Source organism: Protopterus annectens, chromosome 1.part2, assembly GCF_019279795.1.
Source record: "Protopterus annectens isolate FY-2018-M chromosome 1.part2, PAN1.0, whole genome shotgun sequence".
NCBI lineage: Eukaryota > Metazoa > Chordata > Ceratodontiformes > Protopteridae > Protopterus > Protopterus annectens.
Genome location: NC_056727.1, coordinates 332045558 through 332117646, shown reverse-complemented (window position 1 = coordinate 332117646; position 72089 = coordinate 332045558).

The following is a 72089-nucleotide window of genomic DNA, read 5'->3' as shown; positions in this document are numbered from 1 at the left end:
GTAGTTAGTGGGGTGGAAAGAAAGGTAGTGGTTGGATGGGGTGGGTGATATTAGAGTGTGAATTGCAAGGGCATAGCCAGCATGTTTTTAGGTGCGCTTTTAGTAAAGTTTTGAAGTGGGTGCATGATGGTACGGAGGTAATTGTGGGTTGGAGGGAGTTCCATAATTTGGCTATGGCGCAAGAGAATAGTGCTTCACCAGCAGAGTTATTGGCTTTAGTGATCTGCAAGTGATTTTTGTTGTTGGATCTTAGAGGTCTGGTGGTGCGATAGGGTAAGAGTAGATTCTGGAGGGATGGGGCATTTTTATTTTATTTTTTTATTTTAGATTTGTTGACCGGGCTAGTCTAACTAGATATATGTCCATTTTCAATAGAGGCCTGGGGAGAAAAGCTCCAAGCATGAACAGTGACAAAGTTTACAATATATAAAAAGACATGTAAAATCACAGTACAGAGGCAACATTGGTCAAAAGAAAAATTATACTAAACACAATAGTAAGTTTGAGCAAGACCAGTTAGGAGAGAAAACCCTTTTATTTTATCCTCGTACTATGAAGCAAAGTGTAGTGACTAGAATTAGAGGCGTAGGTTAGAGGAGTAGATAAAGGGATGAGATCAGGAAGGGGAAAGAGATATCAGTCTGGGTTCACACATGGACAAAGCCAGTGAGTTTTAAGATGTTCTTTAAAATGTTTTTTAAATAGAGAAGTAAAAGCAAGGGTTGATATTTCAGAAGGAAGCTGATTCCAGTTTTTACCTGCTGTGTTCAAGAAAAGTGAGTCACCAGCTTTGTTCTTAGATTTAATAGAGGAAACTAGGAGCTTATTAGCAGAGCGTAGTGTAGCCAGATATTTGTACGGTGTAATCATATTAGTGAGGATAGGGGTGTTTGTTGGGGTGGTATAGGATCTTTTGGGTGATATGTAATTGTTGACAAAGTATATGGTTCTGTAATTCTAGCCATCCCAGTTGTTTGAGGTTGAGGCAGTGGTGAGTTTTAAAGGGGGAGCAAGTGATGAATCTAGCTATGCTATTATAACAGGTGGAAAGCTTGGCGAGGCTGTTTTTAGATAGGTTAGTATATATAGCAGAGGCATAGAAAAGGGTAGAAATAAGGTGAGTCTGGGCAATATTTTTTCTGGCAGAAGGGGTAAGGAATGGTTTAATTCTACAGAGGGTACCAAGTTTTTTATTAACAGACTTTATAGTGGAGTTAATGTGGTCATAGTAGTTGAGGCGATTATCAATTGTTACACCTAGTAGGCGGGTTGTAGTATCTGGGGTTATGTTGGTAGCATTGTTAGAGGTTATTGAGAAGAATGGATGAGGTGATTTATGAGTTGGAGTAAAAAGCAGTAATTTTGTTTTTTGGGGATTTAGCAGGAGGCAGTGTTGCATAAACTCATTTTCAACATTATGGAAAACAGTTTGGGTGAGGGACTGGAGAGAGGCTATGTTCTTAGCTGTACAGATTAAAGTAGAGTCATCTGCATATTGAATGCAGGTGGCTTGTGGAATGTTTATGTGTAGATCATTAATAAATAAGGAAAAAAGGAGGGGACCTAAGATAGAGCCTTGGGGTACTCCAATATTTACTGGAAGTAATGTAGACAGAATGTTATCCCAAAGTACTGCTTGCTGTCTGTTTTCCAGATAAGGCCTAAACCATTGTAATGCTTGTGGATTGAGTGAATTGGCTTTTAGTTTGTCTAGAAGTAGGTTATGGTTAACCATATCAAAGGCTTTTGACAGGTCAATAAATAGCGCAGAGGAAAAAGAGTTATTGTTACAATTTTTGTTTATAGAGTCGGTGAAGGATAGCAGGGCAGTCATTGTGCTATGGAATGGCCTGAAGCCATGTTGACAGTTTGCCAGTAGATTATTTTGTAGAAGGTGGTTAAGTAGTTGTTTGTGAATACATTTTTCCATTATCTTAGCTATTGGGGAGAGTAAGGGAATAGGCCGAAAGTTAGAAAGCTCAATAGATGATCCACCTTTATGTAGAGGGATGATGTGGGATACTTTCCATATGGTAGAGATTTTGCCTACTGAGATAGTTCTAGTAATAGGGATCGAGATGGGATAGCTATGGCTTTTGGAGCAATTTGTAGGTATTCAGCTGGGAGATGGTCAGCAGAAGGGGTGCAAGGTTTCAATTTTTGAAGGAGCTTACAGATGAGAGATGTAGGTACAGGTTGTATTTGAAAGGTAGGAGATGAAGTCTTAGAGGTATTTAGTGAGGAAGCAGTAAAAGGAGGTAAAGAATTGGCTAGGGTTAGAATGGCTTCTATAAAATAGTTATTAAAGGCATCAGGAATCTGGTTGGAGTTATTTTGGTTGAATCCTCCAGGGGCAGGAGTAGTAGAGTGGCCTGGCTGAAGAAGTTTGTTTATCCCTGACCAGAATTTTTGTGGAGTTTGTTGACTGGCTTGTTGGCGGTGAAGGTAGAAGTCTTTTTTATCTCTAAGAATATCTTTCTTGGTGGCATTTCTTAACTGTTTAAAGTGGAGATGATCTGATGGACATTTGCTGGCTCTCCATTTAGCCCAGATTTTATTTCTGAGGAGCATCTTTTGCCTAGTTTGTTTTGTGAGCCATAGGGCAGATTTGGTTCTTATTCTAGAAGAGCGATAAGGTGCATGATAATCTAGGATTTGAAGAAATTTGGTGTTAAAGTAGGTCACTGCTTCATCAAGTTCAAGATGAGTCATTGGTGACCAGTCACATGCTTGTAGTTCATTTAGGAAGCTGTCTGGATTAAATAATTTTTTAGAGCGGGATGTTTTGAAATTATTAGTAGTTGGGATATGGACTTTTTGTCTAATAATGTAGGTAAGCATATGGTCGCTGATATTGTCAGGAAGGGTTCCTGGTGTATAAGTTTCAGGGTGGCTATTAATAAGGATCCAGTCAAGCGTGGTTTCCTTACTGCTAGGTTTGTGGATTCTAGTAGGAGTGGTTATTATTTGTGAGATTCCGAAGAGATTTATGTGATTACTAGGTTTAGGGGAACTGCAGGTGGTCCAGTCGATGTTAAAGTCACTCAGTACAATGGTCTCCTGGGGTAGTTGGGTAGAGAGGTAACTAAGTACATTTTCAAGAGTATTGGCATTGTTACCAGGGGGAGATACATGCAAATTAGATAGATAGATTTGGAGTTGTTGATTTGGAGTTTGGCAGTCAGGGTTTCAGACTTTGTATCTAATGATGGGAGCACATTAAAGGGGGGAATTTGGAGATTAGATTTATAGAGAATGGCTATACCTCCACCTTTTTTGGTTTTACGGTCACATCTAAGGATATTATAGCCAGGAGGGGTAATTTTCTGGTCCAGAGTAGATGGTTTTAGCCAAGTCTGTGTAAGGCAGATAATATCAAATGAGTGCACTTCAGGAGTGCATGCAGGTGGGAAATTTTATTGTTTATACTTCAAATGTTAAGGTGAGCTATCAGGAGGGAATTAGGTGGTTTAGTTAATGTAGAGATCACAGGCAATGTTAAACTGCCTAGGTAATTGGTATAGTCAGTATTGGGGCCAGGGTTTGGATGAATATCACCATCTAGGAGGGGGTGTTGCTTGGGGATATTGTAGAAATGTAAGGATCTTGTAGAAATTATTAAAATTCTTTTTGGTAGGGAAGTAAGTAACATGGGTTGCTCTGTGATATTTTGGTAGTATATAGTTAGAGGTACAGGTTATGTTACTGTGGCTAAGGGATTAGATGAAAGAAGATGGTAAAGTTTGCTGGAAGTGATGGTTTTGTTCAGGAAGAGAAAGATTTTCTAAGAAGCTTAGTGAGTAAGGTATTGTAAGAGAGGCTATTGTGGTAGTTAAGAGTAGTATGTTTGTGAAAATAGTTTTGTGTGTTGGGGCCATTGTAATAAGTAGAAATGAGGTAGGAGTAATTTGTGTGAGTAGGTGAAGCAGAAAAAAGGAGAAAGTGCTGAAAGAGATTGATCAGGGTTAAATTATGCAAATAGGAAATTAGTGAAGGTTGTATAGGAGTTGATTTGGGAAGTAGTCAGTGCAGTAAATGGTGAGGAAAGGTGAGTGAGTAGTCCAAAGAGAGTTAATTATTACTAATGAGGAATGATAGAGGTAGGGGAGTGGCTTAGTGATGAGGAGGATAGTGATAGGATGAGAAAAATGGGGGGAGTGGTTAGTGAAGTATAAGTTTAGGACCACTGGGGTGGGTGGGAATTGGGGGTAGGGTAGGGGAGCGGAGTGAGCCCGCAGGGCGAACGGAGCGGGAAGAGCCAAGAGAAGGAGGAGAACCTGTAAAAAACAATCAGTGGAATACTGACTATTAGAGGTAAGTTTAGGGGGAGGTAGATAAGGAGGTGATAGGTTAACTACTGGTCAGAGTAGGTAGGGTAGTTAAGTGGAGTGTAGTGAAAATGGAAGATTAAAGTGGGTCTACAATGAAATAAGTAGTGTATAATGAGATCCTAAGTATGCCTAGTGTGAGTCAGTAGGAAATATATAGAGGGGGAAAAGGGTGCCATCTAGTGGGCAAAAGCTATACAGCAGCAGTGGTACAAGGAAGGTAAGGAGTAGAACTGGTAGTAAAGGAGAGGAATAATGAAGCCAAGAAGGGGGAAGGGGAGGAGCTAAAGAGAAAAGGTGTAAGGCTGCTGGCTGTCCTGGCAGGGAAGGATAATAATTATATATACATTAGTTATTTAGACAAAGTAACATTAGTATCCAGCAGATAACATACTTTCTTGCTTTCTTGAGGGGGTAAGTTCAGGGAGAGGTAAGCCTCTACTCCTTGATAGGAAGAGACAGCAGGTGCAAGTTTTAAAATAGAGAGTCCAGGTCATCAGGTAGGGCAGGTTCTTAATTCTAATGCAGGACAAGCTGTTTGCAAGGCTGGGTAGACAAGGGAGAAAGAAGACAATGTAGAGAAGAAAAAATACTGTTAACAGTTGAGTCAGGTGATACAAGTCCTAGTCAGAAAAAACAGTAGAACATACATGGACTGACATGCTTAGAATGCAACCGTTCAAATCAAGTGATAGTAAGCAAATATATACTTTAGCCAGCTTTAATAAAATACTTAACAAAAGTACATAATAACTTTAACCAGCTCTATTAAATACTTAACAAAAGTACAAAATATCGATGACAGTTAGATGCCAGAGCAGTGCATTCTAACAGTTTCTTTTTTTTTTTAACAACCCAAGTGATGTATTAGACAAGTTTCTTAGGACCACTGCTAAGTTGTACTAACACCAGGAATACATAAGAAGAAGTGAGGCACCTCAGATAAATGTTATAAACATTCAGATAATTCTGAAACAGTGTCTTATACAAATGGGGATGAGGTTTAAATGTAGGGCTGGGAGATAGTGTAACGTTTATTGAACAGTAAGCGTTACACAGGACTAATTAGTGAAGCTTCAGCAAGCCCACTATGTATAGCACAATGTAAGAGGGTTCAATAAAAGTAAACATAGAGCATTGTTAACAGGCTGTTGTAATCGTTAGGTCTACTTGGAGTTTAAAGTGATAGTACACTTTGTAGGGCAGTGTGCGACAAATTCCATGTGCACCATGCTTGTCCAGGTGTTCGCTTGCTGGGATGAGCAAGATGATAGCGAAAAAGTGTAAAACCCAAAGAAAGAAGGTTTAATAACTGTAGAGTTAGCACGTAGTAATGTAGGATTAGGGTATGTTGCAACGCTTATTGAATGCTAAGCGTTAAATAAGACTAAGCATTCATTGTAAGGCAGCATGGAACAGGTCCATGTGGACCATGCTTACCAAGTGGTCGCTTGCTGTGAAGAGCAAGACCAGGACACTTAGGGTAGCAAAAAAAGTCAATATGGTTAAAAAAAATACCGTTGGATTGTTAACTAAGTCAATGATAAATGCAGACTAGCGTTGACAGCATAAGCTAACGTATTCACCCAGGAAATTAGAACTATGCTGCATTGGTTGAGACCACATACATTCTAGGTAGCAGTACGAGCAGATATAGGCAAGGTAAGTGTTCTATAGTTTACACGGGCGAAATGAAACAAGTAGCTGAATACGGCTATCAATAGAAAAACTGTTCTACACTTATTAAGGACAAAGTAAAACAAGTAGCAGAATACGGCTATAAGTAGACCAGCTTAATCATAGTAGCAATATCACAGAATAGAAGGATAATAATTTCCTATACTTTCCCAGGCAAGGAACAGCAACCAATATCACAGTAACACAACAGTTTTACCACATTAAATGCAAGGTACAGCTAAAAATTATACATATATAAAACATTGATACAGAGCATGCACTTACAGTGAGTACAGACAGTGGAACACCCAGAACACACAGCAGCCAAGAGCTAGCCTAGGAATCAAAGATGATGCCTCGTAGGAGAGGTTGTATTTGATAGGTTAGAAAGGATCTGAGGATGAGACATTTAGTGGATAGTTTACCAGTTTGTGGGCAAGTGAGAGTTGATACCATTGAAGGAGGTGAGGGAGTTCAAGCCAGCCCAGTTCAGCAAGTGAGAGACAGTGGTGACTACGGCAGGATGCCCCTGTGGCGAATTTGGCCATTTTATTGTACCAGGTCTCTAGCTTGTTTAGATCGCATTGCCTTAGGTTGGTATATATTGAAGAGGCATAGAGTAGGGTGGAGATAAGGTAGGAATTTGTTACTGAAATCTTTGCTGCTTTGGTGAGAAGTTGCTTATTTCTGTATAATGCTCCTAGTTTTTTGTGGACTTTTTTTATGGTCATGGATATGTGAATGTCAAATTTTAATTTATTGTCTATTTCCACTCCTAGCAATTTGGTGTGTTCTGTTGGGTGTATAGTGGTGTTGTCTTTTGCTGTGATGTTAAAGTGAGAGTTGTTTTGAATATGTTTGGTGGGTTGGAAGATGAGTAGTTTAGTTTTGTTTGGGTTGAGTATTAATTGGGCATCAGATAACCAAGTTTCAACAGAAGAAAAGGCTTTGTGTGTAACTTTTTGCAGTTTGGGTAAGGACTGGGCTGAGCAGATGATGGTTGAGTCATCTGTGTATTGTATGAGTGTGCCATGTTTGGTGGCAGAGGCTAGATTATTGGTGAAAATAGAGAAGAGTAGGGGTCCAAGGATGGATCCTTGGGGAACCCCTATAGAGACAGGTAGTTGGGGAGATATGTCATTCTGCCATACAATGGATTGTTGGCGGTCAGACAGGTAACTCTGAAACCAGTTGGTGACTGATTGAGAGAAGGATAGGTTATTGAGGACAGAGATGAGTTGTTTGTGTGGGACCATGTCAAATGCTTTAGATAGGTCTAGGAAAGTAGCAGAGGAGAGATAGCCATTGTGTTTATGCTGAAGGATAGTGTTAGTAAAGGAAAGTAAGGCAGTGGTGGTGCTATGGTTTGGTTGGAAACCATGCTGAGTACTGGAAAGGAAGTTGTTAGTAAGGAGGTAGTCTGAGACCTGAGAGTGAATGCATCGCTCTAGCATTTTGGAGAGTGGAGAGGGAATAGCTATGGGGCAGTAAATGGTTAGTTCTGTGGAGTGGCCACCTTTGTGGAGGGGAATTATATGTGATACTTTCCATAGTGTGGGAACATAACTTTCTGACAGAAATCGGTTAATCAAGATGGATACTGTGTAGGCCAGAGCATCAACTGTGATTTGTAGGTATTCACTCAGGAGGTTATCTGCTGCTAATTTGGTGGGCTTAATTTTAGTTAAGAGTTTTTTATGTTGGAGGTAGGTACAGGAGAAAAAGAGAAGGCAGTGGGGAGATTACTAGTTGAAGGTGTGGGTTGGAGGGGAGGGGAGGGGGGTTGTGTTGTTTAGCTAGTGATAGTATGGTTTGTGTGAAGTGTGTGTTGAATGAGGTAGCAATATTTTTGGAGGAGTGAGGGATGTTAGGAGGAGGGGTACTGACTTTACCTGGGTGGAGGATGGAGTTTATGGAGGACCAGAATTGTTTGGGGCAGTGTTGGGAGGAGTCTCGGGCAGACTGGTAGTATTGAAATGTGTCCTGTTTTATTAGCTTTTTGACTCTATTGCGTAGTTCTAGGAATTTCTGTCTAGTTGAGGGGATTTTGGTTTTGCACCAGTGCTCCCAGGCTTTATCCCTGTTTTTCATTTCTGACTTAGTGGTTTTCTGTAGCCATGGGGAGGGTTGTGCTTTGGTTCTGGAAGGTCTTATGGGGGCATGGTAATTAAGGATGCTCAGTAAGGTAGTATTAAAAAATGTAACTGCGTCATCAAAACTAAGGTACTTTAGAGGATGCCAGTTACATTCTTTGAAGGATGAGATGAATGAGAATGGGTTAAAGTTTAGTTTTTTACTTATTTGGCGGTAGATGACAGGTTTTGCTTGGTATAGGTATTTTTTGAGTAGGGATGTTGGAGAGTGATCACTGAGGCTATCTGATAAGCAGCCTGTTATATATGACTGGGGGCTCTTACTGACTAGTATCCAGTCCAGGGTAGTGTGATTGCTGGAGTTTTTATTTATCCTGGTTGTTGACTGGACTAGTTGGGTGAAGCCATGAAGATTTACATGATGGGTTGGATGGTTGCCAGAACAGGATCGCCAGTCAATATTGAAATCACCTAAAATTATAGTTTCTTGGGGGAGATGGTGGGTAGACCAGCTGAAGAGGTTTTCTAGTGGAAGGATGTTTTGGCCAGGTGGGACGTAGCATCCAATTATGTTGATGGTTTTGTTTTGGTTTATTTTGAGGTTGGTATATATTATTTCTTCACTGCCTATTTGTGGAGCTGATGATTTTAAGATCTGGATGTTTAGATGCTGCTTAAATATTATGGCTACACCACCTCCTTTCTTGTTTAGCCTGTCTACTCTTAGTATGCCATAACCGGTAAGGAGGATTTGCTCACTGGTAATGTGAGGTTTTAGCCAGGTTTCTGTCAGGATGACTATATCTGAGGAGTACAAGTCTATGGTGGCATGGAGTTCATGGACTTTGTTGGATATACTTCTAATATTTAGGCTTAGTAGAAAGAAGTCACTTGGCTTTCTATTGGCTATGATATGGGAGAAGTTGTGGTTTCTAGTCTGATTATGAGGATTGGGGTTGGAGATGGTAGCGCCAGGGTTGGGGTGGATGTCTCCACTTAGGGCTAGTTTTGATATGCATGAGGTTATTAGTTTTCTCAGTTTTTGAATGTGTTTGTTTAGTAGGGAAACTTTATGATTGCGCTATGTGGGTAATAGGTATGGTGGGATGGATACCATGTTAAGTTGTAGGGATGCTTTATGTTTGAGTAATATAGTTGGTATAATATGCGGGGAGTGCATGGGGATGATTCTTGAGTTGGTGGGAGGGGAGCTGAGTGAGGGTGAGACATGAGTGGTGGTGTGAGTAGTAGTACAGTGGTAGTGGTTGTGTGGGGGAATGATGGAGTTTCGGTAGGATGTAAGATATGCAAGGAGAGTACATGCAGTGAGCATAGGTAAGGTATGCTTGTACATGTTAGCTGAGGAGTGATAGTAGTGGGAAGATGGAGGAGGTAGTGTTGGGTTTAGTGCCATGGTTGGCTATTGGAAAGATGGGAGGGGTTTGTGAGTGTAATAAAGGTAGGACCACTGGGGGTGGGAGGTAATAGGGGGCAGGGTGGGGAGCAAAGCGGGTAGAGACCCTATTAGTTGCTCTTATGAGGGGGCTGGAAACAATCAGTTAACAGAGTAAACTGATAAATGAACATATGATAGTGAATGTGGAGACTCAGGTAGGTACCCTGTATTTCCACAAACTATCAGTTAGCTGTGCCCCAGTTCAGGCAGTTTTAATAAGTTCTATGGCAGAGCCGAGCATGAGGTGCTCAAAGGGTGGTTGTAGTTTTAAAAATGGTGCCTGCCACAGGCAATATTTATTAACTTTGGGATTGGCTTAAGGTAATAAACAGTGAAGGAGGAAGGGAAGAACAAGGGTGTGAGCAGGCAGGTCTTTTGTACTGCTGCTAATGAGCCAAAGCAAAGACAAGTTTGTGTTTAAGAAACAATCAGAATTGACCAAGGACTGCTCCGAAACTGTAAGTTGTTTCTGAACCATTTCTCAGGTGGAAAAACAGCATAACCTTGTATCAGTAGGCTACTGTGGTCTCAGTTTAAATTAACAAACACACAGTGTTTATTAGTTACGGATACTGTTTGCTAACAGAAGAGAATAAGAGAGAAAATGGAAGATGAGTGTGTGTGTGTGAGAGGCTGCTTACAAGTCAAGGCAGAGTGCTCTCCAGGGGAAAATGAATATTGGCTCAAACAGGTAGACACATACTCAAAGTTAACTTTAGCTGTTTGCAGACAGTTCAGACCCAGGCTGCGCTTTTCTTATAAGAATGATTAAGGTGGTACCGCAGTTTAATACTTAAGAGTGGTGTTAGGTTGGAGAGACACTGAGCTCCTCATGGGTCCTGTAGCAGAGTGGATTGTAGTTTTTCTGATTATCATAGGTTCATAGGTGTGTACTAGGCTAATGGCCCTGGGACCTTTACAAGCCTAGCCATAGGATTACCCTGGCATAGTGCCATCCAACCTTAGTTCCCAGTGCCTCGGTCAAGTAGAGCCACTGGAACGATCCCCATGGTGAATTTTCTATTCCCATACACTCATCAAGATTTCTTTTGAAGAGGGCCAGTGAGGTGCTCTGTTTGACATGTATAGGAGGTCTATTCCATAGCATGGGCAGTCTCTGGGTTACGAGTCTGTCCCTCCAGCATGTTCTGTTAATTGTGGTAATGAGGCTGAGGTCTCTGAAGCATGTGGTGTGGAGGGATTGGGATTTCTTTAGATGTAGCATTTCTAACAGAGCTTGGTCAGACATGGCTTTGTAAGTCAAGCAGAGATTGCCTCTAAGTAGGCGATGTGAGACAGAGAATATTTGGAGTTTTTTGAGTCTGTCCATATAGGACAAGTGTGCAAGGCCTAGGATCCTCTTTGTGAGGTACTTTTGCAGCCTCTCCAGTTGTTGCAGGTGTCTAGTGAGGTACATGCCAAATGGGGCATTGTACTTGACTGGCCTAATGAGGGAAGAGTAGATGGAGACAATTACCACTTTCTTCCTGGATGCAGAACCCTTAGTAATTTGAAGTGCTACATAGAAGGACTTTCTGACCACAGTGGAAATGTGGTGATCAAAAGAGAGGTTGCTGTCAACCTGTGTCCCCAGATTTCTTATAACGTCTTCTGTGTTCAGTGGACTACCATCAATGTGGTAATTTATGGGAACCAGGTTTTTCCCAAAGGGGATGACGACACATTCATTTTTTGGCATTGAGCTTAAGGCCATGGTACTGACACCAGTCATTGGTCACAGTGAGGCCATTCTGTAGGATGTCAACATCACTTGGGGAGTTAATAGCTCCCAACTTGCAATCATCTGAGAACTTTGTCAGCCAGATTCCCTTCGTGTTGGCCTGAACTTTAGAGAAGTAGATACTAAACAGGAGAGGACCCAGGACCGAACCCTGTAGGACTCCACTCATGACTAATCATCACTCTGACTTGGAGTCAGCTACTTTCACACTGTGTGTTCTATTTGTGTGCCAGTTTGCAACCCACCTAGTGATATAGGGGTTGATGACAAGCTTAGTGAGTTTTTCTATGATTCCAGAGTGGGGAATGGTATCAAAAGCCTTGGCCAGATCAAGGTAGGCTGTATGAACCACCTTGCCTTCATCCACAGCTCTGATGACTGACTCAGAGAAGTTGACCAAATTGAGCAGGCATGATCTACCCTTCACGAAACCAAATAGTGTGGGATCCAGAGTTTGGATATTCCCTCTATCTTTGTTTATTAGGTCCATGATGATGAGTTCCATAGCTTTGCATATCAGACTCGTCAGGCTAATGGGGCGATAGTTCCCAGGGTCTGTAGTTGCTCGTCCTTTGTGGAGAGGGATAACTGTAGCAGTGCACCATTTGGCAAGGACAAAGCCTGAGGTGAGGCTGTGACTGAACAGAGCACACAGGTGAGGTGCCAGTTCATGTAGAACACAACCAAGCATATTGTCAGGTCCCATAGAAGCTGTATTCTTGGCCTTGGACAGTGCTGTTTCAACCTGTGTAGCAGTAATACTGGGTGCCTGGCAATCTACTGGTATTCTTATTGGTCCTTGGGGGGGGAGAGGGGTTAAAGATGGCACTGAATCTGTCGGCCGTATACTAGCAATATCTGTTGGCTCGGTATAGGAGGTACCATTGTGGAGTAGCTCAGAGCAAATCTGGGTATTGCCTTGGAGATTCTTTACTTAACTATAGAAGGCCTTGGGGTTGTCTTTACTATCTGCTGCAATTCTCTTTTCATACCTAGCTTTAGAGGACTTCATCAGGGATCTCAACTTTTTGTTGAGGCAGATAAGGGAGTTTTTCCAGTCTTGGAACTTCACCTTATTCCGCATCAGTTTCCTCCTTCTGTTGTAGAATTTGTTTATGGCATGGGACCGCCAGATTTGCTTCCTTTTTTTGGAGGAGAATGTCTTGGTTCTATTGGGTATGGCGAGATCCATACATTTGTGTACTTGTTCATACAGTGCATTGGTGTATGATTCTGCAGTCATGCAACTATTCTCCATTTGCATGGGTGCCATGAAGTTAGCCACCTCTGTTTTAGGATCCCAAAGTTAGCTTTGGAGAAGTTTTTCATGGTGGTTACCTTTGCTAGGGGGGTGGGAGGGATGTGGATTTTCAAGCTGATTAGTTTATGGTTGGATCTAACCAGAGAGGAGCTGACTATTGGTGTAGAGCAACGGTCGCCCATGTTAGTAATGACCAGGTCAAGGATGATGTTACCTCTAGTGGGGGTAAGAACAAGCTGGTCCAGGTCATTGGAATTAATGAACTCCAGGAAAAGTTGGGCAAGTATTGGTACATGAGTAATTTACCCAGTCAATGGAGGGGTAGTTGAAGTTGAGTTATCCTTCACCTTTATCTCTACCTTTTTGGCCAGTGAGTGCTGCTGAGCACAAGTGATTTGACACAGTCAAGACAAGCTTCTCACACCTTGAAATAGTAAGACTAGAAGCAAGCAACATCATTAGCACGGATTGTAATGTAGGTAGGTTTGGTGAGACACCTCATTATTTAACAAATCTGCAGATGACACAAGTGGGAAAATTCCACTGTGCCTCATAAACAGATGAGGGAATGCTTCTGTGAAGGCTGCCAACCTATCTAGATAGAATTTTGTAAATAATTCTATGTCATTGTAAGTATTAATATGATCCACAGGCCTGTATTACAAATGTGAGGAAACTCTGTTAAGTGCAGAGCTTCAAGATTGTAACCATAGGACACCCTGCTGGAAGAAAGCAGAAATGTGTGTAAACTCTATGCCTATGTAATGTATGGTTTCATGGTAGAAAACTGAAATATACAGAGTTAATTTGCAAACTCTAAGAAAATAAGCTGATTAAAAAAAGAATTTTACAACTGTGTGTGATCTCAAGCTAAGAGACAGGATGTCTGGGCTAGGAGCTTCTTTCTATTGTCTTAAGACAGAGTTAATTACTAGGTTTCAAATGTAAAGTGTCTTTTATTACTGTGACATCTTGGCAGCTGCAGATCACAAAGAAATGTTAAATTTTAAGTTCTGTGAGCCTGGGAAACGTAAGCAGAAGTGACAAGAATGATGTAATCTGAAATGAGTCAGCAGTAATGTGCATTATCACTATCAAGAGAAAGAGATGGCATTTTGTATTTTCTTCAGACCTGTTAACAGCTCACCAGCACTTGTTTGCTCTGTAAGTAGGATTTAGATCTTAGTATTTCTCTTAGAGAAAGAAATAGCAAGATTAGTCTAGCTGTTTTCTATATTTATGTCAGGTTGTCCTACAATGTTGCTTTAAAGTATTTCCTGTGATTTCTGAACTCTCTACTGTTACTGTGTTGAATTAATGAGTATTGTATGTTGTGTTTTTATTATTTATTATTAAATATTTTTAAAACTTTTAACTGTGGCTGTTTTGTGTTGAGATAATTTAAGCTCTTAGGGTAATTGCATGTATTTGGCGATACCGTAGAAGCCACTCCAATAGCCTTGCTATTCCTCACACTTACAATTTGGATAACAGTAATATTGCACAGTAGAATTGAACACCCTTTGGTAAGGGCCTTTAGAGTAGCTGATAAGAGTAGTTGGTGGCAGTGATTACTACCTTATAGCCTGGGCAGAAGGGGACATAGCCAGTGATTCTGTGCCAGCCTTCCCCAGACATGTCTGTGTGGTTGTATATAAATCAAATCTCAAAGTGTGTGTGTGTCAGCCACTTGGACAGGGACACAAAGCACTGGTTGGACAGATGGGGTACTGGAGGTTTTGGCTTGACTACACAGCTGAGATCTGAACCCTATAACTGTGCTAGTGGGGAGTCTTATTGGGGATCTGGAGAGAAAGGGAGAATCCACCCCAGACTGACTATGATCTCTGTGTGCTCTTAACAGAAATTGTACTTTACTGTGTGTGTACTTGTTATCCTCCCAATGTGGATGCCCCTCACTGGTGCTAGTGGTGAGGATTGAGGCTCCTTGATTACTGGGCCAGTGCATGGGCATCACAGCTTCATTAGCATGAGTTGGGTTCCACCACTCCTCGTTTAAATCTTATTTTGAGTTCATTTGCTTATGTTCATTTGAGGTCATCATGGATTATAGTAAGTAGCCTCTATGAATTGCAGCTTAGCTGTGCTCATTTGCAGACAATGCAGATAGCCTTACTGTATATGTAGAATGACTATGAATATCATCCTTAGGATAACTCTGCAATATTGCTTTTCCCTGCATCCTTCAGCATATCCTAGTTGCCCAAAATTATCCTATAATAACTAAATTAAGCTAGAGGTCTGGGGGCTACAAAGAACCCAGAAGCCATGGGGTAATATATGCTCTTAGGTGTATTTTAGAGCTTTCTTTCCAACCTTTTGATCCAATGATGACTTGAATAAAAACAAGCATATGGAAAAGAAATATTCAATCTTATTTTGTTATTTAAAGGAATAAATAAGTTGTAACCAAGTTTTAAGTCTCCCTGACTCCACTTCACAAAAAACTGTAAAGAGAAATACCTGCGAGGATACCTATAGCATATCTGGAAATAGTACTTGTCCCCCACCCACCTTAAAATAGGTATTTACTTTCTGTGTATCCTCTCTGGTGTTAAATTTGGGATTAAAATTAAGGTACAAATGCACACAGCCATATTTTATGCTGTTGCAGTATTTATATAAAGCATGCCTCCTCACCCCCTACTCCCAAAAGACAGCCAATCTCTATCTGCCTTCTTATAACAGACTAGGACAAAACTGAAAAAATAAAGAGAACATAAACTTTTTGCTGTCATATATATATAAACAGCAGACTTATTTACTGTCCCCCAAAAGCTAGATACCTGTATATGCATCATATGTTTGATTGTGAGGAAAATGAAAAAAAAATAGTACCATAATGTTTCCAACTTATTATTACTAGAGACAGTATAATATTCCTATACAAGTTAAACCAACCCCAGTCCCACACAAGCACAGTGACTATCTGTGTATAAGAAGGGCTGGTTTTAGACCAGGTGGGATTCAGGGCAGAGGTGATTACTAAGCCCATGTCAAAATCCATTTATGCAGCCTTGTTGTGTGGGGTCACCAACCTCCAGAAGTTCTTAATGCCTGTGAGTTCTGTGATGTATTTATGCCCAATTTTTTGAGAAATTACTGTTAAAGTGAGCAAGTAACAACAAGGTCAGTTACCTTCTTCCAGATAACCCCCACCTAGCAGTTATAACCACTTCTATGCACAGTTCAGATGTCTGATTGTGATAAAAGAAGATGACTGGGAACTGTATTTCACCTTTGTTTAAAACAAAGAGATGACAGACCTTTATATATTGCAGAATAATTCACATAATCACATTAGTCCTACAAAGCCAAAATAATAAGTAAACAGTAGCAGACAGTTAGTCATTTTCCTCTACAGAAGGCAGCCACAGCAATTTTACCTACTGTCTGTCTGTGCATATCAGGTGTACATTAAAGTTTTCTGTCCTACTTCTCATAAAACCACACTAGTCCTGCAAAGTCAGATAGTTACTATTTAAATGCAACAAATGGCAAGAGGTTCAGTTACTTTCACCCATCCAACCCCATCTGCCAGCCAGCAGTTTTCGCTATGACATCTGATGTCTATATAATATTATTTCAGCTATAATGTTCACACAAACAAGTTGCCACGTATGAAAGCATTCCATTCCAAGTTACTCCACACAGCTCACAAAACCAGAGGAATATTGCCAAAAATACCTGGTTGATCACTGCCAGCATTATCGTAAAAATAGTAATACCACTTACCTCACTGACACCATGCCATTCCTCTCAACCCTGTCCAGAATTCTGCAGAATGTTCCTGATTTTGGCCTCTGTCATTTTTTTTTATTTTATGGCAAATTTCTTACCATTACAGTCAGTCAGTAAAGCCAGGCTTTTGAAATTCATACTTTTTATTGTACAAAAAAACCCTCCTTCAGATGGCTTATTCCATACATTTGAACATTGTGAGGGGTCTACTCATCTGACTTCACAAAGTTTCAGCTTATTGTAATGTGACTTGAATATCAAGTCAACTAGATTACTGCCCCCTGGAGCATCCTCTGTTCCATTGTTTCATTTTCTTTCAACAGGGTTTTTTTTATTTCTTCACTTTTTAGGGCAAAGAAATATTTCTCTAAAATAAATAGATAGATAGATAGATAGATAGATAGATAGATAGATAGATAGATAGATAGATAGATAGATAGATAGACAGGAAAAGAGTATCCCTACAAGCTCAGCACTCTAGGTGGTCATCTGACTTGCCTATACATAAGGCTGACCCTGAACACAGAAGGCACCCAAATCAAGAACTGAACCAGACAGCTTGCTGCTGTATGATGACAAAGTTACCCACTGCACCATAGTGTCACCAAATTATTTATCAAAAATACTTGGAGTATACATCTTGCCTCAAAGACAAAGGAGAAGCTGCTTCTTACACTATAATGAAAAAATGCAGTTTTAATGTTTTCATGTATACCACAATATATAGAAAGAACAGAAATATTTTCATATAGAAATACATTTTATGTGTTTTAACAGCTGAAGTTACAACACTGTATATTTATATTTTTGATAGTTTTATATATGTTACTCTTCAGAAAAATGATAATTTCACTTTTGTTTTAAACACTGTTTTGCAAATCTTACTGTTTATCAATTTGAAAAGGCCATTCTTATATGAATGTTGCCCTTCTCAACAAATGTTAGTACCAGAGATTCATTAACAGTGTGCATTCATTACTTTGAAGCTAATAGAATTGTTTGTGTTAGCGAGGCAAGCATCATTACTAATCAAACATGCAAGAAGCCAAGGCATACAATATGATGAGCAGCCTCACCTCCAGCCCACAGCAAAGGTTCACAGCCATGTTAACGTGAGGAAGTACCCCACCTGTGTGTGTATGATGTAAACAAAAAATTGTGCACAATAAACCAGAGATTCAGAAGCAGGGCTTATGCAACACAACATCAGATAAGTAAATCAGAAATACACAAGCAATGGAAAGCCTAGCAACAAGCAGAGAAGGAAAGTTTATATTGTTTTGCATTGAGTGGATTCACAAACGTGGAACATCAGTAGCATTGTCATTCACAGTAAGTCATTAAATGTTTAGGAAGAAAAATAGATTGTAGGAAAGTATGAGCAATATATCTGCATTAAGTCCTTATTGTCTTGAAGCAGTCGTTTCATACATTGCTTTAATGTATATCAGATAGGACTGGAAATCCTAAGTCACAGCCACTTTACAAGTGTATTATCTGATTCTGCCCTTCCAAAAATTTTATAACACTCGAGAAAATACACTTCTGAAGGTGTCTGACAACATTATGGAAAATGACTAGGGAATTGAACATTGTGCCCCAGACAAGCAGTAATTGTTGGATCGCAACACTCAGCATACCTCACAGACAGCTGGAACATGACATCAGGGTTACAGTGAACTATGAAAGCTGTGAATGTTGAGATAAAAAAATTGTAGATAGGCGTGTAGCACTGTTATTGTCTTATGCACATTGTCTTTAACATCCATTGCATACCATACAGCAGAGCTACATAACCAACGTCAAATTCTCATCAGTTTTTGCCACAGCATGCAAAATGAGATTTACTAGTCCACACTATTGATTAGTAATGCTGATTTGTGCTAACAGTCATATAACAGAAGATGCAAAACAAGTATTGTTAAACTAGGCATTCTTTTAAGGATGTATAGCACTTAGGAAATCAGGATCATCCACCCATAAAAAAAACATAAAATACTACAAATCACATATGCCATTCCAGCATGTCAACAATGTCAATTTTTTACATACTCATACAAGTTAGAAAATGCTGGATGTGAGCACATGCCCATGCAACTCAGAGTCTGTAGACCGGTGCAGTAGCTGCTGATGCCACAGGAGTCAGAAGACACACAGTTGAAGGGATAACTTTAGCATTGTGTTTGAAGTATTTGGGCAACAAAAGGGATCACCTGTGGGTTCAAAACCATGCAACTGCACAAACAGTACCACTAAATACCACTAAATATCATTGCATACATTGACATTTGTTGAGTAAGCCATTTATGCCTGTTTCCACTTGATTTTGAACACAGTAATAAAGATTTTGTCTACAGTAATACAAGTTGCACACTATCAAATTCAGACACCTACATACCATGGTCAATGTTTTCTATACCTGTGCACAACCGATGATGGCACACAAGAAGTTATGCCACAGCTGAAAGAAAGCACACAGTTGAAGGGAGAACTTGAGCAGAGTGTTGGAATGTCAAAACAGTGTACAACATACCTCTCCCTGTGTAAATGTAACCCTTAAGTAAAAATTGTACACAGTCACATTTGCTAAGTAAGCCTGACCTGCCTGTTATCAGTTGCACACAGCTGGATTTGAACACCTGTCTATGCAACTTAAACAGCTTCTATACTTCTACACTAGCAGTTTATGCTACAGAATAACCTATAGTACAGATGTCAGAAAGCAGACAGTTGGTGTCATATTGAGCAGTATTGTAGTACATATGGCTTATTTTAAAAGAGAATACAGTGACTGGAGGATCATAACCCTTTCCATGTTTAAATGTCAGCAATAAGTAGAACTGTACACATGACATCTGTGGAGTAAGCAGTCCTGCCTGTTGTCACTTGCTCATATATGTCATAGCAGTTATATCCTTCTAGATTTGAACACCTGCCTATCTAACTCTACAGTCACTAGAGCTATGCATTACTGGTTGATGCCACCGGAAACTCAGATCACTAACTAGAAAGTAACCATTTGAGGTGATATCTTGAGTAAGTTTTTTCAATGCATATGAGCTCCTTTAAAAAGCAAAACAACTTTTGGAGGATTAAAACCATTCAGCTGTGGCAGTGTTACCCCTAAGTACAATTGTGCATATTAAATCTCTTGGGTAGCACATTTCTGTATGCTACTACATACTTATATTTCTATATTGTATACACATTGCTGAAATCAAACACTGACCTATTTAACATCTACATTATCTAGAGTTGTGCATTAACCATTAATGCCACAGAAGAAGTCATATCACAGTTGTTAAAAAGTACAGTTAAGGGATAAGTTGGGCAATATGTTGAAATCCATATGACTTCCCTAAAAGGGAGTTTGAAGAATCCCTTAGAGGCTTCTATAATAAAGTAACTGAACTGCATGATTTCTTATCTCATTACAACCATGATAATATTTGCTATCACAGAAATGTGGCTAAAACCAGAAATCAAAAACACTAAAATCCTCCCACCAGGATATATTATCCTTCTAATAATCCATAAATCTGAAAAAGCAGGTGGTGCAGGTATTGTATATCAAACACACCTGAACATATCCCTTCATCTATCAAAAAAGGATTCCTCATTCAACATTGCAGTGATTCTTATTGACTTTCTCAAGCTAAACACTTATATGACTATATGTATCATAGCCTAATATTTACCCCATGGCAATAATATCAGTACAGAAAATGACAGACTATCCTGAGCATATATCAATATACCCCAAGAAATCATCATCCTAGATGCTTAACATAGACTGGGCCCTAAGTGTATCTGATACCCCCACTACCAGTATTAACTCATATGGTTTCTCTCAGTTCATAAATATACTAACAAGATATTGCAAGCCCTCTTCTAAGACATCTACTCTTGATTGGATTCTCTCAATTAAAACCAGTAATATTGATAACGATGGCTCACTATTTGACAACCTAAGTGGCCACCTGCCTAGTTCTGGTAACAAGTATGTATGCAATCCAGTAAAACATCATGCATACAAGAATGTATGTAACTTTCTAGTTTTAATGTAGACATTTTCATCTTCACACTCAAATACTACAATTGGAATATTAAAAAAAAATCTTCCTTTAGATGAAGCCATTCTCAAATTTAAAAAACCCTTGACCAATATGCTGAATGAATGTGCTCCCATAAGGAGACAAAGAGTAAAACTTGATCCAGCAACATGGCTATTTAAAAACTGTAGGCAGCTAATTTATTTTATTAATTAATTTATTTATTTATTTAATTTATTTATGGCTAATGGTGGAAAGTATGGAACACCACAAAGACTGGAAAGCATGGCACACCACAAATACCAGTAAAACCTTCCAAACTATAGACAAAAAAAAAATAAAAACAAACACAGTATAAGACATGACAAAAACTCCACTACATTAAGTTACAGAAAGCACACCAAAATAATCCTAAACTATTTTGGTCCAAAATCCTCTGAACCCAGGCCACAGTCAATAACCCACTACCTTTACCTCTCCAGAAGACACTTCATCAACAATTTATAATAACTTTAACAAATAATTCCTTCACGCTGTAGCCTCACTTATTGAAGATAACACCTCCATCAAATCAACTCACCTCCACCCAAAAAACACATGGAAGTTCACTTCTCTTTCAAACCTGTCCCCACCATAAGAAAATATCTCCTAAAACTGAAAACTACAAGCTCTGCTGCAGACAAGTCCCAAATTTTTAAAAATTGCAGCTGAAGCTCTATCATATCCAATCTATATACTAATTAATAGATCCATTCTAGAATCTCATCCCCCAGCCATTTTTAAGAAGGCAAACATAATTCCTGTTTAGAAAGGAAGATGCCTGTGATGGCTACTCCAACTTCAGAGCAATTGTCATTTTGTTGCCATTGTCTAAAATATTAGAAAAGTGTATCCATTCCCATTTACTGCAATACCTAACCATAAACAATTTTCTCTCCACCACACAACATGGTTTTCATCCCCACTATAGCACCACTACTGCCTACTTCACTTTGACAATATGATTAATTAAAAACAGACATACCAGGAAAATCTACCTTATTCTTATTCCCATCCAAAGCATTCAACACCATCTCACACCATAAACTGTTACCAAAACTCTTCGCCTTAAGTCTCTCCCTCTCCTGGTTTAACAGCTTCCATAATATAGGTTCTAAGAAGTCAAATGGCAGCAAGAATACTCTTCATTTCTACACATTATTGTAGGGCTGCCGCAACGTTCCATATTTGGACCCCTCCTGTTTAACATATTTATAAATGATCTACATACTGCTTTCAATTATGCCACTCTTGTACAACATGAAGATGACTCTACACTCATCTGCATAGCCTACAACGTACAAAAACTTCAAGAAATTACTCAAGAATCCTTTACATCCATAGAATCCTGTCTAGTCAACTCACAACTCCTGATTAACCTCCCCCGAAAAAAAAATACTAATTTTCACCCCTAAAATGTTCACCCAAAGCAAACATCTTATCAAAAATCACTTCATTAAATAGCACCCTGGTTACACATGGCCCTAACACCAAACTCTTATGAGTCTGCATTGATGACAATATGACAATATTATTAAAAAAACACCAACAACTCTGTTTCTTGTATAGAACAAAACGCTACCTAATAGACGGAACTAGAGACCATAGCTAAGACTTACCTCCTGCCTCCCCATACTACCTACAAACTTCTACAAAAATAACTGGAACAATGCTACAATAAAATATGTCATTTTGCTGCAAATTGCCTCTTTAGACCTCATCACTGTTCCACTCTTAAACAACTAAATTGGACTGAAATCCCATATCCCTTCCAGTAGAGGCAGGTACTGCTAGCTCATACTGTAATATACTACCCTGGTAAGTATCCAGCACTAAAAGGCATGCTTCAACATTACCACCATAGCAAAGCTTTTTGCTCTAAAGACAAACTCCTCCTCTCTGTCACTAAAGCCCAAAATGCATTAAGAGACTTCTTATACTCAAACTGTGTAGCTACCCTCTGGAATGCCCTCTCACATTGCTTTCAAACTTATTAAAAACCAGCAAGCATTCAAAATGCATCTAAAAGAACACCTCTCAGCATTCTATTCCTGTAAATGTACATCTCCATAAGTATAATATTGACACTTTTCTTCCTATTCTTCTACTATACCTGTGTTCGCCTTTGTTACCAACTATCACTCTGTCTTCACCCACCCAGCCTTCTAGCTATACCTCTCATAGCTTTCTCTATTGCCATTCATTTCATTTATATATCAAAATGAAATCAACCTTTTGTTACCCAAACTTTCTAAATGAATCTGTATGTTGTAGTTTGACATCTATCCTACTGCATAGTTATTTATCTAACTGCAGCTGTACAGAGTATAATTAGTAAAATAAGCCTTATTATTGTATGCATAGTTGCTGCCTTATCTATTTTGACATTGTAAAATTTAGTTTAATTGTGTTCTGCCTGACACTGTTGATATTGTGTAACTCAAACAATTTTGATTGTACTGTATGCACTGAAGCTTTCCTCCCTGGGCCACAGCTAAAAAGGGGACTTTGTGCCTAACCGAAGTTCCCCGGTCAACAAATGTAAAATAAATAACTAAAATAAATAAATAATAAATACATCTGAATTCTGTAGCCATGTCAATGTTACCAGTAGGTTGAATTATCCACATCATATCTGCTGAACAAGCCAGTCCTGCCTGTCCCTATTTTCTTGCACACTCATAGTAGTTACATATTGCCAGACTGAAACACCTATCTACGTTCATGTTCCCTAGAGCATTAACTGCTGACACAACAAATGAAGTCCTATCACAGTTGTCAGGAAGCACATAGTTGAAGGGTTAACTTGAACAGTGTGTTGTAATGCATATCATTTCCCGGGGTACAGCTCTTGGGAGATACCACTACCTATGTAAATGTTAACACTAAGTTTGACTGTACATAGCAGATATTGATTAAGCCAATCCTGTCTCTTGCTAATGTCTGACACACTCCTATCAGTTATACATTGCCTGACTCAAACATCTGCCTATCTATGATCACATTCTCTTGAACTTTGTATTAACTGTTGATGTCAGTGAAGAAGTCAGAAGAAGCACAGCTGAAGTTATGGCTTGAGTGGTGTGTTTGACTGCATATGGTTTCCCTAAAAGGAAGTACAACACTTGGGGGTCTCTCTCCCTGTGTAAATATTACCACTTAGTTGAATTGTATAAATCAAATATGTTGGATACACCAATCCTTTCTGTTACTATATTCTTACATAGTCATACTGGTTGCACATTGCTGAGTTGGAACACCTGCCTATCTAACCACTGTCACCACAGGAGAAGTCATATTATGAGTCAGCACATAATTGAAGGGAGGAAGATACATGTATGGGGGAATGGGCAATGTGCTTTGTCAGATAGATGCCATCAATATGTAGCTCATAACTCACAACATCATTAAACCATCAAGCCTGTTATAAGAATAGCTGCTTCCTCATGCTGATCCTGGCATTGCTTTCTGTTGTGCAGCAGAACTAAGTACATTAGCATAAGCAGCACCATATGAATGCAGCTGAAGGCAAATTCTGATCACTTTTTGCCAAAGGACATCATTTACCAAGAGTTAACATTGCTGCTCCATTCTAAGCACTCTGCAATGGTGAAAGCAGCAAGAGTAATTTGTTGTGGTATTCAGAATTGTTATGTCTGTATCAGTTAAGTGAAATATTTGTTATTTCACATGAATTGCCATGGTACGGAATGAGATATATGTGTGTGTGTGAGACGGATGCTACTTACACATTACTGGAGTGAAAGTCATGATAGAGTAACTGTTATGTTCCACAGTGATGCTGTAACAGGTGAAGGTACCAAGAGACTTGTACTGTCATGTGTCTGGCAAGTCATTGGTGAAGGAATTGTGCAGAATGGCAATCACAAAGGTAATATTAGAGTGATTTAACAGCTGTCACACAGTGGATGGAGTTCAACCCATGCATTCCTGACTGTTAATCTGCATATCAATGCATGAATCATTATTGCAAGCAAGTGTTGTGTTTATGTGTGTATCACTTAAATCTCACTGCTATATGTATACAATGCGCAGAGTAATAACAAGGCATACATGTAAATGATATTACCACTGTGCTCATCAATAACAGTCTGCAAATATGTTTATAATTTCATGTTTATTGAACACACTGTGCTTTTGATTGGACTCCTCATATCAAGTATACATTGACAAAGTAAAGTATATGTGAGTAATATAGGCCACTGTTTTCAGTCTTTCAGAATTGCTTACTGAAGCACAGTGTTGCCAAGCTTATTTGTGTGACCAACTGCAAAGTATAAGCACATGTGTAATTATTTTTTGAGTTTTTGCCATAGGATAAGAGCTAGCTATAGGCTTTGCTGCTCAATGCCAAGTGTCACATAGGCCCTCTCTGGCCATGTGTGTGGTGTGGGAATGTATTTTCAGATCAGTTTAATGGTGGGAAACAAGGTTGATAGGACAGTGGTGAAAAAAGAGAGTAAATAGAGAACAGGACACCAGGGGAGTAATTAAGAAATGAGCAGGATGGTGATGGGAGAGCATCATAGCTATCCATTTCTTCACAAGATAACATTATAATTCTACAAAGACTATGGGAAATTTGGATACCCACATCACCAAGGATGTGTGTCAACAACTGAATAATGTTGTTTGACCAACTGGACCAAATCAGGTGTGCAGTTCACACACACACACACACACACACACACACACACACACACACACACACACACACACACACACACACACAGACTCACACATGCAAACTGCAGAATTGTGTATGGGGCATAATTTTTTGTAGGACAGATGCCCTTTTATTTATTTAAAGACAGAGTCATGCTGAGGAGGATATTTAGGATTAACAGGAGTAAGTATATAGGTTAGGTTAGGTAGGAGGTGCATACATACAAGATAGATAGGGATGGTGATGGACACAAGAGGGTAGGGAAAACCATGATTGGGTGAGGTATTGAATTTCAGAGGTGCATTCCTATCCAGGGTGATTACAGAAGGAAGCTAGACATTGCCTATTGAATTGTAACCATTGTTTCCTGTTGCAGACTCCTGGGAAAGTGTCAGATAGGACAGTGATTTGGCAGTTCATCACAGGATCTTTCCATACAGCCAATGTGGTTACTTGATAATCTCTTCCACTAGACCTGGCAGCTCTTGTAGATTGATATAATTGCTATCTCCACTGGCACTACTCACACTGGGTGCCATTGCACCATCCCCCAGGGCAGAGCTATCTGGTACAGTTGGTGCAGGTAGCAAAGGTGTTGTGGAGACAATGCTGCCATGTTGTGACACAGAAGTGATGGGTGCCTGTGTTGCCTGTGGTAGCACCACTGCAACCACTTGTGGGGGATGGCAGTCAGAGCCGCTGTGGCTGGTCTAGCTCATTGTGCTGTTGCTTGTGATGCAACAGAAATAATCGATTAAATGTAAAAAGAACAATAATAAAAAAAGCAAAATAAAAAATATTGGACACGATAGTAAAAAGAGGGTGGGCAGAGACAAAAAAGGAGAAAAATATCACACATTTTTTGTAATGTTTACATGTTGTACTCAGTTCCACATAACATTTTAAAAATCATTATATCCAGATACAAATGTGTAAAGCCATAAATTGCTGTTACATCAAAGCTTTCATATTTGTGGCTCTCGCAATTAAAAACATTCTGCAAAAAATTGTGACTATTTTTAATCTGGTTTATTCAAAATAATTCATAAATGTATATTAGGACTGAGTACTGAGCGGTACAGGATATGTACGAGGGTAGTGTGACAGTGGTGAGGCCTGCTGCGAGAGTGATGGATGCATTTAGGGTGGAGGTGGGATTACATCAAGGATCTGCTCTGAGCCCTTTCTTATTTGCAATGGTGATGGACAGGTTGACAGTCGAGATCAGACAGGAGTCCCCATGGACTATGATGTTTGCAGATGACATGGTGATCTGCAGTGAGAGTAGAGAATAGGTTGAGGAGATCTTGGAGAGGTGGAGATATGCTCTACAGAGAAGAGGAATGAAGGTCAGCAGGGCTAAGACAGAATATATGCATTTGAATGAGAGGGAGGATAGAGGAATGGTGAGGATGCAGGGAGTAGAGCTGGTGAAGGTGGATGAGTTTAAGTACTTGGGATCAACAGTTCAGAGTAATGGTGAGTGTGAAAGAGAGGTGAAGAAGAGAGTACAGGCAGGGTGGAGTGGGTGGAGAAGATTATCAGGAGTGATTTGTGACAGATGGATAGCAGTATGAGTGAAAGGGAAGGTCTACAAGAGGGTAGTGAAACCAGCTATTTTATATGGGCTGGAGATGGTGGCACTGAGAAAAAGGCAGGAGTCAGACCTGGACGTGGCAGAGTTAAAGATGTTAAGATTTGCAGTGGGTCTGATGAGGATGGGCAGGATTAGGAATCAGTATATTAGAGGGTCAGCTCAGGTATGGATGGTTTGAAGACAAAGCCAGAGAGGTGAGATTACATTGGTTTGGACATGTGCTGAGGAGGGATGCTGAGTATATTGGGAAAAGGATGGTAAGAATGGAGTTGCCAGGTAAGAGGAAAAGAGGAAGGCCTAAGATAAGGTTTTTGGATGTGGTGAGAGAAGACATGCAGGTGGTTGTTGTGGTAGAGCAAGATGCAGAGGACAGGAAGAAACGGAAACAGATGATCCACTGTGGCGACCCCTAACAGGAACAGCTGAAAGAAGAAGAAGAAGAAGATATTGGGACTGAGAGCATGTTATTCTACATTATGATTACAACTATTAAGTATCAAATTGCAAAATTAATATAAGAGAATATTTTCTTTTGTCTGGAATTTAAGTCACAAAGATCTCTCCTTACCTAAACATTGACTAGTGCAAAGTTGAAAGACTTAATTGTACAGGTCTGTATGATTTGCAAATGTAGAGTATTCATATTCATGTAGTTCTCTAACAAGCATGTAAGGCATGATGTCCCAATACTTGATAATGTATTGGCAAAAATGTTGCTATTAAGAAATTAAACTCAGTCATTCCTGAACCTATACTTACCCCGTGCCTCTCTGAGGCATCGCAGTCTCTCTTGATGTGCTTCCTTTTTTCCTTCAACTTTTGCTACACATAAAAAAACAGTTATGAAGACTTGTTTACATTACCATGTCATGGCAGTGTATTGCCTGATTACATAGCCGTATACTTACACAACTGATGTGGTTCATGGAATCTATAATAATTCTTCCATTAGCTAAGGAGGCCCTGTCTTCACCTTTCTAAGTCACTCTAATGGTGACAGCACTGTTCACCCATGCACAGGACGCCACTGGCATGGGTGACAACCTTGGCTAAAGTATTCCAAGCCTCAGCCTTGGACTCAGACCTGGCATAGCCTCTGTGCAGAAGCCTTCTGCTGTAATGCTTGACAAGGAATGCTACAATAATCAGAGACTCCTCCTTGTACCATCTCTGTGCCCTGTATGGAGCACTACCCTCACCATCACCTGGCATGTCTTTCCTTCAAAAATCTTAGAAAAATGGTAGTACATTGGTGCCCAAATCAGATCTTGCGTGCATAAGCTTGACAACAAAAAATGGACACTATGGAGAACCACATTTTTGTAAAAGAATAAACTAAAATGGGTTAGAATTACATACATTTATTATTTCTTCAATATGTGCTTTAGGAGATAAACTTGGCATAACAATTTGCTATGTGTACTGATCACTACATATACATGATCCACAGAGACTCCAGCTCATGCTGGTTGATGTTGATAGCTCAGTTACATTTCAAATGATGTGGTTGCACCTCTTAGCCTGAGCTCAGGGATGGTTTATAGTATTCATAACATTAACAGTGTGAAACACAAATCTGAAATCATCTGCACAATATTTTTGTTCATCTGTGTTTTCCATATGCATATTTTCTTTCAATATTGCAGGATGTATTTCGTCATCTTCTTTCAGCTGTTCCCATTAGGGGTCACCACAGCAGATCATCTGTTTCAATTTCTTCCTGTCCTCTGCATCTTGCTCTGTCACACCAACCACCTGAGTGTCCTCTCTCACCACATCCATAAACCTTATCTTAGGCCTTCCTCTTTTCCTGTTACCTGGTAGCTTCATCCTTAGCATCTTTTTCCCAATATACTCAGCATCCCTCCTCAGCACATGTCCAAAACAAATGTAATCTTGCCTCTCTGGCTTTGTCTCCATACCTTCCAACCTGGGCTGACCCTCTAATATACTTATTCCTAATCCTGTCCACCCTTGTCACACCCAGTGCAAATCTTAACATCTTTAACTCTGCCACATCCAGCTCTAACCCCTGTCTTTTTGTCAATGCCACTGTCTCCAACCCATATAACATAGCTGGTCTCATTACCCTCTTGTAGACCTTCATTTTCACTCTTACTGGTACTCGTCTGTCACAAATCACTCCTGACACTCTTCTCCACCCAATCCATCCTGCCTGTACTCTCTTCTTCACCTCTCTTCCACACTCACCATTACTCTGAACTATTGATCCCAAGTATTTAAACTCATCCACCTTCACCACCTCTACTCCTTGCATCCTCACCATTCCTCTATCCTCCCTCTCATTCACACACATATATTCTGTCTCAGTCCTGCTGACCTTCATTCCTCTTCTCTGTAGGGCATATCTCCATTACTCCAGGGTCTCCTCCACCTGTTCCCTACTCTCACTACAGATCACAATGTCATCTGCAAACATCATAGCCCACAGGGACTCCTGTCTGATCTTGTCTGTTAACCTGTCCATCACCATTGCAAATAAGAAAGGGCTCAGAGCTGATCCTTGATGTAATCCCACCTCCACCTTAAATGCATCTGTCACTTCCACTGCAGACCTCACTGCTGTCACACTACCCTCTTACAAATCCTGTATCACTCTTACATACTTCTCTGACACTCCCGACTTCCTCATACAATACCACAACTCCTCTCTAGGCACCCTGTCATATGCTTTCTCTAAGTCTACAAAAACACAATGCAACTCCTTCTGACTGTCTCTGTACTTCTTCATCAACACTCTCAGAGCAAACATCATATTTGTGTCACATAAAAAATAAAGCACTGTCAGTGATAGCATCTTGGAAGTGAACCCATGAAAAAATGAAACATAAACCTCTGAATTCTGTGTATTGACTAGTAATGTCATAGGGAACCCGATATTCCAATTGTGTAAGGTGAGGACTACATATGTGTACATGACTGGAACTATACCTACATCTGACAAACCTGCAACTGTTACACTATACAGTGTTCCTTTACTGGAGTAATAATTTGAAGCAAAGATGGTTTTATGTGGAATATTTTCTCATTGCATTAATTGTTTTAATATCTTCAGTGCTAACTGACACATACCATAGCCAAGCTTATTTGCACACCCGATGGGAAGGTCTTAGAAAATGTGTAATTCTATTTTGATTTTTTTTTTTTACATGGGACAAGAAGTGCTATCTCTCTACAGCCATTCCTTATCCCTGACAGTGCTCTATGCCAATTGTCACATGAATAATAAAAATGATATTTTTATATCAGAATGCTTTGTTGTCTAAGAGTCTGATGTGCTGTTATTTTAACTGATAATAGTATTGTTTTATGCATGAGAAAATATTGAGGAAAGGGACTATCAGAGTGTAGAGGAGGGGATGTCCTCACAATCATATTACATGAGGATTTACACTTGATTATATAGATGTCACACTGAAGTAGTGTGCAGACATGTTTTGATAGATGTTTTGCTGTGCTCTTCATATTGAACTATGCTACTGCCCTGCTAGTTGTACTTTCTCATGGTGTTGCAAATGTACTCTTTATTCCACAGCATAAAATGGAAGTGTCTTATTATTATAATTAGTGATGTTGTGAAGACTGGTAGAGAAGGGTGAAGGCTGCCAGCCTAGCCAGATAGAATTTTGCAGATAATTATGTCACTTGTAAATATGAATGTAAACTACATGCTTGTTGTCTTAAATGTAAAGAAATACTGTTACATGTGGAACTGGAAATAAATGTGACAAAAGTGCACTCTACTGACCAAAGTAAAGCATGTGGTGACCCTTTGAAGTAGACAGTGGTGCCGAAAAGTCTAAATGAAGAAATGCTTTCTAGTATTTTAACCAAGAGTTAAATTGCTAGATTTAAATATGCAAATGTATTTTTATTGCTCTGTTCCTGACCAGCTGCAAGATAGCAAAAGGGAGATGTTAATAATGTAAATGCAGTTAATGTGTAGCCTGGGAACTCCAGGAAATTGAAAAGGAATGATGTAATGTTTATCAGAACTGCAATAGCAATTTAAACAGAGAGAATTAGAAGGCATTAAGCATTTTTGTCTTGATCATCCAACTCACAGCACTGCCTCTTGCTCACATGTAAGGTATCTTAGACTTGTGTTTTCTTTTAGAGATAGCTAGAACTAGAAAGTTTAGACTAAGTGTTTTTCTGTTATGTCAGGACTGTACTACTGAATTATTTTAAGTATTTCTGTATGATCTCTGAACTCTTGACTAGCACTGACTGTGAAGTAGAAAGTATTGTCTTGTGTATTTAATTATTTATTATTAAATATTTTAAAACCTTTTAACTGTGGCTGGTTTGTGTAGAGATAATTTAAGCTCTAGAGTGCATTGTATATTTATAGAGTTTACTGTCCAAGTCACTCCAAATAAGCTTGAGACTGTTTAGTCATACTACCAATTGGATAATAATATTCTTCTTCTTCTTCTTTCAGCTTTTTCCCGGTTAGGGGTTGCCACAGCGGATCACCTGTCCGCTCATGATTGGCAGTGGAGTTTTACAGTGTCGAGTTTCCAGCCCGGTGCCCAAACTTCCACTGAAGGCACACACACGCACACACTCACACCTAGGGCCAATTTAGAGTGTCCAATCCATCTACAGCATGTCTTTGGGATGTGGGAGGAAACCGGAGCACCCAGAGGAAACCCACGCGACCACAAGGAGGACATGCAGACTCAGCACAGAAGGCACCCCAGCCAAGGATCGAACCAGAAAACACCAATTGGATAATAATATTGCACAGTAATAATTGGACACCCTTTTAAGGGCCTTTGAGTAGCTGATAAATATTAGCTGGGTGGTGGCAAGTAGTACTACTGTATAGTCTGGGTAAAAGGGGCACAGCTGGAGAACCTGTGTCAGCCTTCCCCAGAAGTGTCTGTCTGGTTGTATAAACTCTTATCTCAAAATGTGTGTGTGTCAGTTACTTGGGCAGGGACATGAATCACTAGTTGGACAGAGAGTGTACTGGAGATTTTAGCTTGCCCAGCTAGGCTGACATCTGGACCCTATAGCTGTGCCAGTGGGGAGTCTTATTAGGGACCTGGGAGCAAGGGAGCGACTAACCCCAGACTGACTGTGATCTCTGTCTGCTCTTAAAGGACAACAATGGGATATTAAAGCAGATTTCTCAACCTGTTATCTCTTTTAGTCCCTATTCATTGATACAGCCTCGAAAAATCACCCATTCAGCTTTAAAAACTAATCCACTCAACTGTTGTCCCTGTTAGGCTTCCTACCGTACTGTTTTACTTTCACTTTGAAAACCAAGTTGAAAAACCTCTAGCTGGTTCTGAAATGATGATGTCACATCTGCCAGAGCTCTTGCTCTAGCTACTGGGATGTTTCCTCCCCCAAAGTGATGTAATCCCCATCTGATTTGCATGCTGTATAGAAGAGCCAGTGGACCTCCCACATTGTGATGTCAGAGCTGCCTTGCCCAGCCCACTCTTAACCTAGCAACCATGTCAAACTATAATATCACTTTTCTGAAGAGCCCTATGGATATGTGACAAAGTGCAAGCAGAAGCACAGTAACAGCTATAAAAACTAAGAGCATAAATGTGCAATGACCATGCATAGACATTAATTCCATGTGTTTACACAAGAAGCAGATGTCTGTCACAATTAATCAAAAACACTACATCAGATTACAAGAAGTATGCAATTCCATAATTTTCTTAAATTACCACTTAGAAAGCATGTGGGTGCTGTCATGCAAGTCTGTGAAATATTTCATGTTTATAGTGCATCATCTGTTAGCTATTTAACCAAACAGGAAGGGAAAATAAGTGGGAGTTTGATGCTTTGCAAAACAGTGACTATTCCCAGTGCTATGGAGCTTGGTTATAAATTTAATAGGAGGAGTGCAACAAAAAAGTCTCCCACTGTAAGGAAAGAAAGGCTAACAAGAAAACAGTATATTAGTCTGGTCACCTGCTGTGAGCTGTCAGTCACATGCAGATAATGGGTCAAATAACCCTTAGCTCTTTGACAGCTAGGGAAGGTAGGCCTTAAGGGGGAAGGGAGATACCTTGAAGAACTAGATTTCAGCCTTCAAAAAATAAATCAAGTTAGCATTTCTAAGAAGAAAGAGCAATAAAATGCACTTTTCAATTCTGTTCTGTGGCATTTGCAGTGCTTGTGTTTGAAGTAGTCATTGAAAAAGGATAACATTTTAACCAAACGTAGGTGACTATAACACAGCAGTAAATGCCTGTAAAATCAGTGCACTGACAGGAGCTTTAGGAAAAATGTGGCAGATCTGATGCAATTTTTGAGACAAACAATGCATTCTGGGATACTTAGAGGCAGACTAAACAGAATTATTTCAAGATGCCAGACCCCATGTGGTCAGAGTCAGAAATTGCATATAAAATATCTAAAAAGCTCTAAATAGTCCCAGAGTGGTGTTAAAATGTAGGAAACACCAAACCATGATGAAATAAACATGTTTTTTAAGTCTGTAGATGTGGTTGTCCTTTAAGGGAAATTTTACTTTACTGTGTGCATTTGTTATCCTTTCCTCATATATGAGATGCCCTCTCTGGTGTTAGTGGTGAGGATTCAGGCTCCTTGATTGCTGGGCCAGGGCATGGGCATCACATATTAATTGGTGGCAGTGGTGAGATATCCTCACATTTGTGTTTGGCAGTGGTGGGATATCCACATCACATATGAATTAGTTGGCAAACACTAATTGTCGTATAGTGGTGTGGGTAGAGTGAATCCTATAGCTTGTGTACAGTGACCTTTGAAAGTGTTTTGTACTAACAGCCACACAGTGAATACTCAGAGTTCAGATCAAAATTGTTTTATTTCTTTTATTAGCTTAGTTAGTCAGGGTGAGCAGGCAGCATGTCAGCAGAAGAGTATGAAAAGCTGACAAGGAGCCAGCTGGTGGAGATGTGGCAGACTAGGGAACTGGTGCATGGAAACCTGACTAAGGCAGACCTGATTGCAGCCTTGGTTACAGCTGCATCAGAAAACAGCAACCAGGAGGACAGACTGGCAGTGGAGATATTATTCCCTTGGAGAATGGACAGCTCAACCTTTCTGCAGTGGACTTAAAAATCCATCTGGAGCTAAAGAGACTTGAGTTGGATGCCAGGCATGTGCAATTAGAAGCAAATGAGAGACTGTGACATTTGAAGGCTGAGGAGAATGAGACATTGTTGCATCTGCAAGCTGAGGAACAAGAGAGGCAGATGCAGCATGAGGAGATGTTGACTCTTCACCAGAGTCATGGAGGTAATGGGGAAGGAAGTAACTGGACTCCAGAAGCACAAAATGTCAGTAAATTTCTTCCACAGTTTAAAGAGGGGGATAATTTTGATAGTTTCATTCATATGTTTGAAAGGGTATGCAAACAGTATGAACTTGACCAAGTGCTCTAGGTACAGTTCCTGACCCACTTACTCCATGGTAAAGATGTAACTGTTCTGTCCAAAATGTCTGACAATGCATGTTTTGATTATACTGCTGTTAAGAAATGTCTTTTATAACTGTTTAAGCTAACACCTGAAACGTACAGGAAAAAGTTTCGTGAGCATAGACTCAAGGGCGATGAAAGTGTGTGGGAATATGTTGCTGAATTGAGCACTTATTTCCATAGGTGGGTGAGTGGATGTCAGGTCACCACTGTTGAAGGGCTAGCAAACCTTTTGGTGAGGGAACAAGCCCTCAGCACTTTGCCTGATGACATGAAGATCTGGTTAGCTGATAGACAATGTGCTACTTCAGATGAGTTGGGGAAGGACAGAGACCTATACCTGGCAAGCAGGGCAGCACTGCACAGGAAGGGGACCTCCAGTACTGCTCATGAGTCTAAAGGAACCCATGGTGGGCAGCACAGACTGCCCCAACAGAATCTGCTGGTAGCAGGGGAAGCCACTAGTCCAGGTACACGTCCAGGAGCTAGGGTTAAGTGTTTTGAATGCAACCAGTGGGGCCATGTGGCATACAGATGTCCACGGAGACAAGGTGGGGAATAAAAGGTGAGGGAGCCAGTAAGTGGGAAAGACAAAATGCCAATAGGTTGTCTTGAGACAACAGATGTACTAAACTACCATCCTGCAGATGTCCTGAGAGGGAAGGATTTGGATTAGGCAGTACCATCTGCTTATGCAGTTACATGTGGTCAGGCTAGGAGACAAGCATGTGGGTCTGGTAGCCTGGGGGAGACCCAGGCAGACTCCATACTTGCAGCCAGGACTGGTGAGGTGGTTACTTCAGGGAGCGAGCTACTCTGTAGCAGTTAGACTGAAGGTGAGCCACAGCTGCTTGTGGGTACTGATGGTCCCTTGAACAGAGTGACTGCAAAGGTAGAGATGAGTAGTAGTACCCAGGCTGACAGTGAGGCACCACAGTCAGAGGATGCCAGACTTCCTGTGGAAGGGGAGCTGGGAAGGGTTACAAGGAGAGAGTTGAGACAGGCTCAGCTCTCAGACCCTATATTGCAAAGCCTGAGGCAGGTAGCTAGGAAGGCACCTGATTGTCAAGGAAAGGGGGAATCTGTATACTGGGACAAAGGGTTATTATACAGAGAGTGGACCCCTGAGGGAGGGCTAGAAGGAGAGATAGTACAGCAGATGGTAGTGCCTAGATGCTACCATCTGGCACTTCTATCCATAGCCCATGATATTCCCTTTGCAGGTCATATGGGCATAAAATGTACAAAGAGGCATATTATGCAGAACATCTATTGGCCTGGAATTTCCAAAGATGTAACAGGGTACTGCAGGACCTGTGAGCAGTGCCAAAAGGTAGGCAAGGCAGGAGACAAGGTGAGAGTTCCTTTGATGCCTTTGCCTGTGATTGAGGAGCCATTTCAGAGGGTAGCTATGGATATTGTGGGTTCTCTGAGTACCCCAAGTTCCACAGGAAAAAAGTATATCCTAGTGGTAGTGGATTATGCTACACGATACCCTGAGGCAGTGGCTTTGTCCTCCATTGAGGCAGAGAAGGTGGCAAATGCTCTGCTAGAAATTTTCAGCATGGTAGGGTTCCCAGAAGACATACTGACTGACAGAGGTGCCAATTTCATGTCAGACCTACTGGCTTGTCTGTGGAAGTCCCGTGGGGTGAAGCACATGAACACCACGCCCTACCATCCCCAGACTAATAGTTTTGTTGAGAGGTTAAACTTTACAATCAAGTCCATGCTACGGGCATTTGCATATCAGTTTAAGAGGGAGTGGGACAAATATTTTCCCCATCTGTTGTTTGCTTACAGAGATGTTCCTCAGGAATCCACAGGTTTTTCACCCTTTGAGTTGCTGTATGGGCATAGGGTGAGGGGACCTCTACATTTAATTCAAGATGAGTGGGATGGTGAGTGCAAGTCTTACAAGGAGTCTTTTGTAGCATACGTCCTAAAACTCAGGACAAGGCTCAGGGAACTCATGGGCTTGGCCCAGGAGAACCTGGCAGAAGCCCAACAACAGAAAAAGGTGTGGTATGACAGGAATGCTCGAGCTAGAGTGTATGCTGTAGGGCAACAGGTAATGGTTCTTGTTCCTGTCAGACACAACAAGCTGCAAGCAGCTTGGTAGGGACCCTACAAGGTGGTAAGAAAGGTAAGTGATGATAACTACATGGTGGAACTGCTAGGCAGATGGCAGGGACACAAATTGTACCATGTTAACATGACAAAACCTTACCATGATAAGGAGGCCCTTGTGCTGAGCATTTGCATTGGATTGCAGGAAGAATCTGAGGGAGATCTGGGGACTGATCTCCTCAGTGAGGCTTGGGCTGACATCTCAGTGGAAGGGGTAGCAATATCCCAGCAGCTATCTCCTACCCAGGTTCAAGAAATCCGAGAAGTGTTGCAGGAATTTGGGGACATGTTCACTGGGAAACCAGGGTGCACCCACCTAGTGCAACACCAGGTGGATACAGGACCCCAAAGGCCTATTAGGCAGGCCCCTTATAGGGTGCCTGAGAGAGTCAGACAGACCCTGAGGGAGGAGGTACAGGAGATGTTGGAACTAGGGGTGATTCAAGAGTCCAACAGTCCCCGGGTCTTTCCAGTGGTGCTGGTGCCAAAAAAGGATGGCAGCACCAGGTTCTGTGTGGACTACCGGAAATTAGTCACACAGAGTCAGATGTTTACCCCATGCCTAGGACAGATGAGGCCCTAGAGCAGCTGGGTGGGGCTAAGTATCTTACAACCATTGATCTTACCAAGAGTTACTGACAGGTGCCCTTGACTCGCAGTGCTTGAAAGAAGTCAGCCTTTGTGACTTCTTTTAGCTTGTATGAGTTTACAAAGAAGTCCTTAGGAATGAAGAATGCCCCGACAACTTTCCAAAGGCTGGTAGATCATATCCTAGCAGGAGCAGGAGAGTTTGCCCTTGCTTACCTAGATGATATTGCCATCTACAGCCATTCCTGGCCAGAGCACCTTCAGAATGTCAGGAAGGTGCTGGGCAGACTACAGAGGGTAGGGATGACCACTAAGCCAAGCAAATGTCAGGTGGGTATGGGGAAGATCTCCTACATAGGACATAGAGTGGGGAGTGGTAAGATAAGGGCAGAACATGCCAAAGTGGAAGCCATTCAGGCATGGCTTGCACCTGTTACTAAAAAGCAGGTTAGGGCATTTTTAGGGACAGCAGGGTACTACAGAAAGTTCGTCCCCAGTTATAATACCATAGATGCTCCCCTCACAGATCTGACAAGGAAGAACAGGCCAGATAAGGTAGTGTGGACCCCAGCATGTGAGCAGGCATTCCAGAAACTTAAAGAAGCTTTGGGAGGACCCCCCATGTTAGCCAGTCCAGATTACAGCAAAAAATTTGTTGTGCAGGTGGATGCTTTGAACCATGGGGTGGGGGCTTTACTTAGCCAGATTTCTTCAGAGGAAGAAGAGCTCCCAGTGGTTTATCTCAGTCAATGGCTCCGACCCAGGGAGGAATGCTATGCAGCTGTAGAAAAGGAATGTTAGCCATAGTGTGGGCACTGCAAAAACTTCAGCCTTCTCTGTATGGGAGGAAATTCACTGTTATGACAGATCACACACCCCTAACATGGTTAAACACAGCCAGCCAGCAAAATGCCAAGTTGCTAAGATGAAGCCTAGGATTGCAAGCACATGATATGTCAGTGCAGCACTGCAGTGGGAGTAGCAACGTCAATGCAGATGGGCTCTCAAGACAGGGAATGGGGTAGGTATACTCAGATAGACCTGACCCTCTCAAGTGGCATTTCTCAAGAATCACTTGAAAAACTAGCTTGAGTTCTCTGGGGGGGGTGTGAAGACTGGTAGAGAATGGTGAAAGCTGCCAGCCTAGCCAGATAGAATTTTCCAGATAATTCTGTCATTTGTAAATATGAATGTAAACTACAGGCCTGTTGTCTTAAATGTAAAGAAATACTGTTACATGTGCACTGAAAATAAATGTGACAAAAGTGCACTCTACTGACCAAAGTAAAGCATGTGGTGACCCTTTTAAGTGGACAGTGGTGCCAAAAAGTCTAAATGAAGAAATTATTTCTATTGTTTTAACCAAGAGTTAAATTGCTAGATTTAAACATGCAAATTTATTTTTATTGTTCTGTTCCTGACCAGCTGCAAGATAACAAAAGGGGGATGTTAAGAATGTAAATGCCATTAATGTGTAGCCTGAGAACTCCACAGGAAAATGAAAAAGAATGATGTAATGTTTATCAGAATTGCAATAGCAATTTAAACAGAGAGAATCAGAAGGCATTAAGCATTTTTGTCTTTATCATCCAACTCACAGCACTGCCTCTTGCTCACATGTAAGTTATCTTAGACCTGTGTTTTCTTTTAGAGATAGCTAGAACTAGAAAGTTTAGACTACGTGTTTTTCTGTTATGTCAGAAGTGTACTACTGAATTATTTTAAGTATTTCTGTGTGATCTCTGAACTCTTGACTAGCACTGACTGTGTTGTAGAAAGTACTGTCTTGTGGTTTTAATTATTTATTATTAAGTATTTTAAAACCTTTTAACTGTGGCTGGTTTGTGTAGAGATAATTTAAGCTCTAGCGTACATTGCATATTTATAGAGTTTCCAAACAGAAAAAATGCAGTTATAGGCGCTGTTCTCCAGTAACAATAAAGGTTTTCCTCTAAATAAAATGTGGAAACTCAGTTTCAATAAATTCAAGGTCCAAGTCCAACAGACCACTAGGTAAAATGTTTCAAGACACCAATTTATTTGACAAAAAAAACAGATTAAGCGCTTTCATCTCCCATATGGAGACTTCATCAGAATCTGTTACACATACAAATCTTCAGTTTAAATACATCTAAGTAAAACACACTTAATTAATCTTGACTTCTAATAGGCTGGCCATTAATTGACACTAATTAACATTGAGGTAATGCTGAACCAAACCTTTGGTAATTTACACTTGAATGTTAATACAAAGTTGTAAAGGTTCATAGGAATTCATGATCTTAACATTTCATAATTTTGTTTCCAACTTATATAAATGTTGCAAAAATTAAATATAAGTAAAATCATCAAAGAAATTGTGACAGGAAATACTCATTTCTTATTAATACATTAGTTTGGTGTATAAATACCAATAAATATATAAAAATATAAAAAAAATATATAAAAATATATATAAAATGTATGTAAAATATATATATAGTATAAAAATATTATGTGTTAAAACCACATTTATTCTTGTACCTTAAATAGTGTTAGCAACTATATTTTAAGCTACACCCTTAATAAAAATAAAATATATGAACATGCTCCATAAGGACTGAATCTGAATATTTTATTTATTTATTTATTTACATAAGTTACAACAGTTAACCATCTATCGATGTCTCTTTGGGTCATCAGCGAGAATCTTAAGGGCTGGGTTGATGGATATGTGGTCATTCAATCCATAATTTCCACATGCGTCCAACCTTAACTGCCAAACCATCTCCCTAAATTCCAGTTTGGTTTCCCAATCCCCCCCTCTCTCTTGCTTCACCACCTCTTCCAATATCCAAAATTTAAAATCTGCATCTCTACATATCCGGGTATGTCTAAATAAGGCATTGTTGTCGTTCATTCTGATAATATCTCTATTGTGTTCATATATACGTGCCCTTAAATTACGTTCAGTTTTCCCTATGTAGTATTTCAGACATTTCTTACAGTAACACAAATATACCACCCCTTTTGTGTAACAACTGTAGTATTTACTACCTATCAATTTCAGATTTATATTTGGTAGTTCCAATTCTTTAGTATCTGCCATAAAAACACATTGTGCACACCTACCACATCTAAAAGTACCATATTTACTACTTGCTCCACTTGGAATGTTTTTCTTTTTCTCAAGTATATTTTTCAAATTTCTGTTCTTCCTAAAAGCATATCTAAGTGGTAATTGGAAAACATCTGTCTTATTAGACATTTTACTAAACATTCCCCATGCATCGTTGATGCATTTTTTAATCCATCTGACACCATTAAAGTGTGTCAAAACCAAAAAGGGAAGTTTCTCTTCCTCATCTTTTCTGGTGCTAAACATATTTTCTACCCCAGTAGTACCTATATTTGTTAGTAGGGGTTTGTATAATGTATCCAATCTATCTATTACAACTTTTTTGTTTGATTCAATCATGTGGTCAGGATATCCCTTTTCCTTGAACATATTGTGTAGTGTTTCCATTTCTTCCATCAGTTCTGTTTTGTCAGAAGTCATTCTAGCTACTCTAATCATTTGTCCTTTTATTATATTCATCTTTGAGTGGTAGGGATGGTCACTCTTAAAATGTAAAAAAGAATTCGAGTAACATTCCTTCCGAAAAATTCTAGATTTGAATTTTTTGTTTATTCTATCTTTTGTCAATTTAACATCCAAATAATGTATTTCTTCTGAGTCTGAATCGTAAGTAAACTCAAGAAATTCCATACTCTGATTGATGTGTGTAATAAATTTATTAATTTCATCTTCGGGTCCGTCCCACAAAATAAATATATCATCCAAGAATCTATAATAGCCTACAATATGTTTGTAAAAATTAGAACTAAAGACAAAATGTTTTTCCCAGAATAACATTATAATGTTTGCGTAAATGGGGGCACAGGCAGATCCCATGGCAACCCCATCTGTTTGGTGGTATAAATCTCCCTGAAAATAAATGTAGTTATACTTCAAAACAAGTTCCATATTTTCCATAACTAGCTTAAAATCATCAGCTGTAAGAATTTTCATCTCCACTATCATATTTTCAAACCATTCCAACCCAATTTGGTGTGGAATGACCGAAAATAAATCTCTCACATCAATTGTCAAAAAAACAATACCATCCCTGTACTGGGTGCCACCTATTTTAGATAAGAAATCCCATGAATCTATTAAAATGTGTGGAAATTTCTTATAAAATTCTTTTAGTTTGACGTCCACAAAAATTGCAAGTGGTTGTGTTTTTGAACCTTGTGAGGACACAATTGGTCTTAAAGGTGGACTTTCTTTGTCCTTGTGCACCTTAGGTATACCAAATATTGCTGGAATAATTGGTTTTGTTACTCTTAGAAAATTGTATAATTCATTGTCTATTAGACCTTGTAGTAAATTGTCTTCTAAAATCATGTCTATTTTTCTGCAAGAAATATTCACTTCATTCCTAGATACTAGGCTATACCTACTATCTTTGTCCAGTATATCACATATTCTCTTAGTATAGTCCCATGTATCCATCAGCACTACCCTCCACCTTTATCAGGTTTCATTATCCAAATTAACATTGTCACTTAATTGTTGTAGAGTACAAATTTCATTCTTAGTCAAATTGTGTCCTGTGGGTAAATGTTTCTTGTATCCATCCCTTATTGTACCCATGACACATCTTTCAAAATTCAATATGTCTTGGTGTATTGGGAGGTTAAAAGTACTGGCTTTCTTGAGATTAGTTTTTTTGTATTTAGTATTCCTTTCTTTGAACATGTGAAATAAATTCAACTTCCTAGTGAATAGCCTGATATCTAATAGGATTTCATCAATCCCAGGTTTTTTAACTGGGACAAATGTGAAACCTTTTGTAAACAAATTGAAATGTTCTTGTTTTACCTCAACATCTGTGTAGTTATAAATAAAAAAATTGTCTTTAGATAAAATAACTACGTTAGACCCAACATTTCTCTCTATATTGTTTATACAATTCTCGTTGACATTAACACGTTCTTGAAACGTGGTAGTACAAATGTTACTGTCTATTGAATCTCCCTGATACCACCCCTCCCCCTCCTCTGTGGTGGTACATAATAATTCCTCGTTGCTACTGCGTAAGATGGTTGTTTGTCTAAATTCCTTATCCTTTCAGACCTTCTCGGTCCCTGCTCTTCTAAAGGGGTCCCATTATTAATAGTTTGATCTCCATACTGGTTATATGTTTGTTTGTATCCCCCATAATGGCCTTGGTGTTCACCAAACCCCATTTCTGTTCCCGTGTTGTAACCTCCTTCCTTATTTTGGAAATTCCTTCTAAAATTTCTGTTGTCACAAAAATATGCTTTCCCCTCCCTGTATTCATTCAAGTCCCTATCCAATTTTCTTGTCTTCTTAACATGGTTCTTTGAAATCACATTGTCCACATCATACATAGTTTTAAAATACATATTCTTGTATTCATCAACAGAAAATAAAAGGTCAGCATTAATTTCCTCATTCAATTTATCAATATTGCTTTTACATTCAAACATAACTTCTTCGTTGTTTTTTATCATTGCTCTAAGAATGGCCAGCCCACAATCATTTAAAATGTTCACAATAGTTTTAAAAAATTCAGAATCCAGTAGTGTATTGTTAGGGAACTTGTTGATTCTAAGTCCCTTTGGTACTATCTTGTTATCTATACATTTCTTTAAATACAAATTATCCAATGCTAAACTTTTAAATTTTGTTAAATGCTGTATCAGAGTCTTACATTTGTCCTTGTATCCACCATTGTGGGTTGGCGTCTGCTCTTCCCTCGGTTTGAATGTTTCAAAGGAATTGTCAAGCCATTTGTAAAGATCCACACTGGGATATTCTCATTCAACGCTCTCCCTCTGCCTGGTGGTTCCTCCATTACCTCTACAAGCGTACGCTCCCTCACGATGCTCATGGTTGGACCGGAAGTGTTCGTTGTTAGTGTTCCCTGTGCTTCCTGGATCATTCTCACCTATCAGTGTATCGTGATTGCATTCCCCTGTTCCTCTAGGTGAGCTCTGCACAGGGAATCTCATTTAAAGCTTCAGTCCCATTGTTACTCCCCTGTGAGCAACTTTGAATTAATTTGATTAGTTCATTGAGTAAACCACTACTCTCCATACTGCCAGGAATCTTCGATACCAGAAAAGCGCCAATTACAGCCACTAGTAACCGAAAAGCACACAACTTCCAAACAGAAAAAATGCAGTTATAGGCACTGTTCTCCAGTAACAATAAAGGTTTTCCTCTAAATAAAACGTGGAAACTCAGTTTCAATAAATTCAAGGTCCAAGTCCAACAGACCACTAGGTAAAACGTTTCAAGACACCAATTTATTTGACAAAAAAAACAGATTAAGCGGTTTCATCTCCCATATGGAGACTTCATCAGAATCTGTTACACATACAAATCTTCAGTTTAAATACATCTAAGTAAAACACACTTAATTAATCTTGACTTCTAATAGGCTGGCCATTAATTGACACTAATTAACATTGAGGTAATGTTGAACCAAACCTTTGGTAATTTACACTTGAATGTTAATACAAAGTTGTAGAGGTTCATAGTAATTCATGATCTTAACATTTCATAATTTTGTTTCCAACTTATATAAATGTTGTAAAAATTAAATATAAGTAAAATCATCAAAGAAATTGTGACAGGAAATACTCATTTCTTATTAATACATTAGTTTGGTGTATAAATACCAATAAATATATAAAAATATAAAAAATATATATAAAAATATATATAAAATGTATGTAAAATATATATATAGTATAAAAATATTATATGTAAGCAAGAGAGAGGGGGGGATTGGGAAACCAAACTGGAATTTAGGGAGATGGTTTGGAAGCTAAGGTTGGACGCATGTGGAAATTATGGATTGAATGACCACATATCCATCAACCCAGCCCTTAAGATTCTCACTGATGACCCAAAGAGACATCGATAGATGGTTAACTGTTGTAACTTATGTAAATAAATAAATAAATAAAATATTCAGATTCAGTCCTTATGGAGCATGTACATATAATATATTTTATTTTTATTAAGGGTGTAGCTTAAAATATAGTTGTTAACACTATTTAAGGTACAAGAATAAATGTGATTTTAACATATAATATTTTTATACTATATATATATTTTACATACATTTTATATATATTTTTATATATATTTTTTATATTTTATATATTTATTGGTATTTATACACCAAACTAATGTATTAATAAGAAATGAGTATTTCCTGTCACAATTTCTTTGATGATTTTACTTATATTTAATTTTTACAACATTTATATAAGTTGGAAACAAAATTATGAAATGTTAAGATCATGAATTCCTATGAACCTCTACAACTTTGTATTAACATTCAAGTGTAAATTACCAAAGGTTTGGTTCAGCATTACCTCAATGTTAATTAGTGTCAATTAATGGCCAGCCTATTAGAAGTCAAGATTAATTAAGTGTGTTTTACTTAGATGTATTTAAACTGAAGATTTGTATGTGCAACAGATTCTGATGAAGTCTCCATATGGGAGATGAAAGCGCTTAATCTGTTTTTTTTGTCAAATAAATTGGTGTCTTGAAACGTTTTACCTAGTGGTCTGTTGGACTTGGACCTTGAATTTATTGAAACTGAGTTTCCAGGTTTTATTTAGAGGAAAACTTTTATTGTTACTGGAGAACAGCGCCTATAACTGTATTTATAGAGTTTCCTGTCCAAGTCACTCCAAATAAGCTTGAGACTGTTTAGTCATACTACCAAACCCAGGAACCCCACTCGGCCTTCCTGAGAACACTGGAAAATATGAAGATCTCTCCAAACACCATTATATTGGGTGACTTCAACTACCCAAACGTAGACTGGGAGCATTACTCTAGCTCCAACACCCTAGCCCAAAGGTTCCTAGAATTTATAAACTCAAATGCTATGGAACAACTTGTTACCACTCCCAAAAAAGAGGAAAACATACTGGACCTGATCGCCACCAACATGGGGACTCTATGCTCCAGACCAGAAGTGTATCCCTCACTGGTAAGATCAGACCATAAACTAATCTCACTGGATATTCACATCCCGACCCCACCCCCTGCCCAGAAAACCACAGTGAAAAACTTCTCTAGATCAAATTTCACACTCCTCAAAACCGAAGTGGAATCCTACAAAGCCCCCAGGCCTGTGGAAAATACGGCCCAGACCGCAGAATCCTTTATAAATGCATTCTATGAACACCTTCAGGAATGCATGGATCATGCGATCCCAAATAAAACCAAGACCCAATCCTCCAAAGGCAGACCTCCTGTCTGGTGGACCTCAGCCATAAACAAACTATACAAAAGAAGGAGGAAGCTACTAAATGATAGAGCAAAATCCCAAAAGGGGAAGACATCACTGATCAGTATTAGCAAAAAACTACGGGCACTCATAAAATTGTCTAAGGCCAGCTTCAGGAGAAAAATTGCACAGGACACTAAGGATAATCACAAGGCTTTCTTTAGTTATGTTAGGAACCTGGGTGGTAATTCCCAGATATGCTCAGAATTAGTCCAAAATGACAAAAAATACACTGAACCCACAGACATTGCCAACATCCTAGCTGACAGGTTCAGCGCAAACTTCTCCCCCCCTCCTCACCAAAAGGGCAAATATCTATCCCAGCAGAGTGCTGCCCCCCTGACATCTCAGATGCTCAGGTAAGAACCTCCCTCTCCAAAGCAAAAAACACAGCATCAATGGGACCAGACGGTGTCCCGGGCTGCGTCCTACATGAACTCCAAGAAGAGCTAAACCCAAACATAAAACTACTGTTCAATCTCAGCCTTACTACAGGATATGTGCCCAAAGAGTGGCGTACAGCAACAGTGGTCTCTCTCCATAAAGGTGGTGCCTCAATGGATCCTGGAAACTATCGCCCCATAAGCCTGACTAGCTTGGTCTGCAAAGCTATGGAAAGGATCATCATGGACCTCATAAATAAAGATATTGGGGACCTACAGACACTGGATCCTACCCAGTATGGCTTTGTTAAGGGCAGATCCTGCCTCTTAAACTTGGTTGATTTCTTTGAAACAGTCAACAAGGCCAATGACGAGGGGAAGGTGGTCCACACAGTCTACCTGGACCTCGCAAAAGCCTTCAATACAATACCCCACTCGGGCATTATAGATAAGCTCACCAGCTTAAATATAAACCCCTATGTCCCTAGATGGATTGCAAACTGGCTCAAGGACAGAACCCACATGGTTAGAATTGCTGGAGCCATGTCAGGCTCCAAACCAGTTACAAATGGTGTTCCACAAGGCTCAGTTCTGGGACCTCTCTTGTTCGGTATATATTTCTCGGAGGTACAGGCCAACACGGAAGGACTGTGGCTGACCAAGTTCGCAGATGACTGCAAACTGGGCGCCATAATCAACTCTCCAACCAACACAAGCATCCTCCAAAAGGGCCTCATAGAAACAGACAACTGGTGCCAGAGCCATGGCCTCAAGCTAAATGCCAAAAAATGTATAGTCATCCCCTTTGGCAAAAACAAAGTGCCCACAAATTACCACATAGGTGGTATTCCATTAAGTACAGAAGAAGTAATTAGGGACCTGGGGACCCAAGTTGATAGCAATCTCTCATTTGACAACCACGTGGCCAAAGTGGTTAGAAAACATTTTATATAGCCCACCTAATCATGAAGGGACTCACATCTAGATCAGGGGAGGTCATCGTGCCTCTTTTCTCATCCCTCATCAGGCCCATAATTGAGTACAATGCCCCTTTTGGGATGTACCTTACCAGACACCTGCAGCAACTGAAAAGACCCCAAAAGTACCTCACCAAGAGGATCAAAGGGCTCAAACAGATGCCATATGCTGCCCGGTTAAAGAAACTCCAGCTCTACTCAGTGGCATACCGCCTGTTCAGAGGCGATCTGTGCCTGACGTATAAAGCCATGTCCAACCCGGAATTAATGGACATGCTGCACCTCAGAAAATCCAAATCCCATCGAGCTACGCGCTCGAGAGATTTGAACCTCAGCACTGAAATAAATAGGACATGCTGGAGGGACAGATTCATAACCCAGGGGCTCCCTTCCCTCTGGAATAAAATCCCAGTCCAGGTTAGGCAGAGTCCCTCATTGACTCTCTTCAAGAGGAATCTTGATGAGTGGATGGGAGATCGTAGGTTTACCCCGGGTATCACTTCTGTGTCACTGTTAGACAGAGGCACAGTATACTAATCTCGAAAAAGGGCATAGCAAAATAAATTTAAAATGGGTGGCAAAAGCCAAACACATTCTGGCTAGGCTTATAAATGCCCTAGGGCAGATAGCCTAGTATGAACCTATGAACCTATGAACCAATTGGATAATAATATTGCACAGTAATAATTGGACACCCTTTTAAGGGCCTTTGAGTAGCTGATAAATATTAGCTGGGTGGTGGCAAGTGGTACTACCGTATAGTCTGGGTAAAAAGGGCACAGCTGGAGAACCTGTGCCAGCCTTCCCCAGACGTGTCTGTGTGGTTGTATAAACTCTTATCTCAAAGTGTGTGTGTGTCAGCTACTTGGGCAGGGACATGAAGCTCTGGTTGGACAGAGAGGGTGCTGGAGATTTTAGCTTGCCCAGCTAGGTTGAGATCTGGACCCTATAGCTGTGTCAGTGGGGAGTCTTAATTGGGACCTGGGGAGCAAGGGAGCGACCAGCCCTGGACTGACTGGGATCTCTGTGTGCTCTTAAGGAAAATTGCACTTTACTGTGTGTATTTATTATCCTTTCCTCATATATAAGATGCCCTCTCTGGTGTTAGTGGTGAGGATTGAGGCTCCTTGATTGCTGGGCCAGGGCATGGGCATCACAGATGTGACCAGTCCAGGTGATACATAGATCATATTATCAGGGTTATAAGCCACAGTCTACAAATATATTGTAATGCAACATTACCATTATAAATTGCACATGTAGCTTACATTAAAAAAAGAAAAAAAAAGATCATCTGTATCGCTACATAAAAGTATACTTTTCCTCATGTGGATTCAAAATCTACATCTATTACACTGTCATTCAGGACATACTTTATAGCACGTGGAACCATTTGGGCAGAGACATCAGCATTATATTTTTATACCTTCAGTAATGTCCAAATTGCTAAGTAAGATGCATCACCACCAGACTCATTTGCACAGCTGATGGCTAAGCCTTTGCACATGCGAAAGAAAATTCTGAGTTTTTCTCACAGGATGGGAAATGGCATTCCCTACACAGAATCGATGTCCAGCACCAATAAGCAATGCCAAGCACTGCACAAAGAGTGAAGCCAAAAAATTAGTTATTCATAAAATTAAATGTTATAATTTCACAAATGTGTGGGTTTCTACAATTAAAATGTTTATAGTAAATGATCCTTACTTTTATGCAGACTACACCTTCATTAGATTTGAACACTGCACCTATGGCATTACAATGAGACTGACATGAGGAACATGTGCCACATAAAACTTTAAATAAAAAATGAGAAAGTCATGCACATGTTCTGGACATTGTACTTCTGAAATATACATTTATGCTTCACTATACCCATACTATAAGACTGCTGTTATTTTTTCTGACAGAGTACAATTGTGTGACTGGGATCATTGGAAACATGAGGATAATAAAGAATGTGACTTTAAAATGAACTGCCTGCAAGGAAGAGTTACTGATAAAAGTTGTGCATTACTTAATTGTAATACCTTTGTTCAAGGAATGTCTTAGAGGTTGGTATAACTATAAACACATTTTTTACATTGTATATATGCTGTAGGTTTCAGCCACAATGTTAGCATGTGTAAGATGTGTGCATGGGCACATCACATTATTTTTACATGTTGGCAAATATATGCATCAATATTTAGCCCTAAGTAAATCAGTATACAAGTTACAATTTATTTGCAAAAGATTTTTTTTGTCTGACATACCTTCTAAAAGTGCAATTCTCATTAATTGGGATTTTTTACACATCACCTAAGTACTGCTAATGAGGCATTAGCTAGCCAAAAGTATTTTAATGCCTGCTCTTGTACTGTTCAGGTGTGTGCATATCAATGTGTAGGAACCAACATGTATCTACATAGCACTTCAAGCAAATTGAATGCTTCAGAAATGATAATGAATTGAGAGCTAATTAACATATTCCACATGCCCAGCAGGGTTTATCTACACCTTATAAGCAAGACATGGGCTATGAAGCTTACATCCTGCTATGGAAGACTGCCTTGTTTTCTAAGTGCTGCTAAACAAAGTACAAGCAACAGTTTTGATTAGGATTGCATAGGATAATGTTTGAAATCTTTCAAGGCATGCCTTCTTCCATACAGCTGCTCATTCCTAGCTAGTATGTTGATAAAGATTTGCAATGAGTGTACTGAAAGGTCTATATAGATAAAATACAAAAAGCTACAATCCTGAGTAACCACTGGGATGTGTTCACCATGAATCCCACAGGGCCTTAAATGGGGCTGGCATTTATCTATTATTTTCTGTATGGCATCCCTGCCCATACTGTAGCAGTCGAGTATTTCTATTTAATGTAACCCATGGTAGATCAAATGTGATCTAAAAACTCTACACCTTTGTGAGTGATGTCTGGCAGCAGTAGCAGCAGCACCTTCAATGAGAGTATGTTGCAAATATAGGTTTATAATTGCTGTGGAAACCCCCCCTAGCATTCTTTAAATATCTCCTCTGGCTGTATTCCAGCAAGTGTTGGAATCCAAAGCTAATGTAAACTTGAAGTGTTTGTGTATGTTTATACATTCTGAATCACTCCACCATTGTTTTTGCTTCATTAGCATCCAGTGTGACCAGTTGTATGAACATTAGCATATTTTGCTGCTAAGCCTTGTTTTGCAGCTGGCCACAAAATGGACCAATGTTTCCTAAATCTCAAACTCCCTGCTCGTTACTGCTCATCACACATACAAGTTTAGTGATAAGTGAAGGTGTTCATGAATCCTGGCTATTATCTTTATAGAGCTCTGATGCATTCTTGCAAAATTTTCAGGATAACACACATAATCATTTTTTGCAGCATACTGTTTGAGCTATGAAATTGAGTGATAGAAAACTTCCGTATTCAAGAGCTTCTGTATTCAAGAGAAATCTATGCCTGTTTTTTTTTTTTTTGTTTTTTACTTCTCATATAAGAAATTGGATATATTCTACATTCCTTACCCTGAAAAAAATGATGTAAACACCCATACAGGGAGCCATGTGTTACATAATTAGCCAGATTATGAGTGTGAAATATAAAGTGGCATAATGAAATGCCAAGACTCTTAACAGCAAACTCTAGTATGATGACAAAACTGAAAACACATGGCAGCAGTGAATGTAGAGCATTGCTGTTCATTTTTAAGTGTTGTTTCTGCAAGGAGCAAGGTCACTTGCACCTCATGATTTTAGGGGCAAGCTACCCACACCTCCCAAACTTATATACTCATATATATATATATATATCAACTGTGAGATCACCATATTCTGAGGAACAACAATATCAGATTTAGTATATTTAAGTCCACAGACACATATACACACTCACACATATACACATATGTGCATAGAATTCTATGCCCTATACTCCCCCTTATATATGTGACTACAGTGAGTGCAAATTAGCTGTCAACCACCACTTAAAGCTGCTGCTATATCCATTGTAACATTAGCAAGTGATAATATACCACCCAGATGTAACTTATACACATGCCCTGTTAGCAGTTATAAGCAGTGTATATTAAACTATCACCTACATTAATACAAGACTGTGGTAAAACTTTGCCATGTATAGAACTACTGCCTAGCAAAAGTCTGTATATCACTGATGGCCACTGCCTTAGTTTAATTAGATCAGTCATCAGGTAAGAGTACTACATACAACAGTGAATAATCTCTTCATTACTTATCGTATTAACAATGCTCACTCATAAGCAGAAATATCAAGGATCATACCACAAAACTCAGAAATTAAAAGAGACAGCCCCCAGTACCACTATATCAAGGCACAAACTGATAAAATAATCTACAGACTATAAGGTTTATATCCCTGCATTACACACACGCTCTCAGACAGAGTTGGTATAGTTATATGTAATGTATGGTATGTCATTTATCCTGATTTCTGTACATTCCATATAAATGAATTACCATAGAATCATATAAAATACAAGACAAATAGGTCATGTGGCCAGTTATACCTTGCCAGTACCCACTCTTATAACGTTCCTCATTTTTCAAAGGAAAGATAGGCCAGTGATGCTGAGTGAGAATTTATGAATACCCAGCCAACTGCCTTACTCCTGTTAAAGGAAAATCACATTGCTTGATCTGGAGGGGAAGGTTGTTTCAGAGATATAGTAGCCACTGCATAATGAAGCTCTTTCCCCTGTGTGAATTGTTCATTTGCTGAAGCAGACTCTGATCTCTTGTCCTTGTGTTCGATGGTTTCACATGTACCCTACTATGTCAGCTTTTTTTTTTCATGTTTCCAATGAACAAATCTCTCATGAAAAATTATGGTAACTGTTCAGTACTTTTTCTATGAAGGACAAACCATGTTCATATAAAGTAACACAATATATTTAAGTGCATTTGTAGAGGTGTTGTTATGTTATTGCAATAAGAGACTGACTAGCAAGCAAGTTATCCTTCCTATTCAAAGTTTTACTGCAGGCAGAGTATTTCAATGGTTTGACAGTTCAATAAATAAACTAACAAACTTATGACATACATTGGCCAATTAAAAGTTTGCCTAATACATACCACTGGAGAATATAGAATTTTAGAAAGCAAGTTATCTTATGCCCATTTAAATATTGATAAACCATTTGTCAATCTTACATGTTTAGGTAATGAATTTCACATTCTTCCTGCTCTAATACAAAAAAAGCTCTTTAACTTCAAACTAGAAATATGAATTCTTACAGCTACAGTTTTATTCCTTGAACCAATATAATGCTCAATAAGATCAATATCTAGTGTGGCAGTCAATGCTTTGTCCTTCAGGCATTTATATATCATGATAATATCACCTCTTAGCAACTGGTAGGCCAAAGAATACAAAGATAAATGTACCAGTCTTTCTTTATAGGTTAAGTTATGACAGCCATCTATCTGTCTGTTAAAGGTTTTCTGAATCCATTCCAACTTCTTCAGTTGCAAAACATTTAATGCACATAAAGGCTCCCCATACTCAATAATAGGGCTTATACTTATTAAATAGATCTTTAGTAACACTCAACTATCTCTGCTTGAGAAACGTCCAAGGACATTCCTCATAAGACCATAGCATTTCCTAATGTTTGTCACTGTAGCTTCAAAGCAAAGATCTGTATCTGCCATGTTACCTAGATCTCTTACTTCCTCAGAAGAAACACAAATCTAATTGTCCAAGGTACAAGGATATTGTTTATTATTAATATGCCCAAAATGTAAAATGGTACATTTTCCATTGTTAAATTTTATACCTTTGGTTGTTATCCAGTCATATAAGTTATCCAAATAAGACTGGCAATCACTAGTACTAGTTTCTGCCCACCTTGTCTTAATATAATCAGCGAACTTAACCTAACAGAGTTAGATTTTGGAAATTCTGACATCACTAGACCAAACATTAGTGGCCCCAATACAGAACCCTGAGGCACTCCCTTGGCCATCAATCTATCCCTAGGGTAGGAATTTTTAATTCTCACTCTGTAGATTCTACCCAGTAGCCATTTGGATACCCATTTAATTACATACCCAGAGTTATCAGTTCTCATTAAAGTCCTTATAACAGTTTCATGAGGGATGGAATGAAAAGCCTTAAGCAGATCCAAAAATACATCAGTGGCTAATGAGTTATCCAACACACTAACAATCTCATAAAAATTTATCAAGTTAATGGCACATGATCTCCCTGAAAGGAATCCATGTTGATATATATCAGAGCTAAAGTCCAGAACTAGCTTACAGGAAAGCTACAGCATCCTCTGAAAGCACTTACCCAGTATGCAAGTCCAACTAATAGGTCAATAGTTCTCTACCATATATCCTGGTTTACTTTTCCACATGAGAACTATTATAGCTTCCTTCCACAATTGAGGAACAAATGCTTCCTTGAATGATTTTTTGAACAAATAAGTTAAATATGGACTCAAATGTTTAGATAAAACTTTTTAAGAAATATCCATTAAGACAATCAGGACCCACTGCTAAATGTTATTTATTTTAGATAAGGCTTGCTTTGCCATTTCTTCATTCATACCCAGACAAGTACCTCTATCTAGTATATGTAAATAATTTCCCAAGATCCCTTGGGAGAAATTGCTAAACAAGCTATCTGCAAACAAGTTCACTAATACATTTGAATCAGTGATTTTTTGAGGAACATCTTTCAGTGCTATACTGGAAGAATCTTATACACTATAATCTTAAGTGTTTAAATAAACATTAGTTATTATCCTTCAGGTTAGCTGTTAAATATATCTTAGAATTAGATCTTACTCTGTTAATTGCCATGAGGTACATTTTTCTGAATTTATTGTAATTGCTCCAATTTAAAATCAAAGGAGAGTTTTTGTAACTTCTCTACAAACTTATCTTTTTTCCTTCTTGGTTTAGATAATTTCAAACTTCACCTCTATTACCCTTACATGGTGTTTTCACTCCAACTGGGACATGATAGTCTAGCAAATTATTAGCAAATTTGTAAAAATCATCGCAGTTCACATTTATATCTTCATTTTCTAAGTAACATATCAGTGTCAAGTTTCAATAGCCTTAATCAACTCAAAGTCCAATTGATAATTCTTTTCACTGTTTCATAATGCTTAACCAACTTACACTTAAGCAGTTGAACCTTCTCAACTCAAGACCTGTGTAACAACCATCCAGATTTAATTTCTTAGAGATCCAAACAATATCGAATAAGTTAGTTCCTCTAGTTGCCTCATTCACTATTTCAATATAACCATTTCAGTTATCAAATAGTTTAATGCCTTTGATGATGTAGCAGGAGCTGCCCAGTCTACATTAGGAACATTTAGGTCCCCGTAAATTAAATCCACCTTATACAGAAAACTCTTCTTAATAAGATTTAGAAGTTGTTCATCCATCTTGTTTGAAATATTAGGAGAGCAGTAAAATATTACCGCATCCGTTTGAGTTCCACTGCCATCAAAACTCACTATGAGAAGTTAAGAGGCCATGTCATTAAATTTTGTGATAGAATCATACTTACTAGTTACATAAATATTCACCCCACCTCCCCTCCTATCAGTTCTAAAATTGTGGTGGTCAGAGAAACCTGGTATTACTATTGATTTGTTATTACAACTTTACCAAGTTTCTGGAACCAGTAATAATACGTCAGTCCTATTATCAGCAATACAGGGCTCTAAATCTTTTAATTTATTATATAGGCTGTGAGCATATATATAATAAGACATTTCAAGCTTGCCTTATTATTATCAGTTACAATCAATGACTTGACGCTAAAAAATTTTTAATTAATTTAGTCAACTGAATGCAAATTATCCTATTGCCTAAATTACTTAAGTGCAACTTGTCCTTACTAAAGAACTTTTTTATTGAACTAACCTATGAATCTAAAACAATTCCCAAATATAAATTACTTGAACAAAATTGTCTATAAGATTTACACCTTATCCAGTTTGTGAAAGACCTTGCTTGTCATCTAATCTCACCATGAAAAATATGAAATTGGAAGATCACTGAAAACCAACTTTAAATTTGAATTTTTACTCAAATCAATAATGTCTTTTGCATATACTTAAAATGCGTCATCATTAGTTCTTCCTAAATTGTTAAATCCACACACAACAATGACAAGGTTGTAAATAAATAGTTGATACTATCCTATATTTTGGAGATTTACTTCCACATAATGATGAGATAGTGAACTGTTTTCTGTTTATTCCTGGAATAATATTCCTTACACTTCTTAATAATGACTCCCACAGTTATTAACACACAACTGTAAACACTGAAGTTATAATTAATTATATTATAAATTGATTTCCACCTATAGCCCAGAGACAGCACTTCTTAACAGACTGAGTACAAGAATCATTGAATGAACATTCTTTTATCTCACTTCATAAACTTTTATTTTTGGATACAAAACCATTTGTGCTAAATACATCATCTGAGTCACCTCAACCCTGATTTATTGTCAAATTAGTCACAGGAACAAATTTATCTGCTTTGTATAACATGGCATCATTCAATACATTCTCTCACAGATGAGTATCTCTTTCATTCTCAAAATTTGTCAAGATAAGTGATAATTCACCCAGTCATCTATGTTCACCCAAATTCGCTCTTGCTTTATTAGCAAACGTAATGATTATAGAACATTGTCATCGGTTTGAGTTGACTCACAAATTTGAGTTAATGCAGTACTCTGAACTGCTGAATTAATTAAAGTTTTAATGTTTGGGAAAGGGCAGATTTGAATGTTATGAGATGCACCTGCTTTACGATAACATTTATTACAAAACTCATTGCTTTCCTTAAAAGTTTCCCTAACAGTTCCATACACAAAGCAATATTTACATTTAGCTAAATATCCCCTTGTTAACAAATCAATTCAACAAAATTCATCCATAATTTTCATTCCCAAAAGAGAAAGTATTATTAACTCAGTACTCTGCCACACTCAACAACACATAGCACAACACACCTAAAATGCAAAGATGTGAAAATGTATCTAAAGCATTTTCAAATCAAGGTGAGATGCATCAGCTCACCCACATCTGCTTGTGGGATGGACTATTTATAGAAGCATACAGTCTCAGAGCAAGTGAACACCCCCACCCCTGGCTGACTGTAGCTTCAGTACTTGCTGCTTACCAAATAGTTGTTTCAAAAACAGTTGAAGAACCGTCCCCAGTTATCACTGGTGTCCTTAAACAGACATTCAAGAGAAAACATAATAAAACAGCAGTCCAGAAAACAAATGCAGCTCTAACAGTGCTTTTTTTAGCAAACACTTATATCTACTAGCGGGGTGGACTGTTTATTTTAACATACACTGAAGGACAAGTGAACACCCCCCCCCCCCCAACTGACTGCAGCTTCAGTACTTGCTGATTACCAAATAGTTGTTTCAAAAACAGTTGAAGAAAAAGCTCCCAGTTATTGCTTGTACTCTTAAAGAGACATTTAAGAGAAAAGGTAATAAAATAACAGTCTAGGAAACAATAGCTGCTCTAACAAGAACAGTTCCCAGTTATCTCTTGTGTCCTTAAAAGGATATTCAAGAGAAAATATAATAAGAAAAAGCAGTCCAGAAAACAAATGCATCTCTGACAATGTATTTTTAGCAAACACTTGTGTCTGCTGGTGAGGCAGACTATATATATAGTAACACACAGTCAAAAGCAAATGAACACATCCCTGACCGACTGCAGCTTCTCTGTTGCTTACCAAATAGTTGTTTCAAAACAGTTGAAGAACAGTCCTCAGTTATCTTCTGTACCCCTAAAAGGACATTCAAGGGGAAAATGTAATGAAACAGCAATTCAGGAAACAAATGCAGCTTTGTAATCTCTTGTATCCTTAAAAGGATATTCAAGAGAAAAGGTAATAAAATAGCAGTCCAGGAAACAAATGTAGCTCTAACAATGCCCTTTTAGCAAACATGTTTTCACTTTGCCTCATGCTGCTTCATCTCCAGCAGTTATTACAAATCACTATTAAAAATGGCATATCACACCAGTCATGCAGAGAGGAATATAATAAATTACAGCTGTCTGAATAGGGTCCACTATAAATAAATGCATCTTTCTTAACTGACATATGATTATTGAATCTCAAAAACATCTAAAACCTCGAGAGTCTGCTAATCAAAACGGGATGCTCCCAAGGTTACAAAACACATGTGAAAACAGTTTGCAGGGTGGACTTCTCCCCCTGTGGGGGAAAGCAGTAGTACAGCCAGGGCAGAGTAAGAGAAGCAACTGCCCCAAGTGCTAAATGCTGGGGTGGGGGGGGGGGGTCCCATCAGCCAGTCCCAATCACTCTTTAATGTAATACTAGCTTGCTAGAAATCTCCCTTTTCTAACTAAAATATGAGTGCCATAGCACCCTGTACATGCAGGATATAAACTGTAGCAACTGTTTATTTGCAGCACGCAATTTGCTACAATTTAAAATATTTTTTTTTTAGTAAAATGGATTGGAAGAGGGTCTGGGTAATACACAAAAATGGAATCTGAATGGCTGGGGAAGGAAGGGGGTTATGATGTATCTGGCCAACTGGTTGGTGTTCCAGCACAAGGAATGTCCTTTTTTTACTTTTTTTTTATCTTCAGTGGAAGAGTTTGAGGGTGATAGTGAGTGGAGTGGATGTAAGAGTAATAAAGCAGTCAGCTTATTACAGTGAAGTGCTTATTTATTTATATATTTATTTATTTACTTATTTTTACCTTTCAGTGGAAGAGCTGGGTGAGTACATGGATCTAATAGTAATAAGTCAGGTTAATACAGTAAAGTGTATTATTTTTTTTTCTGTTCTTCATCTTATGAGCTGAAGGGGAGGGGTGCTTCTTCATGGTACTGGCACTTGGTGCTTATTGAGCCACCTACTCTTCTGGGATCAAGCCCGTATACCCCCTCTGCCTACTTTATTAATTTCTGATAGCTATAATTTTGCCTGCTCTTAACCATAATCCTAAACCTGACATTAGAAACACCTTTTCCATAACACTACCTCTTTCAAGCAAATTAGAGCTTAGAGTTATGGATCTTTTTTGCAGTCAGTTTTTAGTTTTGTTATTAAGGCTTCTTAGTAATGTGAATCTTCAAAATGTTTTTGCTGATGTTTTGCATTTGGCATTTAGACATTTTGAACATTCATACTAGAATCACATATTTGGGCGGCCACGGTGGTGCAGCGGTTAGCTTTGCCACCTCATAGCAAGAGGTTCTCCGGTTCGATTCTTGGCTGAGGTGCCTTTTGTGCAGAGTCTGCATGTCCTCCCTGTGGTCACGTGGGTTTCCTCCAGGTGCTCCAGTTTCCTCCCACATCCCAAAGACATGCAGTAGGTGGATTGGACACTCTAAATTGGCCCTAGGTGTGAGTGTGTGCATGTGTGTGCCTTCTGTGGAAGGTTGGGCGCCGAGCTGGCAACTCGACACCGTAAAACTCCTCTGCCAATCATGAGCGGACAGATGATCCGCTGTGGCGACCCCTAACCAGGAAAAGCCAAAAGAAGAAGATATTAGAATTATATATATATATATATATATATATATATATATATATATATATATATATATATATATGCAAATATTGATCTAGGACATTTCACCGAAACTCATAACACCGAACACAATTCACCAAAAACACAATTCACCGAAACACATTTCACCGAAAGTGGTATATGGCCTTGTCCCCACTGTAGTGCGACCCTGGAGTTAGTATGTATAGTGGGGGGGTGTGAGGGGCACCAGTGCCAACATCAGGGGGTATTTAAAGTATATATCATGTTTGGATAAGAGTAATATATTGCAAGTATGCATGCATATAGTTTAACACATAATATGTGGGGGGCCCCACGCCCCCTGATGTGGAGGGTGGTACCCCCCACACCCCCTCTACTATATATAACAACTCCGGGGTTGCACTACAGTGGGGACAAGGCCATATACCATTTTCGGTGAAATGTGTTTTGGTGAATTGTGTTTTCGGTGAATTGAGCTTTCGGTGAAAAGTGTACACTAATTTAACTTTCAGTGAAATGTGCATTTGGTGAAATGTCCTAGATCCATATATATATATATATATATATATATATATATATATATATATATATATATATATATATATATGTCTGACAACAAGCTGAAAATTTCAAATCCAGTGAACAACTTATTGAGCACAACTTGTCAATAACAAAAAGACAGCTTGGAAACACCAAAGCAAATTCTCTCTCAGTTTAATTCTCTCTCAGTTTAATTAAACTGAGAGAGAATTAAACTGAGAGAGAATTTGCTTTGGTGTTTCCAAGCTGTCTTTTTGTTTTTCCCAGTTTGTCTTACTTTGGTTCCTGTCTGTTACAACTTGTTAATAAGCAGATGATTGAAAAAAAAAAACAAAAGAAAATATCTTGTTTGACAAAACGTATAAGCCTCCTGCTCCCCCCCCCCCACATTCCCTTCAAATTATATACACCAATTCTGACATCAAGCTACACTGAGGAAAGGGCAAATTCTTCGACCCCCACTGTACTGCTATCAAATACAGAACAAGTGCCTTCACTTTTGATCAGCTAATTATCAATCAGCTTTGCCACTGGTTTTCAGGGTTCAACAAGTTTCAACAGCTTGTCAGTAACCGGTATATCTATATATATATCTATATATATATATATCTATATATATATCTATATATATATATATATATATATATATATATATATATATATATATAATGTGTAGCTCAATAGATATCTACACACATAGACACATATACAGATAAATACATATTCTAGATATGTGTGCATGTGTGTTTTTTTGTGTGTGTGTGTGTGTGTGTGTGTGTGTGTGTGTGTGTGTGTGTGTGTGTGTGTGTGTGTGTGTGCCAAACAGCATACAGAGGCTGTATTAAATATACTTCTGTAACAAAACATTGTGCTTTAATGTTTATTCCTTTTCTTTTTTTTACACTGATGATAAAGGTAAAATTATTTTGCAAACCGCATGCTAATATACACAAGATGGGAAGGAGATTTTTGGAAATTAAGTAGTGACACTTTGCACTTTATGATTATAGGGAATCAAATACAGTTTTTTTAAATGACCCAGGAAAGAAATATCTGGTGGTATAGTGTGGAATATGATAAAAGATGGGACAGAGATTGTTAGAAATTAAATTGGTACAGAACGTACGTTCATGCTCATGCTGCAAGACACATCTCTTCATTAATGGTAATGTTAACTGCACTACAACTGCATTGTACTCATGGACAGTAATTGTGCAAAAGACCCATGTCAAATAACATTCATTACTACGCATGGAAAGATCCCATGAAGTGACATTTAGCTATGTCAAAAGATCTATTTGAAGTTTTATTCAGAAGAACACTTCCCATCAGAGAAGCTGCAGTGTATTATGATTATGCATGCATGTAAACCAGCAAAAATAAAGACTGTAGTAGATAGATAGATAGATAGATAGATAGATAGATAGATAGATAGATAGATAGATAAAATAAATAAATGTGATTCCATTATGTCAATAGAAATAGTGCGAAAAGTGCTTCTCTTTTATTAAACTTTCACAAAGAAGACTAGCATTAAGGCTAAACAATGTAAGGAATTTCAGTATAAAGTACTCTTTCTATCCGATGGTAGGAAAAAGCAGCTCAGCTATAAATATGGACTGACAGTTCATATTAATAAATACAGATCAATTTACAGTTAGAAAAGCATTGCTATATAGTTAACTGCATAATAGAGCATCAAGTGAGAATAAGCTTTAATTTAAAGGTGTTGAGAAATTCTCAACACAATCATTCTTAATTAGCTTAGGCAGCAAAGAGCAGTAAAAACATTTACTCTTTAAAGCACTAAACTGATTTTAGTTTGCAACCAGATAAGTCAGGGAGAGCATAGCAATGCTGTATTAGTAGGTAATGCCAAACCTGTAGGGCCCAGGTGACAACAGCCAGTAAGCTGGTAAAATAGACCCATATAATGGCATTCTTTCACCAAAGGTTCAGAATGGGAAACATCAAGTACATGACAGAACAGTTAGCTTAGTTTGCTGGCATAAACAGTTACTGCAGGACTTCTACCAGAAGCAATGCAATATTACAACAAATGCAAAAATCTGCAGCAGGCTCACTTTATCTTATTCAGGAAAATGAAACAGGCACCAAAAAGAAAAATGATGGATAATATTGTGTTAGGTTGTGCTGTAGACCTTAAGAAGAAAGTATTAAGACTTTAGCCCATTTCAGGTGCAGATAAGTTCACAACTCGTGCAGTATAACATGCAAGGTTCAAAGCAGATGCTGACAGATTTTTCTTACTGAAACTAATTTGTGATTTTGTGAAATAAGACAAATCATTTTTATCCTTGCTGTTCCTCTTATTTTAATGAAAACTGAGTAAGTATTTTCTCTCTGTCCATTATTTGTACTAACATTCATCATATTAGAGCCCTGTACACAAAAAGCAGAAACTTGATCCCTTTATTTTTAGCTGAAACTGAGTAACTTCAGTGCAGTACCTTATGAGACTTGCTGAAAACTTTTCCCATTGTACTGCCACCCAAAGTATGAAAGTACATTCCAGACAGCAATTTCTTGGTAACAGAATATTATCTCTCTGCCCCTTCAAGTGACGGCTGCCATTTTCAAGTCATGCATTTGCTCATGTCTTTAGAAGCCTCTGTGTTCCCACTTACTGCTATAATGATGCATTTGATGATGATAGTATTATGGTGTAATCTGTATTACTTCACTACTTACTGAGTTTGTCTTTTAGAAATGTAATATAACTGTTTTATGTTATTTATCAATAGCTTGACCTAAACCGGATCTTATAACTCAAATGTACATTACTTTACAATGCATTTCTCAAAATTATGACTAAAGAAGCCATGCTAACTGTATATATCTTTCTGAGTAGGGCTGCTCATTTCAGAATTTTCTAACTGCCTACCACTCTCGAAGATCCATCATACCAACAATAAATTATTTTAAGAAACAATATATTTAGCATTGTCAACTTATACCCTTAATTTATTTTTTTTATTATTAAGTGTGCGAGTACGCACACGTGTGTGTGTGTGTGTGTGTGTGTGTGTGTGTGTGTGTGTGTGTACAGACACATCATACACACACCTGCACACAAACATACCCCTCTTCCCACACCTATATATACATTTAAATATATATATAGATAGCCAGACATAAATATATAGATAGATAGATAGATAGATAGATAGATAGATAGATAGATAGATAGATACACATACATAGAGCAGAAGAATGGATTAATGTTATACTGGCCCACTAATGGGAAGGTGTTGAGTAAAAGCATAACAATCAGTTTTGTAATTTCAGTCAATGAGTTAAGTGCTTACCAGGTCTTCATTAAACATATGCTTCCAGGACTTGACACATTTCCAATGTTTTACGTTTCTGTTTTTTTTTTTAGGGTATTTAGTAGCCTGGCAGCTTGATCTGTACCCCCATGGCTAGCATTTGTGATGTGCACTGATTAACTTGTCGGTGAGGTGGGCAGACATGTTAACAGTTTTCATAAAACCTTCTGAAGAAGGCATTTGTTTTTTAAAAATATCTCCCTAAGTATGCCATAGTGCATTTGCATAATTTTGCAGAGTTGTACATATTCACATAGTTTTAAAGGCAACCATTCTAAGCATTTTAGTACTCTGATATTGGAAATGTCCCCATACCTACTAAATTTATAGATGCATGTTTTAGGCATCTTTTTTTACTAAAGTCCTGATCAGTTGATATTCTAACTTGTATACTATTTTAATGGGTTAGGTCTTAAATGTCAATAGCAGGACAGCTTATGAGCAGCTCATCAAAACGCACACACACACACACACACACACACACACACACACACACACACACACACACACACACACATACACACACACACACACACACACACACACACACACACACACACACACACACACACACACACACACACTGAGATAACACAGTCATTGACTAGACTGATGATAATTATACTATCCCATCAAATAAACGCAGATGGGCTGCACATAATATACATATACTTGCCCATATACTATACAACAATCAACCACACTAATATATCTGCACAAACACAAATCACACAAACATATTACTAACAACCCCCACACACACACACACACACACACACACACACACACACACACACACATACACACACACACACACATATACACACACACACACATGCACACTCACACACACACAAACACACAGACGCATGCGCACACGCACACTCGCAAACATAAACACAGAAATACACATTTACACACAGACACACATGCGCGCACACACACACACACACACACACACACACACACACACACACACACACACACACACACACACACACACACACACACACACACACATGCTAAAAGTGTGGCAAGTTACCCCCCCCCCCATGGAGTAGCAAGTCTCTCTGCCACCTCCAGACTTTCACTTACATGAATTAACTGTCACTTGAAACAGTTACACAAACTCTTATCTCACACAAAAACACCTCTCACATTGTCTTCACCAAGTACACCTCACAATAGCATTCTCCCCACAATTCAGTCCAACATAAAACACAACCAATACTATATTATTGACCATAGACTGCAACCCATATCTGTACATAAACACATTACACACTTCTGGTCATTCAGTCCAATAAGAAAAAAGACATACAACACTAGAACACTTTGTTACAACATTACCGATACACACATTCTATGTGCTTTTTAACTATGCAGTCCAATGCAAAAAACCTACACAATGTCACACAGTCAACCAATCACTCTTGGCCATATTGATACACTTACTACATGTTTATAATCTCTCATGTCAAGGAAAAAAAAACCATACCATAACACACTTTTCTCCCCTCACTCAGACTAACTCCAGGCTTAGCTGCAAAATGCGCCGGCCAATTTTTTTTTTAGTAGTTTAAATATAACCTCAGGTCTCTTATGAAAAGAAGACACTAGCTTTGTAGAACTAACCCAGTAAACAAAGGATAAATAAATGATCCTATGAGCATTCTCAAATGACCTTGTTTTATGTTTTATGGGAATCGCGGCAGGACTTCTATTAGGGGAGCCCTCATCCCCTTACATAGTTTAAGTATTTTGATTATAATAGCAGCCTGATACACTATTGCTTCCCCAGTGATCACAGCACCAGCCTCACAAAACTGTTTACAGTATTCTATACCCTTTCATTTCCTGCATATTGCTAATTGCCATTCAGTGTTGTCTCTGAATATCTGACCTTATTAGTTTAACTTGTTTAAGCCCTTTTAGTACTTGTGTGATGACCTCTCTTTACCCCAGGCCAGTAATCAAGGAGTCTCAAGCCTCACCACTGACACTGGTGAGAGATAGTCACTAAAAAGAGGAATGGATTTACACAGTATTTTAAGATGCAGCTTTCTGTGTCAAATACAGTTTCCCCCAAGACCACACAGGGAATACACTCCAGACCTGGGACTGGACTATCTGTCTCTCCAGATCCCAAACAAAACTCACTTTGGAGCATTGTGTCCCAGTTCAAAGTAGCTGACACACCCACACCTGGGTATTTGATTTTCACACACACACACACACACACACACACACATGCACACTCACACACACACAAACACACAGACGCATGCGCACACTTTTCGCAAACATAAACACAGAAATACACATTTACACACAGACACATGCACACACACACACACACACACACACACACACACACACACACACACACACGTGCACACACACACACACACACACACACACACACACACACACATGCTAAAAGTGTGGCAAGTTACCCCCCCCCCATGGAGTAGCAAGTCTCTCTGCCACCTCCAGACTTTCACTTACATGAATTAACTGTCACTTGAAACAGTTACACAAACTCTTATCTCACACAAAAACACCTCTCACATTGTCTTCACCAAGTACACCTCACAATAGCATTCTCCCCACAATTCAGTCCAACATAAAACACAACCAATACTATATTATTGACCATAGACTGCAACCCATATCTGTACATAAACACATTACACACTTCTGGTCATTCAGTCCAATAAGAAAAAAGACATACAACACTAGAACACTTTGTTACAACATTACCGATACACACATTCTATGTGCTTTTTAACTATGCAGTCCAATGCAAAAAACCTACACAATGTCACACAGTCAACCAATCACTCTTGGCCATATTGATACACTTACTACATGTTTATAATCTCTCATGTCAAGGAAAAAAAACCCATACCATAACACACTTTTCTCCCTTCACTCAGACTAACTCCAGGCTTAGCTGCAAAATCGCGGCCAATTTTTTTTAGTAGTTTAAATATAACCTCAGGTCTCTTATGAAAAGAAGACACTAGCTTTGTAGAACTAACCCAGTAAACAAAGGATAAATAAATGATCCTATGAGCATTCTCAAATGACCTTGTTTTATGTTTTATGGGAATCGCTGCAGGACTTCTATTAGGGGAGCCCTCATCCCCTTACATAGTTTAAGTATTTTGATTATAATAGCAGCCTGATACACTATTGCTTCCCCAGTGATCACAGCACCAGCCTCACAAAATTGTTTACAGTATTCTATACCCTTTCATTTCCTGCATATTGCTAATTGCCATTCAGTGTTGTCTCTGAATATCTGACCTTATTAGTTTAACTTGTTTAAGCCCTTTTAGTACTTGTGTGATGACCTCTCTTTACCCCAGGCCAGTAATCAAGGAGTCTCAAGCCTCACCACTGACACTGGTGAGAGATAGTCACTAAAAAGAGGAATGGATTTACACAGTATTTTAAGATGCAGCTTTCTGTGTCAAATACAGTTTCCCCCAAGACCACACAGGGAATACACTCCAGACCTGGGACTGGACTATCTGTCTCTCCAGATCCCAAACAAAACTCACTTTGGAGCATTGTGTCCCAGTTCAAAGTAGCTGACACACCCACACCTGGGTATTTGATTTTCACACACACACACACACACACACACACACACACACACACACACACACACACACACACACACACACACACACACTTCTTGGAAAGCCTGGTACAGATTTACTAACTGTACTCCTTCTGCCCATACTGTAAGGTAACTGAGCTGCCACCAGTCAGCCAGTCTCAGGGTCTTACAAAGGTATCAAATTATACTGAGTAAAATCAACACTAACATAAATGGTAGAGTGTAACCAAAGCAGCAAGGCTTATCAAAGTGGCCAAGGCATCACTAAAATAAGTTCAAGTACTCTCAAGACATTAAAAGTATTTTCTAAATGACCAGCCAAAAGTATAAAATATTTAATAATAAATAATAAAATAGAAAACATGAGAACACTAAATATCTAAGTACAATAAGAACAGAGTTTCAATCACAGGAGAAATAAAAATAGCACAGTTGGACAGATTTAAACTGATGCAGAAAAAAACACTACTTAACTAATCTTACTGTATTTCCTGACTGTCTAAAGAATAACTGTTCCCTAGCTAACTTAATTAGTACAGCAGGACAAGCTAGGATGCTGAGCTGCTTACTGCCACAAGGCAAGGTGATGAGTTTCAATAACTAAACGGAACTGACTATCTCAACTGGCTGTCATAAATTTTTATATCAGGTTCCAAACAAAACAAAACAAGCTGCTGTGAGAGTTCCATCCTCTCAGTGCTGGCTATAGAATGACATCACAGTTGATCACCTGATTCTGGAACAATACACACTCAGAGCTTTGCTAAGAACTGTTGCAGTATCTGAAAGCTATACAACAATTATTTCAAAAACCTCTACTCTGCCCTTTCAGAAATCTTTGTTTAAATATAAACATTTAATCAGTTATAATAATACTATTGATACATTTTGAACACAAGTATCCATACAAGTCAGTGTGATTGTCAAATGACACAAAATTATTTACAAACCTCCAGCTAGCTATGCTTGCATATGTTGCATATGTGCTGCCCTATTCTTCCTGGCACAGAAAGCAATACCTCCAATCATGACATCTTATTTTAAGATGTACTGAATTTCTGGCTTCAGTAACAACCCAAAATTGGAAGTGACATCATCCCCACACACACACACACACACACACACACACAAATATATGTGCTCTAAAAATAAAATTATGTTATCTGCATCTTACAGCAAAAGTTCTTATTATGTATCCAGGATCTCCAGCTCCTCCCAAATGATTATTCAATAGCTATCCATATATATGTTACCTGTTCTAAACAAAATTAGCATACTTATTAATTATGTGGGCCAATTTGCATAGCTAAGCCAAAGGAAAGAAGTCCTACTCTGCAATGGGTATTTTTATTTGATGCTGCCCTCCTCCCTTTAACCATCTCCATGTGTCCCAGTCCTCCAACCCTTAGGCATCCTGCCAAATCTGCCAACTGTTACCTTTATAAGTTTAAATTCCTGTATTGCCGCATCAGGCCCCTGTTTAAACCACCTATAAAACCTACCACACACCTGTATTTGCCCACTTACCACTCAAAAATCTTACCCTATAATGCAGCTTCATGCAGCCATTGACTTTTTTTTTTTTGCAAGTCTCAGCGTAAATGACCTACCCATATGAATAGCCCTGTAAACAAAACTTTTTATCAGGATCATCCTGGTGCTTTTAGCTGTCTCTGTGACTTCCCCAGTCTTGTCTGACTTGCTCCATGGCAAGCAAACCACTCTATCAATGTCTACTTCCATGCCTAGGAAAGACAAAGGACTTCTAGGCCATTATATTAGAAAATATCTGCAGCCCTTTCCACATTTCTTCTTACTTCAGGACCTGTGAAGAGAAAGAGACTCAAATAATGAGTGTCAGAGTGTTTAGACAAGTATGTGACATCTGGTGAACTGGCCATTTTAAAATGTACCATTCCAGTTAAGGACAGTCTGTGCAACTAAAAACCTAATTGCTGTGCAGCAATCTATGTAATATAACCCATTCACTTTGGAGCCTGAGAGTTCCTGAGCCTTTTCTTATGTGGGTGACATCAGAAAGGTGGGCTCAGCATCTGCCTTTTCCATGAATGTTCCTTTCCCATTACTTTCACCATGTTAAGAATTTTATGAAAGGAGGAGAAGGACATGGAAGTGTTCTCCTACATCAATGCATAACTTTCTTACTCCCCATCTGGGTACAGCATATTTCTGAGAAACCTAACTCCCCCTACTTTTTGGGGCGCTAATCTTACCTGAAATGAGGAGATGTGTATGTGTCTACTCACCCTCCCTCATACTGCTTCCTTCTGATCTTCTACTTCAGTATAGAAATGATAAGATTCTGAGCATCAAGCACTTTTCTTTACCCTGTACAAAGAATAGTAAAACCAAATATGAAAGTCTCCTCCAGAACCAGGGTAGTTTGACTATTTGGGTTGCCTTTGAGCCATTGAAGTAGCCTTTTTTGTTTGCATCACTAAAAGAAGTCCTCCAGAACTTGCCCCTTTTTCCTCACTATGATATTTCTGCCCTAGCCTTGGTGTATGCAATAGAAGTGAGACCAACAACAGGGCAAATATTCAAGTCAGAACTGGAAATTGTCAAAGAAACACTCTCCTTTATTAAAACTGAAACATCAAAAAGTATGCCCTCTCTTTTGTGCTGTCCTTTAGTCTTTGGACTTCCCTCATTGCCATGACCTAATCAGAAAACCATAATCAACATACTAATCACTGCCACCACAGTATATGAGCTCCAGCAGCAATATATCCAGCAAGGTACACAAAGGTCTGTATGCATTCACTGCCTAAATTCCTCTCATATTTTATATTCTATGCTCATTAAGAAAAGAAAACACAAAAACTGTATAAACTACAGAAAAAGCGGAACCGGCACCTTTGACAATACTATTGCATCATCAAAATGCAATAATGCTATGTTTTGAGTTTAGTGGCCTCAACCAGCTTGTGCTCTGTTATTATCCCAGCATATATGGAAAAACCTCATTATCCAATTCTGATGTGTCCAGTTGATAATCTTTTCTGCTCTGTATCCATATCCACACTTCTGTTGTCCTGTTTATTCTCATCTTAGGGATGGATCAAGCAGTCAGGAGAAAATATCAAAAAAATTCCACTGTATCTGCTGACTCTTTTTTGTTTTTTGGGTTAAAGGTTTAATCAAAGTTATTGGTACTGAATATGATGATTGGTAGTCTGGCTGTGCCACTCAGTTCACCCCATCTCTGAAATGATTGTCATCTTGACTTTCCACTTCACCCACAGATTTGCCCTTACTACTTCCCTGTTTCTTTATTGCCAATATCTCAGTCAGCTTATAAGCTATCTACCCTATTCCTTTGCATTTGTATCTCCCATCCATAATTGAGATTTCTCCCTCCTGCATCTCCTCTTGCTCTCTGGATCCCTTCTCTCACATATCAACCTGCCACGTCTTCCTTTTATCCCTTTCGTCCTTCCTGTCTGCCATGCTTGACTTTCTTCAGACACCACATCATTTGTAAACATCTCACACTGCACTCAACATATTTCCCATGACACCATCTCTGTCTCTTCCATGAGCAGTAGCACTCACTTTGTCTACTTGTCATCGTACATCATTCCTACCTCAGGTGAACCATGTGCTTCATGTTTCTGCTGCATTAGCTTTTCTCTACTCTTTCTCCTGTTGCACCATCCTTTGGTAAGCAGATGTTCTCAAACCATTACTTGATATTCTTACTTAAGATCACCTGAACCCATTGTTCAGATTGTTTTCTCATGATATATATATATATATATATATATATATATATATATATATATATATATATATATATACCAAAAATGCCCTTCCCAATGAAGAACAAGAAACAAGTTGGATTTGCCTACAATTTATCATGATAATGATAATTAGTCTAGCCTGTAATCCCCACCTCTTCATCTCTCCATCTACAATACAAGACATAATCTTCCTTTCATCCCCACACTCACTAAAACCAGACAGTTGGCAACACTATTCCCAGACGTTTTTTTTTTTTCATTTTTAATCTTCTACATGTATTAGTTAAGTATTTTTATGCTTAATGTGAGGCATACCACTGATGTTACTCAATATTTTGTGGAATTTGCAGTAGTCTCCAGAACCTAATACCTCCCGTGCATATCAAAGGTCACTACCATCTTAGCTGTATTGTGAAAGGACAGCCTTTAATCTATCAATCTCATGGTATACCAAAAAATTAAAACTACAAAAGTCTATGTGGTGGTTAAACTCCAAAAAGGAATTTAAAAGACTACATCAATCATAACAAACTGAATGTGAAGTTTAATTTTCTGTTAACACAATAATTGATAGTGCCACCCCTGCACCCTAGAACAAAACACAACTACTTCCCCCATCAGTTTCTTAAATCACTCCAAATGAAACCATGGACTAACATTTTCCCACAATTTCAGTAATCAGCCTGAATGAGATGAGTATCTTGAAACAATGTAAGAACTGTCTCATGCTGTCTGATGATCACCTAATAGTCAAATAACAATAAATGTACATATATTGTATCACTGGAGGCCAAAATCCCACACATAGACAACACTGTGATTGTCATCAGTACACCACCACACAACACAGTACACCACAACCCTCACAAAACACACAATCCTTCATATGCTAAGGTCCTTGATCAATTTACCAAAACCACAAAGACTGCCAAAACATAACACAGCTTAACTTGCAACTGTTCAAATTTTCACAGAATATCTGGAGTTTTGCTTCATATTTTTTGTTCCGTTCCTCATAAAATTTGTAGTTCTCTGGCAAATGACTGAGGATTGAAATCACTAAATAATGACATACATTTTGGTTCCAGACTTCATATCCTTCAGAAAAAAATTATGATAAAAAACTGCTTTTCTAACAACTTTCTATATTTATAATAACAATATTTAAAATCGATCCTTATTGTTGGGCCTCCGTCCCCAATTATTTTAGACTTTTCCAGATTTCTTGTGATAAGAGGTTGACAGGTATGCAACACAGGCATTAAACACCCTCAGAAACAGTCTCAATCTACAAGGCCTACCACATCACATAGCAATAGATGTCTCAGTTTCATGGATACTAAGTCCATAAGGCAGACATCTGCCCAGCTAATGCTGTAGTTATAGGTCATACCATTGTAAGGCATACAGATGTACCTCTTACCAGGTTGAGTAAGGAAAGAGTAATGGTCCTTTGCTTGCCTGGTGCAAAGATAGTCAGATCACACATGCATGTACTGAAATTCTTGAATGATAAGTACCAGTATGATTCTGTCATAGTACATGTGGATGTCAATGACTTGAGATGTACCTCCCTAGGCTGAAAAGGATGGTGCTACAATATGAGGAATAAATAACTGATTTCAATAATTGGCTTAACTTCAGGTGTCATTTGAAGGTGGTATAATATATGGGAACTTGGGAGGATATGATTGACAGATCACTCTGCTTCATCAGGGATGGTTTGTACCTGTTCCTTCTAAGCTTCTCAATATTGGCTAAGAAATTGCCCCCATAGTGCCTCTTTTCATCAATTTCAACCAGACAAATCTGTCAACATAATGAAAAGAGAAAAGGAGAATATAAAGGTATTACTTGTCAATGCAAGGAACCTAGACAAGAAACTACACTTTCTGCAATCGCTTCTCACCTGGGAGGACACTGATGTCTGTGCAGTGGCTGAAACAAGGTTTAAATAAACAATGAGTACTCTGACTGTGCAAAACTAAAATGCCTTCCACACATTTAGATTGGCCACTATGCAGGTTGAGATTTGGAAAAAAAGGTGGAGATGTCTCAAGTCTTTGTCCAGAAGATACTCGCATCAAAGCTGGTCAAGCAGTATCATACATTAGACCTCTTTCACATCGAACTCACCATTTGTAAAGTTCATTAGCACATTCTAGTTAGCTATAGAACTCTAGCTATGTCCTAAGATAGCTATAGCATCTATTTACTGGAACTGAAGTCAATCACCATTAAACCCAACACCATTTTCCTAGGTGACTTTAATTACCCATCTATAGACTCAGAGACATACACAACTACTAGTACATTATCACAAAGGTTCCTGGATTTTTTCAGTACGAAAGCTCTGGAACAACTACTCAGAGTACTTACTGGGGAAACAACATCCTGAACCTTGTCCTTACTAATATAAAGGTATCCTGCTCCATTACTTGCATATCATCATCATCACTTGTCAGGTCAGACTATAAAGCTGTTTTCCTCAAAACAAAATTTAAACCTGAGACCCCAGCTGTCCCACTTGCCTTTAGAAATTTGTCAAAGGCAAACCTCCTACTTCTAAGCAACACCCAGGCAAGTTTCAAATCACCCAAATGCAGAATATTCTGCTGAGTATGTGGAAAAAGTACATTGC